Source organism: Henckelia pumila, chromosome 2, assembly GCF_033568475.1.
Source record: "Henckelia pumila isolate YLH828 chromosome 2, ASM3356847v2, whole genome shotgun sequence".
In the NCBI taxonomy this organism is placed as follows: domain Eukaryota; kingdom Viridiplantae; phylum Streptophyta; class Magnoliopsida; order Lamiales; family Gesneriaceae; genus Henckelia; species Henckelia pumila.
In genome coordinates, this window is record NC_133121.1 from 9741771 (window position 1) to 9809553 (window position 67783).

The 67783-nt window shown below is 33.1% G+C and overlaps 6 protein-coding genes across 12 annotated transcripts in view; 4 read left to right on the top strand and 2 right to left on the bottom strand.

Annotated features, from left to right (window-relative positions):
- Window positions 1–21652: 21652 nt before the first annotated feature.
- On the bottom strand, window positions 21653–22742 carry LOC140877191 (secreted RxLR effector protein 161-like). Its single transcript, XM_073280723.1, has 2 exons — window positions 22152–22742; window positions 21653–21724 (listed from the first exon to the last, which is right to left on the bottom strand). The coding sequence occupies exons 1-2, from the start codon at window positions 22740–22742 to the stop codon at window positions 21653–21655; spliced, it is 663 nt and encodes a 220-aa protein (XP_073136824.1).
- An 8838-nt stretch (window positions 22743–31580) lies between these two features.
- On the top strand, window positions 31581–34722 carry LOC140882573 (chorismate mutase 1, chloroplastic-like). The gene is made up of 6 exons (XM_073288649.1): window positions 31581–32060; window positions 33048–33270; window positions 33340–33426; window positions 33555–33698; window positions 34048–34140; window positions 34243–34722. The coding sequence occupies exons 1-6, from the start codon at window positions 31879–31881 to the stop codon at window positions 34477–34479; spliced, it is 966 nt and encodes a 321-aa protein (XP_073144750.1). The 5' UTR covers window positions 31581–31878; the 3' UTR covers window positions 34480–34722.
- Window positions 34723–37888: 3166 nt separating this feature from the next.
- Window positions 37889–41889, top strand: LOC140885263 (cyclin-dependent kinase C-2 C-like). 2 transcript variants are annotated; one of them, XM_073292210.1, is made up of 9 exons: window positions 37889–38605; window positions 38708–38992; window positions 39146–39463; window positions 39538–39765; window positions 39850–39947; window positions 40153–40261; window positions 40340–40831; window positions 41143–41275; window positions 41415–41889. In XM_073292210.1, exons 1-9 carry the CDS (start codon window positions 38105–38107, stop codon window positions 41420–41422), a joined length of 2172 nt encoding a protein of 723 aa, XP_073148311.1. In that variant the 5' UTR covers window positions 37889–38104; the 3' UTR covers window positions 41423–41889. The 2 variants fall into 2 exon arrangements, with proteins under 2 accessions (XP_073148311.1, XP_073148310.1); XM_073292209.1 differs by having other exon boundaries at window positions 40153–40831.
- A 3739-nt stretch (window positions 41890–45628) lies between these two features.
- LOC140880010 (uncharacterized) lies at window positions 45629–50831 on the bottom strand. 5 transcript variants are annotated; one of them, XM_073284047.1, is made up of 11 exons: window positions 50495–50831; window positions 49167–49285; window positions 48350–48644; window positions 48021–48104; window positions 47395–47886; window positions 47037–47172; window positions 46790–46952; window positions 46585–46713; window positions 46284–46478; window positions 46074–46196; window positions 45629–45987 (listed from the first exon to the last, which is right to left on the bottom strand). In XM_073284047.1, exons 3-11 carry the CDS (start codon window positions 48621–48623, stop codon window positions 45874–45876), a joined length of 1710 nt encoding a protein of 569 aa, XP_073140148.1. In that variant the 5' UTR covers window positions 48624–48644; window positions 49167–49285; window positions 50495–50831; the 3' UTR covers window positions 45629–45873. The 5 variants fall into 5 exon arrangements, with proteins under 5 accessions (XP_073140148.1, XP_073140150.1, XP_073140149.1 ...); XM_073284049.1 differs by lacking the exon at window positions 50495–50831 and adding an exon at window positions 50145–50295; XM_073284048.1 differs by lacking the exon at window positions 50495–50831 and adding an exon at window positions 49490–50077.
- A 6673-nt stretch (window positions 50832–57504) lies between these two features.
- Window positions 57505–59470, top strand: LOC140883719 (uncharacterized). The gene is made up of 3 exons (XM_073290297.1): window positions 57505–57597; window positions 58506–58828; window positions 59082–59470. Exons 2-3 carry the CDS (start codon window positions 58552–58554, stop codon window positions 59159–59161), a joined length of 357 nt encoding a protein of 118 aa, XP_073146398.1. The 5' UTR covers window positions 57505–57597; window positions 58506–58551; the 3' UTR covers window positions 59162–59470.
- A 4612-nt stretch (window positions 59471–64082) lies between these two features.
- The window catches only part of LOC140879543 (SNF1-related protein kinase catalytic subunit alpha KIN10-like), a 5894-nt gene continuing 2193 nt past the window's right edge, over window positions 64083–67783 (top strand). Inside the window, exons 1-6 of one of the 2 annotated variants that reach the window (XM_073283298.1) lie at window positions 64083–64201; window positions 65393–65583; window positions 66327–66511; window positions 66618–66800; window positions 66927–67058; window positions 67574–67759. In XM_073283298.1, coding sequence (XP_073139399.1) covers window positions 65397–65583; window positions 66327–66511; window positions 66618–66800; window positions 66927–67058; window positions 67574–67759 — 873 coding nt within the window. In that variant the 5' untranslated portion in view covers window positions 64083–64201; window positions 65393–65396. Of the gene's footprint in view, window positions 64202–64237; window positions 64383–65392; window positions 65584–66326; window positions 66512–66617; window positions 66801–66926; window positions 67059–67573; window positions 67760–67783 lie in introns of those variants that run through there. The other variant, XM_073283297.1, reaches the window with a different exon arrangement.

Below are 67783 nucleotides of genomic sequence, written 5' to 3' on the forward strand. Positions count from 1 at the left end.
GATAGGAAGTTTAATGTATTTAACTAACTGTACCCGTCCTGATCTTGCATATACCGTAAATAAGCTCAGTCGATTTACAAGTAATCCAAGTGAGGATCATTGGAAAACACTAATGAGAGTGCTTGGATATTTGAAATACACTTCGAGTTATGGAATAGTGTATACAAAATATCCCGCGGTCCTATAAGGATATTGTGATGCAAATTGGATTTCTGACACGAAAGACTCCAAGTCTACGAGTGGATATGTGTTCACAATCGGTGGAGGAGCAGTGTCATGGAGATCCTCTAAACAAACGTGTATAGCTTGGTCGACTATGGAGTCCGAGTTCATTGCTCTAGATAAAGCCGGAGAAGAAGCCGAGTGGCTTCGAAACTTTTTAGAAGATATTCCATGTTGGAATAAACCGGTGTCTTCCATTACGATTCATTGTGACAGTCAGTCGGCAATAGGAAGAGCACAAAGTAGTATGTACAATGGTACATCTCGACATATTCGTCGGAGACACAATACCATAAGACAATTGATCTCGAATGGGGTTATTTCGGTTGACTATATGAAGTCAAAGAAAAACCTTGCGGATCCGTTTACAAAAAGTATAAATAGAGATCAAATGTACAAACTACTAGGAGGAATGAGTTTTAAATCCACAAATTAAAATATTTAAAGCGGTAACCCAACCTTGAGAATTGGAAATCCCAAAACCTTGGTTCAATGGGACAACTAAGTTATAAATATTAATTTGAGTGTTTGGAATTGTTACTTGCTCATTCCTGAAATATCCAAGTATAAGTGACCTATAAAATGTGGTGAGGTTAAGTTTTCTTTTAATGATTCCTATACCTATGAGGTGGAGTAACGCAGAATACTCTTGATAGGAGATCACCTATATAAGTGCAAAGTATTGACCGCTTTGATTGCAACACTTATGAATCTAAGATACGGTCCAGGGCCGAAATGGACACAACGTGAGAACAAAATATGTTAGAGTATTGTTATGTAAATACTATTGACTTGGTTTACACAAACGGTTGACTAGTTCAAGACATCGCGTCACTATACAACTAGTAAATCCGATAGTATTTTACTAAGGTAGGTTCAAAGCCAGAAGCTACCTATCCTGATGTGACAATAACTCAAAAAAGACTTTCTAGTGAGAATGCTAATGTACGTGAAATTCATTCATGTGGGTGATTGTTGGAAAATTTATTGAATGAATTATAATTGAAATGGGCTTGAAAGGCTTATTTGAATTGTGTTGAAATAAATTTGAAATTTGGTGAATAAATTGGAGGGAAAAATTGTTTTGGTTTGTCCCACATTGGAACATGTTCAATGTATTGTTCACCTTATATAATCCAACTTTGGATTATGGGATTGGGCCATTAGGGCACCGGATGTTTTGTAAAGGAGGCAAGACGCTAATCGATGCAACACACACGCGCGCGCGGCCGGCCGACGCGACGCGGGGAGGTCTTATGATCAATTATTATTTTTGAATAAAATTTGGTTAAATGAAAAAAAAAAAATTTATTTTTTTAGTGCGCTCGATCGGTAAGAAACTACCGACCGAGCGCGCAGCCCTCGTCTGCGAAACAGTAGGTTAGCCAAAAGTTGGGCGCTCGATCGGTGGAAATTTACCGACCGAGCGCAGCATCCTTTGAGCAAAACAGAAAGTTGGTAAAATTTGGGGCGCTCGATCAGTTAAAAATTACCGACCGAGCGCGCCCTCTACAGTCCGAAAAATTACATCTGTTTTTGGGCTTTTTTCTATCATGGGTTGCATCCTTAGGCCATGAGACGTATTGTTTGAAGTCTTAGACTATATATATGATCAGTTATAACGTATAACAATATAGAAAAACATCTGAAACGCAGACAAACCATCTGAGAAAATGAAACATCAGAGTTTTTGCTTTCGCTGCGATTTCCTCCCTCTCTCTCAAAAGAAAGTTGTTTGCATATTTTAGTTCGCTGAAGTTCGAGATATTTTCTGTGCTGATATATCTCGTTCGCAAATTCATTGTATCTTAGAGACGATTGCCGCCAACATTGAGCACTTTTAACAGGCAATTTCGTCTTGCGGATAGAGAGACTCTCTCGCCTTGACTTATTCTTTGTTGCTGTTGTTGATTGTCAAGTTCTTCAGAATTCAGAATACTATCTTAATAACATCTGTTTCTCTTTAATCACGTTTTTTATCTTAAAAATATTGTATTTATAAGATTTTAGTTTATCCTTTTCCATCATATTATGCATTAATCAAATTTTGGTATGGCTTGGACACACTGAAATTTGTTTCTAATTTGACCATTCTCTTTTGCAAATTTTTTCAATTGAGAATTCATTGTGCACTATTTGGAAAACTTCTATATTTAAAAATTTTTGAAGGAAAAAAGAAAACCACTACAGCACTATGTCTTACAACGGTTTCATCACGGCTGAAATCTCAGCAAAAAAAATAAATTTCAATGATACCAACAATATATGTCAAATTTAATTATATTTTTTCTCATCTTTACACGTATTAAATAAATAAATTAATGTTGATTTATTCATTTATTATACACATGCAACGCGTGTGCGTCGGTAACTAGTGTTTATAAAAGCTCAAAAAAAATTTATTCAAAAAAAAATCTCATTTTAAGTATTTCATTTCTTTTACATGCAATTTTCAAGTATTTAATTAACTAAAAGTTTGAAAACACTTAAAATAAGTTTTTGCAAACATTCCGCCCAAATTCGTGCCAATTTATCGCTAACAAAAAATTATTTTAAAAAAATCTATAAAAACATTATTATCGCTAACAAAAAGTTAGGACATGTATGGGAAATCCATCGAATTGAGATAAAAATATGCACGAAATTAATTCACCTACGTTGAAGGCCCGAACAAAAAAAAAAGAAAAGATTATCATCATATTTATGATTTAACATGTTTTATTCAGATGAATATTTTTCGTTTGAAGAATACTGTTCAAAACAGTATTACTCAAGAATATGATATTCCTAATAATCTTGATTTATTAAATAAATGGACTATTCCTAAGATAGAACCTAAAATGATCTATCAATTAGGAACCTTTGAAAAAATTGGTCTTAAACAAATTGTTAAAACTACTGAGTATTCAATTCCTCTTAATAATGAAGAGATGGTTATTCATTTGTTAAATGAAAAGGATATATTAATCTTTTCCAAAGAATATAAATTTCTTCATATAGGTCTAGTTCAAATTGCTTTTAGACCACTTACTTTCAAAGGTTTACCTGAAAGCTTTATTGCAGCTTTAAGAGATGGTAGAAATTTAAATTGGAAACAATCTTTAATTGAAATAATTGAATCCACTCTGGCTCATGGTCCAGTTTACTTTGATGTTTATCCCAATCTTTCTTTATCATTAACTGACATAAATATTTTAGATTCTTTGACATTAAATGTTAAGACTCGTGGTTATAATTATTCTGTTGGAACAGAAGTCATATGTATATGTTATCGTATATATTATAAACCTCTTTATACATTAAATCCAATGTGTAAAAGAATTGACAAAAAGAATAATGAAACTGTTCTTATTGAGACTAATTTCAATAAATCTAAAATAACTACCCGTAGATCTATTAAATGGGAAGAAATAGATTTTCCATCAAATTGGACTTTTGAAAATTCTATTCCTAGAAATCCTATTTTAAATATGGATTTACAACATGTAATACAGATTAATGAAGGATCTGTTAATATACAATTTCAAAATAAAAATTATTTGCCTATTACTAGATCTCAATCTGTTAGATCTTATATTTCTCCTTTAGATTATATAATTGATATTCCTCAATCTTCTAGAGCTTCTACTTCTCAAATTCGAGAAGAACTTAGATCTAATTCCTCTAAAGATAATAATATTGAATAGGTTATTATAAACACAAATAATATTGTTCATGGACATGTCCAGAACATTACAGAATCAGATACTATCTCAGAAATAAATTTTGTTTAGATGAATAGTACAACCAAAATAGATTTCAGTAAAGGATCTAGAGCAAGAGCTCAGATTAATAAAGAATTCTGTGATCATAAATGAGAATTTTTTAGAAAATGGTATTTTAAGAGTTTTTCCAAAAAAGAATTTGATTATATCATTACTACTTTTTATAAAGAATGTATAGAAAAGAATAAAATGATTTATTTTGTTCCTTGATTTATAAAAACCTTTCTTGTTGATTATATTTATGTTATAGAAAGAAATTATATACTTTCTTCTGGAAATATTTAGAGATCTGTGTATCCTCCACAGAATTCTTTTCAAATAGAAAATAATGAAAAGGTTTTAAATTTTAATGCTTTCTCAAAAATTTTTGAGGATAATATGTTACATGTTACTATTAATCATATTAATCAACTTTTTGAAAAGCAAAATTATACTAATCTTTATCTTATTCTTTTAAGAGAAGAATTGGCTTCTTTAAAAAAGAATATCGATAGTATTTTATTGGCTATACAATAGATCAAGCCTAATATACACATTGAAGATAAGAAAGATAGAAAAATAGTTTCTATTGCTTCTTCTTCTATTCAATCTCCTCCAGAGATTCAAGATTTTAAATTTAAATCTTCTGTTTTTGAATTTGAAAAAAATTTATCAGAAAACTTAAAAGTATGAATATTTCTGTTATTAATGACAATGCATCATTTAGTAATAATAATACTGATGATGATGATACATATAAAATTCAAAAGATGAAATGGGCTGATAGGCCAACTCAAAATCGTTATTACTATTCTCGTCCTACTCCTTTAGATGTTCTTATTGAAGAACAAGAGTACATTATATCAAATAGTTATAATGGGAAAAGTATTTATTAATGGAATGCTGATGGTTTAACTGATAAGCAGATTTATAATCTTGCTCATAGAATGCTTATGTATAGTACTGTGTGTAAAAGTACTGGTAATACTGATAAAAATATAGCAAAAATGCTTATTTTCGGTTTTACAGGCCAACTTAAAGGTTGGTGGGATAATTATTTATCTCAATAATAAAAGAATTGTTGAAAAATATATTATTATTATGTTGAATATTGAATATTGAATGTTGAATATTGAGTTGTAAATGTGGAAAATTAGTGTGTGATGATGTAGATGATGATGTTTTAATTTTTGGACTAATCTCAAATGTGGATCTATAAATAGGTCTTCATTTGTGATGAAAAATACAATTGAAGTTGAGAGAAAAATATTATAAAGTGTAGAGTTTGATATATTTTGAGTTTTGGAATATTTACTTTTTACCGTAAATTTTTACTTTTTCACAACACGTTATCAGCACGATCGTTCGAAGGTTCTCTATATTTTCCGACGATCCAAAATACAAGAAGAAGTCAAAAATATTCAACAAGTAAGAATAATTATTTTATTGTTTATTGTGTATATATTTAATATATATTATCATTTTATGAAAAAAAATTAGTTTTTAAAAACTTGTTATAAATCCTGGGAGGATGTTAAGACGACATCCCACACTCCCGGTAAGGGATACGACAAGTATAAAAGCCTCTAAAGTTTTTAAACAATAACGTGATATGATATATGTATATATACTAACTATATCAATATATAATTTCATGTTATTATATAAGAGGTTGTCTAGGACACTGACCTTATAATAACGTGATATGATATATATTTTATTGCGTATATTTAATTATGATTATCATTATACGCATCACATGATTATCACGAATTTTTATTCAACACATAATCATTTTTTTCTTACCCTCAACAGTCACAAACGGTCATAAACGGCTAGTTTTTTTGCCTATAAATATGTTCACTCAAACTCATTTTCAATCACACCAAAATTCATTCTTCATCTCAAAACATTCTCCTCGGTTTTTTTCGAAAAAGAAGATGGAGTTTTTGGCTTTTCTAAGGATATTTTTCATAACGACTATGATCATCATGTTCACGAGTTTTGTACTCACCAGCGATTTTCCACCACCTATTTTTTCTCTATTTGTATACGCACTTGTAATCTTCGTTTATCCATTATTTTGTATTGTCATATTAATGAAAATTAACTAATAAAATGTATTGTTATTTTTCTAGTACCACCATGTCAAATTTGGCAAAGATTGAATTCGTTGCGCTCGATATCACTGGAAAGAATTATATGCCATGGACTCTCGATGTAGAAATGCATCTTGAGTCATTGGATCTAAGTGATACCATCAAAGAAATTAATATATCAACCTCACAAGATAAAGCAAAGACAATGATTTTCTTACGCCGACATCTTGATGAAGGGTTGAAATGTGAGTATCTTACAGAAAAAGACCCAATGATTTTATGGAAAGGGTTGAAAGAAAGATTTGAGCATATAAGGGAAGTGATACTTCCGACCGCCCGTGATGAATGGAATTCGTTGAGAATCCAAGACTTTAAAAAAGTCAGTGAATATAATTCTGCAATGTATCGAATAGTCTCACAATTAAAATTCTGTGGACTTGAAGTCACAGAGATGGAAATGCTTGAGAAAACATTTTCCACTTTTCACGCATCAAATATAACTCTACAGCAACAATATAGAGTACGTGGTTTTACGAGATATTCCGAACTCATTGCATGTCCTCTTGTGGCGGAAAAGAACAACGAATTGTTAATAAGAAATCATCAATCCCGACCCACTGGATCAACGGCATTTCCTAAAGCAAATGTCGTAATGAAAAATGAAAATCAAAATCAAAGGCATAGACCATATTTTGGTCGTGGACGAGGTCGAGGACGTGGGCGTGGACGTGGACGTGGACGTAAAAATGATCGCGGTCGTGGTCGCGGCCGTGGATATGAAAATAATAGAGATAGTTACTTCAATAACTCATCTCAAAAGAACGTCGCGAACCACCCACCAAAAAGGCAGCATGAAAACCCGAGTGAAAATGAAAATCAATCAAAAAGATCTGAGAGTGTTTGTTATAGATGTGGCACTCCAGGACATTGGTCACATATTTGTCGAACCCCTGAGCATCTATGTAAGCTTTATAAAGAATCGACAAAAGGGAAAGGAAAAGAGACCAATTTTGTTGAAAATAGTGACCATTTAATTGGCTCAACTAGTTTCAATGCTGCAGATTTTTTGAATGATTTCGAAGACATTGATTAAAAGATTGGTGGGACTATATTGTAACAAATTTGTATTTTTAATGCATTCTTGTATTATAAAGCATGTTATATTTTGCATTTGTATTGTACTTAATTTTTCTTTATTGCATTTTTTGTGAAGTTTGATATGGAAAATGCTATGAGCAAACATGGAAATAATATCATGGAAATTTGCATACCAGATAGTGGTACAACACACACTATTCTGCGAGATGAAAGATATTTCTTGGAAATAAAACCAACAAAAACAATGGTGAATACCATATCAGGTCCTGTAGACTTGATTGAAGGTTGTGGAAAAGCACATTTTTTGTTACCTAATGGTACAAAATTTCTGATAAATGATGCTTTATTCACCACAATCGAAAAGAAATTTGTTGAGTTTTAATGACATATACTCTCATGGGTATGATACTGAGACGATAACTGATGGAAATCAGAAATATATGTGTCTTACCACATATAAATCAGGAAAGAAATATGTGGTTGAAAAATTATCAATGCTCCCTACTGGATTGCATTATACACATATAAGGCCAATCGAATCAAATATGGTGGTTAATAGTTCTTCAATATTAACAAATTGGCATGATCGATTGGGACATCCTGGTTCAATAATGATGCGAAGAATTATTGAAAATACGCATGGTCATCCATTGAAAGACCAGAAGATCTTTCAGAATAATAAGTTTCAATGTAAAGCATGTTCTCTTGGAAAACTTATTATAAGATCATCACCAGCTAAAATCCAAACAGAATCACCCATATTTCTTGAACGCATTCAGGGTGATATTTGTGGGCCAATTCATCCACCATGTGGACCATTTCGATATTTTATGGTATTGATCGATGCTTCTAGCAGATGGTCACATGTATGCTTATTGTCAACTCGAAATGTGGCATTTGCAAGATTAATGGCTCAAATAATAAAATTGCGGAATCAATTTCCAGATTATACAATCAAGAAAATAAGACTTGATAATGCTGGAGAATTTACATCCCAGACTTTCAATGATTATTGTATGTCAATGGGAATCACTGTTGAACATCCTGTAGCTCATGTTCATACGCAAAATGGATTAGCTGAATCATTGATTAAACGTCTACAACTGATTGCTAGACCAATGATTATGAAAACAAAACTCCCTATTTCTATATGGGGACATGCAATTTTACATGCTGCGGCATTAATTCGCATCAGACCAAGTGCATATCATAAATTCTCCCCATTGCAACTTGCATTTGGTAAAGAACCAAATATCTCTCATCTGAGAATTTTTGGATGTATGGTGTATGTGCCTATTGCACCACCTCAACGATCAAAAATGGGTCCTCAAAGAAAAATCGGTATTTATATCGGTTATGACAGTCCATCAATCATTAGATATCTTGAGCCTCAGACAGGCGATGTGTTTACAGCACGCTTTGCTGATTGTCATTTTAATGAAGAAATCTTCCCAGTGTTAGGGGGAGAAAAGAAACACATCGAAAAAGAAATCACATGGTATGTACCATCATTGTTACATTTGGATCCAAGGACCAAACAATGTGAGAAAGATGTACAGCAAATTGTGCACATGCAAAGAATTGCAAATCAAATGCCAGATGCATTTGCAGACACAAAAGGGGTAACAAAATCATATATACATGCTGTAAATGCCCCTGCTCGAATTGAAATTCCAAAGAAACAAATTGAAGACACTCATGATGTCATAAAACGCTTGAAGCGTGGAAGACCAGTCGGTTCCAAGGATAAAAATCCTCGGAAAAGAAAAGGCATAGAGAAACACGACGATCATAAAATAGAAAATGGTGTTCCAGAAGAATCACCTGATGATGAAAATATTCTGTCAGAACCACAAACTGACGAGAATCGTGAAATCTCTATCAATTATATTAATACTGGAAAAATATGGAACCGAAAAGACATAGAAGATATTGATGAGATATTTTCTTATAATGTGGCTTGTGACATCGTAAATGAAAATGAGGATCATGAACCAAAATCTTTTGGTGAATGTAAAACTCGTCATGATTGGGTCAAATGGAAAGATGTCATCCAGGTTGAATTGGATTCGCTGAATAAACGTAATGTTTTTGGACCTATAGTCCTCACACCTGAAGGTGTAAAACCTGTTGGATACAAATGGGTTTTTATTCGAAAGCGAAATGAGAAAAATGAAATAGTCAGATATAAAGCTAGACTTGTTGCACAAGGTTTTTCTCAAAGGCCTGGAATTGATTATGAAGAAACGTATTCTCCTGTTATGGATGCAATTACGTTTCGATATTTGATTAGTTTGGCAGTGTCTGAAAATTTGGAAATGTGTCTTATGGATGTTGTTACAGCTTACTTATACGGATCACTTGATAGTGATATATACATGAAAATCCCTGAAGGATTTAAGATGCCTGAAGCACAAAGTTCAAAACCCAGAGAATTTTATTCTGTAAAATTGCAAAGATCATTATATGGGTTAAAGCAATCCGGCCGAATGTGGTATAATCGGCTAAATGAGCACTTGATGAAAAAGGGATATGTAAATGATCCAATATGCCCTTGTGTTTTCATCAAGAAAACAACATCCGGATGTGTAATTATTGCTGTATATGTTGATGATTTAAACATCATTGGAACGAATAAAGAAATTCAAGAAGTTATGATGTACTTGAAGGAAGAATTCGAAATGAAGGATCTTGGAAAAACCAAGTATTGTCTGGGTTTGCAAATCGAACAAAAAGAATGTGGAATTTTTGTTCACCAGACAAATTATACAGAAAAGATCCTTAAACGTTTTAATATGGATAAATCAAATCCATTAAGTACTCCAATGGTTGTAAGATCATTAAACATAGAAAAGGATCCATTCCGTCCATGTGGAGATGATGAAGTTATTCTTGGTCCAGAAGTACCATATCTAAGTGTCATTGGTGCCCTTATGTATCTTGCAAATTGCACTAGACCTGATATATCTTTTGCTGTAAATTTATTGGCAAGATTCAGTTCATATCCAACAAAGAGGCACTGGAACGGAATTAAACATATATTCCGTTATCTACGAGGAACGACAGATTTGGGACTTTTGTACTCAAAAGACACCAATCAAAGTATCATTGGTTATGCTGATGCTGGATACTTATCTGATCCACATAAGGCACGTTCCCAAACCGGATATGTATTTACTCGTGGAGGCACCGCAATTTCTTGGCGTTCACAGAAACAAACACTCGTAACAACTTCATCAAATCACGCCGAGATTATTGCATTACATGAAGCAAGTCGTGAATGTGTATGGTTAAAGTCAATGACCAAACATATTCAAATATCGTGTGGATTGACAGTAGAAAAGAAGCCTGTGACACTATATGAAGATAATGCTGCATGTATTGCTCAAATGAAAGAAGGATACATCAAAAGTGACAGAACCAAACATATCCCCCCAAAATTCTTTGCCTACACTCAAGAGCTTGAGAAGAATAAAGATATTGATATCTGTTACATTCAATCAAGTGAGAACTCATCAGATCTCTTCACAAAGGCTCTTCCCACGACGATATTCAGAAAGCATATATACAACATTGGGATGCGCAATCTACGGAATATGTGAAGAATCACTCATGTTAACATGAGGGGGAGTTTACGTGGCTGCACTCTTTTTCCCTTACTATGGTTTTTATCCCACTGGGTTTTTCCTAGTAAGGTTTTTAACGAGGCAGTATAAAACACGTAATGAATACAGTCATCATATCACGGTCATCATCACAAGGGGGAGTGTTGAAAAATATATTATTATTATGTTGAATATTGAATATTGAATGTTGAATATTGAGTTGTAAAATGTGGAAAATTAGTGTGTGATGATGTAGATGATGATGTTTTAATTTTTGGACTAATCTCAAATGTGGATCTATAAATAGGTCTTCATTTGTGATGAAAAATACAATTGAAGTTGAGAGAAAAATATTATAAAGTGTAGAGTTTGATATATTTTGCATTTTGGAATATTTACTTTTTACCGTAAATTTTTACTTTTTCACAACAAGAATGATATTTATAATTCTATTAAAATAGAGAATAATAACCAGACTGAAAATGTTGTTTATAGTCTTATAATGACTATATTGAACATTTTACTGGTCGTTTTACTGATAATAGTGAAAATATTAGAACTCTTTTGAGTAATATGAAATGTAAGACTCTTACTGATTTCAGATGGTATAAAGATACTTTTCTTTCTAGAATTTATGAATTATCGGATTGTAATAACAATCAATGGAAAGCCAAATTTATTGATGGTCTTCCTCATCTCTTTGCTGAAAGAGTTAGAAAAGTTCTTCGTAAAGATAATATCTCTATTCAGTATGATAATTATACTTACGGTAACTTAATAAGTACTTGTATTCAGGAAGGTTTATCTTTATGTAATGATTTAAAATTAAATAATCAGTTAAAAAGACAAAATATTTTTGAAAGAAAACAGCTTGGTCATTTTTGTGATCAATTTGGGATTGATATACCCAAGAAGAAGATTCAAAAATCTTTAGATAAACCTCATAGGAAGAGACATTTGTCTGAGAGACAAATATTGAAAAAACAAAAGAGAAAAGAATTTCGTAATACTCAGAAAGATGCAAAGAAGAAAAAATTTTGGAAAAAAGATAAGAACAAAAAGCCTTTAATTACCTGTCATTAATGTGGTAGACTTGGACATTATGCTAATCAATGTTGGGCTAAAGAGAAAATTAAATCTCTTGATATCTCTGATGATATTAAAAATACTTTATACGAAATTGTCATGAAAAATTACTCTGAAGATTCTTATACTTCTGATTTCAGTCAAGATACTGATGATATTATTAATCTTGATAATGATTCTTTAAACTCTTCAGAAGATTGTGATAATTGCATCCAAGGTCAGTCTTCTAATTGTTGCAATTATATTAGTGATAATGATGAATTTTATAAGTTAAAATCTCAATTTGATGACTTTTGTATTAATGTTTTACCTGATGATAAAATTATTGAATTTTTAAAATTAATTAAAGATCCTAATCTTCGTACCTCTATCGTTGATCATATTGATAATAAAGCTTCTATTAGTTATACTGATCTTTTGAAAAATGATCAAACTTATTCTTTAAAAGAAATAAAAAAGCTTTTAAAAGAAAAACACAGTGTTAATACTTCTGTGACTTTAGATAATTTAAAGACTGAAATTGATCAACTTAAACAGCAAGTTGTTATTTTACAACATGAGAATATTCATTTTATTATCTTATTTTAATATAAGTTACCAGAAGCTTATATTTGTAAAAATAAGACTTGTATTAAAACAAGTTTTTTCTTGATAAAAAACTTTTCCACTCAAATCATTCTTGGATTGCCTTTTCTTTATAAAATTTATCCTATTATTTCTATAAATCCTACAGGTATAACTGGTACTTATGATGGTAATAATATTCACTTTTAGTTTATAACTAAACCTTATTTAAAGATTTTGAATTCTATTCAAGATCATATTGACAGAAAAATATTTCATATTAATTCTTTAAAAGAAGAAATAGATTCTTTAACTATTGATGATACTTTGAAAAATCCTAAACTACAGGATAAAATCAAATTGCTTTCTAACCAATTCTCTTTAGAAATTTGTAATGATTTTCCCAATGCTTTTTGGAATCGTAAGAAACATATTGTTTCTCTTCCTTATGAAGACAGTTTTGATATTCCTACCAAGGTAAGACCTTGTCAGATGAATTTTGAATATTTAGAATTATGTAAGAAAGAGATTCAATCTCTTTTAGATAAAAAGTTGATAACTCCTTCACAATCTCCTTGGTCTTGTACTGCTTTTTATGTCAATAAAAATTCTGAGATTAAAAGAGGTGTTCCTCGTCTAGTAATAAATTATAAACCTTTAAATAAAGTTTTAAAATGGATTAGGCATCCTATTCCTAATAAAAAAGATCTTTTTGATAGATTATTACATTCTTTAATATTCTCTAAATTTGATTTAAAGTCAGGATTTTGGCAGATCCAAATTGATAATGATGATAGATATAAAACTGTTTTTAATGTTCTAATAGGACATTATGAATGGAATGTTATGCCTTTTGGTCTGAAGAATGCTCCTTTAGAATTTCAGCAGATTATGAATGATATTTTTATCCCTTATAGTGACTTTATTATTGTTTACATAGATGATATTCTTATATTCTCAAAGAATATTGAGACTCATTCTAAACATTTAAATATATTTAAAACTCTTATTATTCAAAATGGATTAGTTATTTCTAAACCCAAAATGGTTTTATTTGAAACCAATATTAAATTTTTAGGTCATAATATTGACAAAGGTAATATTATCCCTATTCAAAGAAGTATAGAATTTGGTAATAAATTTCCAGATATTATTACTGATAAGACTCAGTTACAAAGATTTTTAGGTAGTTTAAATTATATATCTGCTTATATTAAGAATTTAGCTAATGATACTGCTATTTTATATGATAGACTTAAGAAGAATCCTTCCCCTTGCACTGATAAACATACCAATTCTGTCAAGAGAATTAAATAAAAAATTAAACATATTCCTTGCTTAATGATTTCTAATCCTAGTTGGGAAATTTTTTTTGAAACAGATGCTTCGGATATAGGCTTTGGAGGTATTTTAAAACAAAATAAAACCCCAAAGTAAAGAAGAATATCTTGTTAGATTTCATTCAGAAAAGTGGAATTCTGCTTAGAAAAATTATTCTACAGTTGCAAAGAAATTCTTTATATTGTTAAATGTATTCTGAAATTTCAGGATGATCTTTACAATCAGAAATTTATTATTAAAACAGATTGCAAATCTGCAAAATATATGTTTAATAAAGATTTTAACATGATGTTTCTAAACAAATGTTTGCTAGATGGCAAGCTAATTTAGCTCCTTTTGATTTTGAAATTATTTATAAAAAAGAAGAAGAAAATTATCTTCCTGATTTCTTAACCCGTTAATATTTATCTAATAATGGCAGGAATGAATAGGGGTCGAGGTGAATTTTCCTCTTATAGAGGAAGAGGAGGAAGAGGAAAACCCCCAAATTATATTGGCAGTGCTCCAAGGCTGATAGCCCAATTTGGAAATCAACGCCTCATAGGTCAACATATTTCTAGTTCTTCTGATAGTAATACTATCCAAAAAAATGATCCTTTATATGATGAGTTTCAAGAATTCTTGAAACAAAAAGGCAAGAATAAGGTAATTCCCGATTCTGAAGAATCTTATGCAAACATTGCAAAAGAAAATGAAAATGATTCAGTATTATATATTGAGAATAAAAATAGAGAAATCATTCTTCTCATAGAAGAAAAAGATGAGCAATGGAAAAATACTACTTGGATTATCATGGATAGATATCTATCACATACATCATATGTTCATGGTGCTTACAAGCCAAGAGGATATTATGAAAACCTCTTAATCTCTACCAAAACGGTGGAAATTACCCATTTTCAGAGTAATACTCAGCAAACAAAAAGTTATAACTTTTCCAAATTTATTATTAAGAAAATTATTTCTATTGAAGAATGGGGAATTTTTCCATTAGCAGAAAAAGAATTCTATTCTACTCAAAAGCAAATTGCTTTTAAATATAATTATTGGGATTATATACAGAGTTTTTATACAACTCTATTTTATGAAAATTCAAAAAGAAAACATTCTTGGTTCTTGAAAATATGTGAAAATAATTCACATGATAATATTCCTAACTGGTTAATAAACTGGTGGCAATTCTTTGGGCCTTCATAAAAAATCCTTCCTGAAGACTTCAAAAATTACTTTGAAGATTGGATCAGATTCTCTCCAAAGGTTATACAGAACATGACTACAAATTGGGTCAACAATAATTTATCCTGCAATTTCTTTATTGAATTTGGCATCCCATGGATCTGAAATTGGCAACCAGAATTCAGATATGATGATCATGGAATCCCTTGCTTATGGAGGAAAAGTTTATCAAAATTCTGGGAAAAAATTGCTCAGAAATGATCTTGAAACTGGAAAACCACATGGCATGAGATATTACAAAAAATGGAAGAAAATATCTCTCAATACAAAAATGACTTTGCGCAACAGGAGAAGGGAAATCAATCTGATGTGATAAGTCCCTTCAAAATTATCACTCAGAAATATCAAGAAATCTACTCAAAAAAACAGATGATCGACTTATATGTTGAAGAAATGAAAAAAGATTTGTTTAAAAATATTGGTAGTACTGATTCAAAATCTGATCAGTCCATGACTTCAAATGACAGCCATAATCAGTTTATCAAATTAATGCATATGCAAGATGGACAAGATCCCGAAGATGATAATCTTGAAGAAAATCAAATTGATCAAACTTTTGAAAAACTAAAAGCATCGCTCAAGTCCAAGATTGGATAAGAAAAGAATCTTTTAGGTAATATATCTCTTTCATCTTTTATAAAGATTGTCAGAAGTCATATTACTTTTAAAAGATGTAATAATGCATCTTTACTTTTTATTATTTTAATAAAAGTTGTAGCGTGAAATCCGGGATTTGATGTCCGGCTCTTCCTATTTATAGGTGTGTTTTGTAAGTTTAGAGACACGCTTGAGTTTGCTCGCCTCTCTCTCTTCTTTATCTCTCTCTCTCTTGTAATAAAAGTCTTTCTGGTAATAAAAGTTTGAAGTTTCTGGTCGCAATCTTTGTAAGTAATTCTCTTTTATTTTGTTTATTTTGTTTATTTTTATTTTTGATTTAGCCTGTTAGGATTGGTTGAAAGTCTAGAGGGGGGGGGGGGGGGGGTGAATATACTTTCAAGAAGTTTTAACTAAGTAAAATGGAACTCGATCGATTTAAGAATGAGTTCAAGGCTTATCTTAGTGTCGAATGTAGTTTGGCAAACAGAATGTGTGCGGAAAGATGTCAAGCTACAGATTTAAAATACTTAGTGTAAATCAATTTAGGAGTAGGTATGAAGTATGAGGATGAATGGTAAACTGAAATGACACAAGAAATTGTTTATGAATGTTCGAAGATTTCAAACTCTCCTACGTCACCCCTTCTTCCACCTCGGAAGGATTCACTAGAAGACTTTGATTTATACAAGCCATTTGCACAAACCCAATCCGATTTAGGACTTAAACACTGCCTAAACAAGAAATCCTAGTATATCACCTTGGTTTCAGTCCTAGACTGATTTTACAGTAGAATAAATACAACTCAAAATATTTTAGCACAAAGATCGACCCTTCAATGGTCAGAATGATGCTTTTGAGTGTTTGTGCTTTCGAGTTTCTTGATCAAGTCTTGAGCGTAAGATGCTTCTTTGAAATTTTAGCAATAGCAGAGATATCAGTCCCTTTGAACTTTGATCAAGATCCCTATTTATAAGCTTTGGTTTGCAACGGTCATAATTTCAAAGTGTTCTTCAGATAGGATTCAAATTATTCCCGTTGGATTTGTCACTATCATCAACGATCTCTGACGCCGACATTCCCTTAGTATCGCGGCACTACATTCTACAGATATGTCAGAGTACGGACGATCTTATCCGAAAGTACTGTGAATTTATTTGCGCAATCAGTTGGGCAATGGTACACTGATAGATTCAGTTTAGCAGGGTAAACTGCTTTGTATCTCTGAGATAATCAGTTGAGTAAGGATGAACTGATGAATTCAGTTTAGCAAGGTAAACTGCTTTGTATCTCTGAGATAATCAGTTGAGTAAGGATGGACTGATGAATTCAGTTTAGCAAGGTAAACTGCTTTGTATCTCTGAGATAATAAGTTGAGTAAGGATGGACTGATGAATTCAGTTTAGCAAGGTAAACTGAATTGTGTTCCTTTAGCGTGACTGATAGATTCAGTTTAGTCGAGGTATCTGTAGGTCATCATGACGTCATCAACCTCTGTATATCAGTTTGGTTTTCTGTAGATGCTTAAGTAGTTTGGCTTTGTTTTGTAAATACCAAAACTAAATTTCCCAACAATTTCTCCCTTTTTGGTGTTTATCAAAACATTTCAGTTTGTCATATCATAAGCTGATATTCATTGTCATCATCATAAAGTGATATATATTTGTTTATCATCAAAAACTGATTTTCATTGTCATGCAAAGTTAATTAAGGTCGTAAGAACTCTTTCCCCCTTTTTGATAAACTGAGAAATACTAGAGTAGATAAGATAATGTTCTTGATGTGAGAGAAAAAGAACTATCGCCAATCGGAAGATGGTCTGTGAAATGCTGAACTACGAGCTTGTGGATGAGCCGCTGAATTAGAGCGTTGTAGAGCCTCAGATTCATGTTGAGAGATCCCTTGAAAATTGGACTGAACTGAATTGTGAAGTGTTTGAACAAAGCCATTCAAGTTGTCAACTTTTGTCTCCAAAGACTGATGAGAGTTTTGCAGATGAGACAATGAGCTAGTTGATTGATTTGAATCTGCTAGGAGATTATCCAGTAGTGCAAGCTTTTCCTGAAGTTTTCCAAACTCAGCATTCATCGATTGTCTCAAAAAGGAGATGTTGCTATCTGTAGTTTGTTGATTTTATTTAAGACTGGTGACAGTCTTGGACATGGCATAAACTGAGTTCTCAATTTGAGAAAGAGTTTGATACCAATCATCTTCAGTTGTGGATGTTGGAGATGGAAGTCCTTTGTCAGAGAATAAGACATGTTCTTTGAAAAAATCTTGATTCTGTCCTTTAGGGGGAGATGAAGGAGTAATTGTGAGCATTTCAACCTTTCCTTTACCCTTGTCCAGATGAGTTGATGATTCAGGAGCTGTTTGAACAATCATTGCTAGAGTTTGAGGTAAAGTCTCTGTCTCAACAGCTTTGGCAGGAGAAGATGAATCATTGATAATTTGTTCATTTGGGGAAGATTCATTCATCGGTTCTTGCAACTCCTTGTCCTCAAGATGAACTGGTGGAACCAAAGAATCATCAGTTGAAGTGAGTTTAGAGGGTGCTTCCTCCGCAACAGACTCTGTTTGAACATGTGTGTCATTAAGTTGAGATGGATTGTCCAAAGTCTGACTGACTTCCTTAGGTTCTATCATAACTGATTCGACGGGGTTTGATAACTCATCTACTTAAGACAGGTGTGGTTATGAGATTTCCATCTGATTTAAAGTGAATGACTTGTCTGTTTGATCATGAATTGGAGAAGATTGTGTGTCCATGATGATTCGTTTAGGTTCTTCAAGTTCTTTTTGAAGAAACACGGGAGATACAAATTCTTCTATAGTTGGCGCTGATAACATTGAGTTATTCTCTGTCTCAATGTAAGAGACAACTTCATCAACATGCATAAGTTGAAGCTCAGGTAGAGTTTTGTCAATATCTGAAGAGTGTAATTGCTGCTCAATGGTTGTATCCGGAGCAACTGAAGTTTCTTTTTGAAGTTCATCATACGCCTGATCAATAGACTGGTTGGAGGATTCAGTTGAAGTATGACTTTTCTTGTTTTCTTGTGTCTGGGTTTGGATGAGGAATGAGTTTTGTGTTTCTTCCATTCAAATGCTTTTGGAATCTCCAAATTTTGATCAGTCTCCCAGAATTTGACTTCTGTTTGGATTTGTATGAGATCAGTTTGCAGTTGAGTGAATATGGCTCTGTCTTCATAAGAAGTTCTAGCACATGGATCATAATTGCTTTGAAATTCACCAACAATTTCTCCTAGCTTCTTTATCCGTAAGAGATCATAGAAGTACTTTTTTCTCATCAAAGCGTCTTGAATATTGGCAGTCTTGAATACTCTTAGCACAATCTCTTCAATTTTGACAAACTTAGATAGCTCAGCTTTCTTGGTGAAGTGCCTGACTAATGTAGAATTCCTGTATTGATGCCAAGTATCAAAGATTTCAGCAGTGCGTTTATCAGCATATTCAATTACTTCATCCATGGTCAAGTCAATTTGTAGTTGAATGACATTGGATGGTCTGTCAGGGTCTGAGGATGATGCTAATTGTGAACTTCCTGCAACCAAGTACAAGCCTGAGTGAGTGTATTCAACAATTTGTTTCGAGGATAGACCACCGATTGGTGTTGCTGGAGGCAGAGCTATAATTGGTGAGATAAACTGCAGGGTAGCTTTCTGAGTTTTAACAATGGTGCTCAAATCTTCGGGTGTTGGGATTTCTAGAGATGTTTGAAGGCGCTGAAGTGGTTCAATCATCATAGGTTGCTTTCATTTTGGATCAGTTTTGGTTGTGAACTCCTTAGCTGTTTTATCAATGAGGTGAGTATCTTCAGTTGAGATCAAACTAGCTGGTTTAGGAACCAAGGAAATGATCAATTTAGATAGGGAAGTTACAGCCTTTGTTTGTAACGTTCTTGTTCGCTTGGTTTGAGGCAATTTAACCACTTCTTCACTGTCAGATTCATCACTGTCATAAATGACAAGATTTCTTTTCTTTTTGATAGACTTCTTCGTTGGTGTTTTCTGTAATTTTTCAATCATTGAGTCAGCTGATTCTCTGGATTGAAAGCTTGCGAGATATTCATGATTCAGAATTCTAAACTTGTGCAGTTGGGAGGAAGTTTGAAGAGTAATTCCCAGGGCTTCAAGAAGTTGACTGGCTTGAAGAATATAACCAGAAGATTGCTTTGTAGCTGTCATCATTTGAACAAAGATATTGAAGAGAACGTTACTCCAATTGATCTTTACACCTTTCATGATAGCCATCATTATTTTAAACTTTCCAACAGTTAGCCTAGCAAAGGTCCCTCCTTTGGCTAAAATACTTTTGGCAACAATATCAGCTAACATTTGATATTCAGGTTTAAGGTCTCTTTTGAGTCCAGATAGAGAAATTGGTTGACTTGATCCCGAAAACAGACTTTGCATCTCAGTGATATCAGTAGTTGAGATAATGTTGAAATCAGTGTTACCTGACGTAGGTAAACTGAAAGTGCTGGCAAAGAATCCTTCGCTGATCTGAACCGTATGTCCTCCAAGAGATATCAATAAAATTCCATCATCGCCGAGCTTACATTTATGATATAGAGATAGGAGATCGTTTTGATAGATATTCAAGTTTTTGATATCCAGGAATTCGCAAAGTCCAGATTGTTCCAAAGCAGTGCAGACCTTGGATATTTCTGGTTTGCCCATTCCGTTTAGTGAGTCAAAATCAACTGCAAGAGCATTGAGAATATAAACTGCAGATGAAGTAGCCATAGAGAGTTTTTCCTATGAATCAATAGAGTAATCGGAAGAGAAGTTAGTCCAAAGTTTAGGGTTCTTTGAAGAACTTAGTTATTGTAAAATAAAACAGGAGACTTGGTCAATACGATACAGGAATGACGTGGCTTTCAGAGGAATTTAAAATTCAAATCTAATAGTATAGTAAGGCGGGAGATAGTACACGTATTTCCCTCTAAACACGCTACAGATAAACCTATAAAAAATGTGAAGCTGTTATATGATAGCTAAAAAAAATGAGTGATAATATTCCCTTGTTTGGTTTTGGTCAAAGTCCGTATGTGGCATGTGAAGCATGTCGTGACAAATATTTTGAAGCTGAGAAGAGAAAGATTGAAGAACGTGTTTTTGAAAAAGTAATGAAGGTCTGGCTAAAAATAGAAGAGCTCCATATGTATCATCATGCTCAATTTCCTTCGAGAAAATTTGAGGATGCTAAGGAGATAGCTCAAAGGGCAATGTACTACATGATAGCACTGGATACTTTTACACCCAGAGATATTTTTAAGGATAAAAATATTCTCTATATGATGCTTAGTAAAGAGTACATCACATTGGTTCGCATTGCAACTAATAAGCTAACTGATCCTACTGTTGTTCCTCTTCGAGCATGGGTGACAAGCTAGAGTTATGAAGTTTTTCTCAAGATGAGGGAGATAAAAAGTGTGTGATTGTAACCTTTTTGATTCCGAAGTTTTAATAAAATAGTTAATTTAACTATACTGAATTTGTTCATTCACTGATTGTTCCTAAACTGATATGGTGTATAAACTGATTTTTCCTAAACTGATATTGTGTAATGTAGTTAACTAAGTGAAGGTAAACTGAACTACTAAAGGGCAAGAGAAACTATGTTATCAGGTAATGATTACATGCAATCAGTATTTCAGATATTTTCTTGTCATAAATAGTGCCTTATTTCGTGAAAGTTTATATGTAAGAGACTTTTTATATTCTGAATATAATAAATGCGAGAGACTCTTCGATATCCGGACTATCAGTCTATATAAGACAGAAAAATAGTGAAGTGCAAATAAACATAAATTTAAGCAAAAGAAATGGATAGTTGGAGGGTTGCTCATGAGAGTTTTGTCGAGGAGAAAGTTGCTTGTCTTCGAGCAAAACTGATTTGGATGTAGTTTAGAGGTCCCAATGCACTTGATCCTGAGGAGGTGTGACGTCTGGAGAAATACAAAAAAGTGCTTGAAATCAAAAATACTGCGTATGTCCTTGGTCATGAGGGCATACAACGCCTGCTCTTGAAGAAGGAGTTAAGGGTGGTAACCCTTCTCCATGGCCTGGAAGAAGTGGAAGATGGCCCTTTGGAGGAGCATCTTTGCCTTCTGAAAATGGTTGTGGAGATAGAAATAGATATTGTAAAAGGAGTTTATTAATAAAGTAAATTTTTATTTTGAATGTGTTGTTTATAATTTATTTTGTTTGATGTGAGTCTATATTATAACCTGCAAAAGAAATTCCCCCTTAAAATATGCGTAAAAAAGAATTATCAACAATTAAAATAACACCAGAGATTTAGTTTAAAGACCCTGCGGAGAATTCAGTTTAGATCATACTAAACTGTGTAGACAAGTTGCAATGGATAAACTAATTTTAATCTAAATTAATAAGTCCTAAAATATTTCGAAAGAAAGAAAACTTAGACTCTAGGAGAGGTTTTGTGAATATGTCTGCTGTCTGTTGCTCTGTGAAAATGTACTCCAGTCGAATGTTCTTCTTGAGTGTATGATCTCGGATAAAATGATGCCTAACTTCGATATGCTTCGTTCTCGAGTGAAGAATGGGGTTGTAAGTAATTGAAATTGTGCTGGTGTTATCACAGAAGATTGGGGAGTCATGTTCTTCAATTCCATAATCTCTCAACTGTTGTTGAATCCAGAGCAGTTGAGCACAACAACTTCCTGCGGCTAAGTATTCAGCTTCTGTTGTAGATGTAGCAATGGATGTCTGTTTCTTGCTAAACCATAAAATCATTCTATACCCAAGGAATTGACATGATCCACCAGTACTTTTTCTATCCAGTTTACATCCAGCATAATCAGCATCTGAGTATCCAACTAGATTGAAGGAGTTGTGCTTAGCATACCATAGGCCAACATTTTGAGTTCCCTTTAGATACCTCAGTATCCTTTTTCCAGCTATGAAATGGGATTGCTTAGGATTTGATTGAAATCTTGCACATAAACATACTGCAAAAACAATGTTAGGTCTACTGGCTGTTAAATAAAGCAATAACCCTATTAGACCTCGATACATTGTAGCATCAACTGATATTCCCCCTTCGTCTTTGTCAAGTTTGATTAATGCACCCATGAGAGTGGTTGCAACCGTGCAGTTTTCCATACCAAACTTTTTGATTAATTATTTGGTATACTTAGTTTGTCTTATGAATGTTCCGTTGTCCATTTGTCGAACTTGTAATCCAAGAAAGAAATTCAGTTCACTCATCATGCTCATCTCGAATTTTTCCTGCATTAGCTTTGAGAATCTAGTGCATAATTTGGGGTTCGTTGACCCAAAGATGATATCATCAACATATATTTGAACTAATAGAGTGTGATCGCCTTTAGTAAATTTGAACAATGTTTTGTCAATTATGCCTGTATTAAATTCGTGTTCAAGAAGAAATTTGGTTAGAGTGTCATACCAAGCTCTAGGAGCCTGTTTCAGTCCATAAAGAGCTTTATTTAAATGATACACATGATCTGGGAATTGATGATTTGTGAATCCTGGTGGTTGTTCAACAAATACTTCTTCTTGGAGTTTTCCATTCAAGAAAGCACTTTTAACGTCCATTTGATAAACTTTGAAGTTCTTGAATGAAGCATACGCAAGAAATATTCTTATTGCTTCCAGTCTAGCTACTGGTGCATAAGTTTTGTCATAGTCAATTCCTTCTTCTTGTCTGTATCCTTGAGCTAATAATCTTGCCTTATTTCTAACCACAGTTCCTTCTTCATTGAGCTTGTTTCTAAAGACCCATCAAGTGCCAATGACTGATTGATGTGTTGGTCTTGGAACGAGATCCCAAACTGCATTTCTAGTAAACTGATTTAGCTCTTCTTGCATTGCATCTATCCAACAACTGTCAGCCAATGCTTCTTCAATTTTCTTTGGCTCTTCTTGAGATATAAAGGCTGCGTGAAGAAGTTCTTTAATCATTTGTCCTCGAGTCCTTAGAGGTGCCAAAGGATTACCAATAACAGAATTGAGTGGATACTTTTTGGACCATTTCAGTCTAGTATTAGACTGATTTCCACTGATCACTTGTGCTTCTGGATCTTGACTAGTTACGTTATTTTGGTCAAGCTCTGTGGTCTCATGGTGCTGTTCTTAAATATCCTCAACTGTGTGAGTTTGGTGAGTATCAACTGATTGATCAATGTTAAGATCCTCAACTACTGGATCAACTAGTTTCGGTTCAGGAGATTGAAGAGTTCTTGTGGGTGGTGAAGCTTCGTCTTCACTTTTGTCCTGATTATCGTTGTCCAATTGTATTTCTTGAAATAGATCTGAGAGTTGATGAGTATTAATTGCAACATCAATAGTAAGATCTTCATCAAAAATAACATGGATTGATTCTTCAACATTTAGAGTTCTTTTGTTGAAGACTCTGTAAGCTTTAATGATTGAGGAATATCCCAGAAAAATACCCTCATCTGACTTTGTATCAAATGCAGTCAGATGATTTTTACCATTGTTGTGGATGAAGCATTTACTCCCGAAGATCTTAAAGTATGATACATTTGGTTGTCTGCCATTCCAGATCTCATATGGGGTTTTAAAAAATTTCTTGCATATCATTGATCTGTTCTGAGTGTAGCAAGCAGTGTTCACAGCTTCTGCCCAAAATTTTTGAGAAATCTTGGAGTCAACTAACATGGTTCTCGTGGCTTCTTTAAGAGTACGATTTCTCCTTTCTGCAACACCATTTTGTTGTGATGTTCTAGCTGTTGAGAATTAATGTTTGATTCCATAATGCTCTAAAAATGAAGATAAAGTTTGATTGACAAATTCAGTTCCTCTGTCACTCCTGATTCTGTCAATATTACTTGATTTTTTGTTAAATAGTCTTTTAAATATTTTTATGAGTTGAGAAGCAGTTTGGTCTTTTGATTTTAAGAAAATGACCCAGGTAAAACGTGAGTAATCATCAATGATGACAAGTGTATACCTCATTCCCCCCTAAGCTTGTTACTGGGATTGGACCAAATAAGTTCATATGTAACAGTTCCAAGCATCGGGAAGATGAGTTATAACCCTTGTTTTTAAAGGATGACCTAACTTGCTTCCCATATTGACAAGCTGAGCAAAATTTGTCTTTTGAAAAATCAATTTTAGGCAGTCCTGTTACTAGCTCGAGCTTACTCAGACTGGCAATTGATTTGAAGTTAAGATGATTCAGTCACTTGTGCCAAATCCAGTTGCGCTTAGAATTGGAAGCTACGAGGCAAACTGGTTTGCTAGACTGAATATTCCAGCATACTTTATAAGTGTTTCCATATCGATTTCCTGTCAAAATAATGTTACCAGAGGCATCCTTAATAATTCAGTTTAACTTTTGAAATTCAACAGAGTGCCCGTAGTCACACATTTGACTAATGCTGAGTAAGTTATATTTGAGAGTTTCAACCAATAGGACATCTTGAATAATAATGTTTCCGTGGATAATCTTACCCTTACCCACGGTCTTACCCTTTGAGTTGTCACCAAAGGTGATAATGGGACCATTGAATTCAACAAGCTCATATAATAGTTTATCATTTCCAGTCATGTGTCTCGAGCATCCACTGTCTAGGTACCATGATTCTTCTTCTTTTTTCTTGATACCTGCTTCCTGCATTCACAAGGTTGAATAACTTTTGGTATCCATATCTATTTGGGTCCACGAGGGATTAATCCTTTAGGAATCCAAACCTGGAATACTTTAACTAGTTTGCCAGTTTCTGTGTTCCTATAGGTACGTACTAAGTTAGATGCTCTAGATAGTGGAGTGTAATGTGCTTGTGAAACTGTATGTTGTTTGCCTTTTCCAATATCCTTGATATTTCTATATCGCTTTTGAACTGGATGTTGATTATGGTATTGATTTCTATTTCCTCTCATGATATTAGGTTGATATGCATTAGTTTGTTTAGGACTTTTAGCAATCTCTGCCTTAGTTTCATGAGGATTGAAGCCAATACCAAATATTATTCTGTTCATCTGCTCTATTTGTTGCCAAGTCATCAGAATAGGTTTTTCATCTTCATGTTCCCTAACTGCTCGTACAAAGTTTATGTATTTACCTTTGCACATATTCAGTTTGGGTAGAGTACTTGATTCACTAGTTTCCACTGTCTTACCAAAATCAAGACCAGTTTTGTCATGGAGTGGTCTTTGTGAATCATTCATTTCTGTCAACAGGCTCAAAGATTTATTTCATGATCTTATTATTTCATCCATGTTATGTTTTTCTTTTGTAATATTCTTGATATCGATCTTGAGTTGTTCATTCTCCGTTCGGAGCACAACAATCTCTGTTTCAAGACAGCTTATCTCAACTGATTGTTCAAAGGAGAGTTCAGTTGAGTTGTCTTGCAGATCCTTTTGCTTGGCTCTGACTTCATCGAATGCTAAGGACAGTTGATGATATTCATTTGCCATATCATGAAGAGCTTTGATTAGTTCTTCTCTGGTAAATTCCTCAGAACCAAAATCAAATACATGTTCACTGGTGGATGGAAGTTCATGATCGTTTGCCATAAGATATTTGACTTCTTCTTCATCATCACTTGAGCTAGAAAAGCCATTTGATCCATCTGAATCACTGTCTGTTTCTGCCCACTTGGTTTTGCTATCCTTTGCAACCAATGCTTCATGCTTCTGTCTTGAGATATATCTATCATTCCTTGAACTTTTTCTTTTGTCAAAGTTCTTTGGTTTGGGGCAATCGGCAATGAAATGTCCTGTTTTTCCATAGTTGAAACAACTTCTTGGTTCTTCAACTGAATCTTTCTTTTGGAGATTTCTTCTGTGTGATCCTTTTTGGTTTCTTCTGATGAACTTGCCAAACTTCTTTACAAACAAGGACATGGCATCACTGTTCAGTTGTTCTGCTGACTTTTCTGATTTGGCCGATGACTCAATTTTTACTGCAGTCAAGGCCTTGTTCAATTGGGAGGTAGACTGATCTTCCTCTCAAGTCTGTAACTCAAATTCATATGCTTTTAGATCTGCAAATAGGTCATGCAATTCTAATTTGTTCAGGTCCTTCGATTCTCTCATGGCCATTGTCTTCACATCCCATTCTTTAGGAAGGCCTCGAATTACTTTGAGAATGACTTTCCTGTTGGGATATGTTTTGCCCAATCCGTTGAGCTCAATAACAATGCTGCTTACTCTTTCATCAAACTCTATCATTGATTCTCCTGGTCTCATTTTGATGTTGTCAAATTTTTGAATAGCTACAAATAGCTTGTTTTCTTTTGTTTGTTCATTTCCTTCACAAAGTTGGATCAACTTTTCCCAAATCTCTTTTCCAGTCTTGCATGTCTTGATTTTGCTAAAGTTATTCTTGTCAAGAGTTTATACAAGATATCCTTAGCCATATTGTCCAGATTTGCCTTCTTTTTATCTTCAGCAGTCCATTCAATTCTAGGTTTCTCAATGTATTGTGGACCACCTCCAGAGAGGGCTATAGCAGTATTGAATTTTGTGATCTCAAGAGGTCCGTCAGTGATAACAAACCACATGTTATCGTCTAGTGCTGATAGATGTGCTTGCATGCGAATTTTCCAGTCATCAAAATCTTCCTTTGAGAACATAGGAATTTTGCTGAATGAAGTCATTTTGTTTAAGTGTTTTAAGAATAAGATAATAACCTCTCTGATTCCACTTGTTAGGATCGGTTGAAAGTCTAGAGGGGGGGTGAATATACTTTCAAGCAGTTTTAACTAAGTAAAATGGAACTCGATCGATTTAAGAATGAGTTCAAGGCTTATCTTAGTGTCGAATGTAGTTTGGCAAACAGAATGTGTGCAGAAAGATGTCAAGCTATAGATTTAAAACACTTAGTGTAAATCAGTTTAGGAGTAGGTATGAAGTATGAGGATGAATGGTAAACTGAAATGACACAAGAAATTGTTTATGGATGTTCGGAGATTTCAAACACTCCTACGTCACTCCTTCCACCTCGGAAGGATTCACTAGAAGACTTTGATTTATACAAGCAATTTGCACAAACCCAATCCGATTTAGGACTTAAACACTGCCTAAACAAGAATTCCTAGTATATCACCTTGGTTTCAGTCCTAGACTGATTTTACAGTAGAATAAATACAACTCAAAATCTTTTAGCACAAAGATCGACCCTTCAATGGTCAGAATGATGCTTTTGAGTGTTTGTGCTTTCGAGTTTCTTGATCAAGTCTTGAGCGTAAGATGCTTCTTTCAAATTTTAGCAATAGCAGAGATATCAGCCCCTTTGAACTTTGATCAAGATCCTTATTTATAAGCTTTGGTTTGCAACGGTCATAATTTCAAAGTATTCTTCAGATAGGATTCAAATTATTCACGTTGGATTTGTCACTATCATCAACGATCTCTGACGCCGACATTCCCTTAGTATCGCGGCACTACTATCTGCAGATATGTCAGAGTACGGACGATCTTATCCGGAAGTACTGTGAATTTATTTGCGCAATCAGTTGGGCAATGGTACACTGATAGATTCAGTTTAGCAGGGTAAACTGCTTTGTATCTCTGAGATAATCAGTTGAGTAAGGATGGACTGATGAATTCAGTTTAGCAAGGTAAACTGCTTTGTATCTTTGAAATAATCAGTTGAGTAAGGATGGACTGATGAATTCAGTTTAGCAAGGTAAACTGCTTTGTATCTCTGAGATAATCAGTTGAGTAAGGATGGACTGATGAATTCAGTTTAGCAAGGTAAACTGAATTGTGTTCCTTTAGCGTGACTGATAGATTCAGTTTAGTCGAGGTATCTGTAGGTCATCATGACATCATCAACCTCTGTATATCAGTTTGGTTTTCTGTAGATGCTTAAGTAGTTTGGATTTGTTTTGTAAATACAAAAACTAAATTTCCCAACATAGCCTAATGACAGGCTAAGTCCTCTATGCTAGATCATAACTATCCTACGAAATGATCATGGTATTGTAATGGTCGATGATATTATGGTAATCTGAAGGTTGGTTAAAATTTTTTTTAAGGTTCGAGGTTAATATTAAGTAGCTCAGATTCATGTACTACCCTTCAGCTCGTTTGTGCCGAGTAATGGCTTTTAGAGCATTGTGGGTATTTGTTTTGAATCTTGATATACTTAATTAGTCTCGGTAAACTCCTTATATTTTTTTTTGTAAAAATTGATTTAACTAATAAATTTTCCAGTTAGATCGAACCTTCCTATGATTCCCATGATATTAAGATCTAGAATGGTATTTTTATATTTCAATAAACTTATTATTTTTCATTTATAATTATAATTATATATGTATAATTTTCAATTTAAAAACAATTAAATAATTTATTTATTTTTATATTTAAATAAACTTATTATTTTTCATTTATAATTATAATTATATATGTATAATTTGCAATTTAAAAACAATTAAAATAATAAATTATTTTAAATATAACATACACTATTTATTTAGGCGAATTTTCATATGCACAAATAACTAGTTTATATAAGTCCTCGAGAGTTTACATGATAATCAAATATTTAATATTTTCATATCCCAAAAAGCCCCAGTAAATTAAAGTTTTTGACAAAGTGCGAGAGCCCGGAACCAAATTCAGTTAATATTAAAAGGGTTGACTTCGAAGTGGACTTCATCCCACATGAGTCAAATGCCTATTGACTCATGTGAGGTTAAATCGAGAGATCTGCACGAGCGACAGAGACATGAGAGAGATAGCAACATGACCAAATTTTGTTAATATACTTATATATATTGGAGTTATTGGCATCAACCACCCCTGTGAAATATTGAAAATGCACACTTCTCCCCTGTGAAATTTTAATAGACATCTTCAACCCTAACCTTTTAAAAAATCAGCACACTCGCCCCTTCACATGAGTGCTTGTTGCGCACGCGCCTCTCATGCGACTGAGCAAAGATTTTGATATTTTTTTTGCACCAAATACCCCCGTGAAATATTAAAAATGCATATTTAACCCCTGTGAAAATAAATTTTAAATCTATTCAACCCATAATACACAATTTTTAATAAAATACAATTATAAATATTTAGAAAACATTTTTTGTTTTATTATTTATTATTTTTTATTTTAAATATATTATCATTAATTAATTATTTTCTAAAAATATTATTACTTTATCCTGTTATCATTATTTAATTAAATTCACTTCGTATTTCTAATTTTTCTATTAAACATGCATTCATAAATAAGTATTTAAATAATTTCAAGTACCAAGATATTGAACTAAACTGATAAGTTCAAACATATTATTTTTTCGATTTAGAACTATATATTATTGAACCAAAATTTAAATTTTTCGAGAATATGCATTGCACAATTTGTAATAAATAATAAAAAAAATAACATGCTAATATAATTCTAAATCGAAAAAATAACATTCATTAACTTATCATTTGGTTCAATATTTTGGTATTTTTAGATATTTAAATCTTTATATATGAATCATATTTAATGAAGAAGTTGAAAAAACGAAGTGATTTGATAAAATAATGATAACGAGATAAAGTAATAATTTTATTTAAAAATAAATTAATTTAAAATTTAAAATTAAAAATTAAAAATAAAAATAAATAAAATTAAAAATATTTGGTACTTATCATTCACTTATCATTTTAATTTAATATTTTGGTACTTTTAGGTATTTAAATCTCGTTTATGAATGCATTTCTAATGGAGAAGTTGGAAACAAGAAGAAAGTTTAATAAAATAATGATAAAAGATAAAATAATAATATTTTTTAAAAAACATTATATAATCATAATAAATGTAAAATTAAAAATAAATTAATAAAACGAAAAATGTTTGCTAAATATTTTATAATTAGATTTTAATAAAAATTATGTATTATGTGTTGAATAGATTTAAAAATTATTTTCACAGGGGTCAAATATGCATTTTTAATATTTCACAGGGGTTTTTGGTTCAAAAAAATATCAAAATCTTTCTCAGTCGCATGAGGGGCGCGTGCGCAACAAGCACTCATCTGAAGGGGCGAGTGTGCTAATTTTTTAAAAGGTTAGGGTTGAAGATACCTATTAAAATTTCACAGGGGAGAAGTGTGAATTTTCAATATTTCACAAGGGTGGTTGGTGCAAAATAACTCATATATATTGTGTATTGATACACCTTAACCCGATAAATTTATCCCTTTTAATTTTTTTTTTAGGAAAGATAAATTTATTCATGCATCAGTATTTAATAATATGTTTATTCGTTTAATAATCTTAATACCGGTAACGTCGATGCTACCCCAGGGTAGTGCCCGGGGGTGGCGTGGCAGATCATGATTGACCAAAATCAGTGGGTCCCGCACGAGTCCTACTGATTTTGACCAATCATGATGTTACATGTTGACCCTGCGGACAGCATGAACAAAACCCTTAATACCAGATTAATTAACATCTAGACCTTCACAAATTTTATTATACAGTTTTTTGATATTGATAAAATTGTTTTCTCTTCCACTAATTTTCATATTTTATAATTTCAAAAGTGTACACGATAATAAGGTAGTTTTTGTAACCCCTAAATAAGTGATTATGAATATTTTCTTCAAAATTTGTGAAGAAAATCTCCATAATCACTTATTTTTAGATGTTGCAAACACTACCTAAATGTACATCCAATATATCATACTTCTAAATCACCATAAATTATATAATGAAATTTTGATATTATATAATTAGATTTTGTAATTCAATGTATCATGAAGTTTTGATAAATACATGTTTCTGTTGATTTTTTTTTCTTTCAAGGGTTGAATCCGAAGGGACCTAATTCCACGTGAGACAGAGTCTCATGCAAATGCAAAGGTTAAATTGAAGGATGTGCACGAACGGCAAAGATGTGAATGAGAGAGCAACATGACTCAACTCCAAAGCATAACTCATAATATTTTAGCCGGATACGAAGATTTAACCCTTCTCTTGATTTTTTTTCATGATTAATAAGAATGGCAACTCGGAACCCGGTCTCTTACACAGATATGCCGATGTCCCCAACTTGAAATGACTTGCTATTTTTTTTTTTTGCACACAATATGTTCATCGACATTCGACGCAATCTCCACGGAGTTCAGCTCATCTAGATTTCCACCTACCCCTCCAAGCGTCAAATCTGGTTTTTACTGTTTTGGCTTTAGTGGGATCTTTTTACTGCATTCTTTGTGGCCTCTTGTTGTTGACTCCGCCATTTCCGCCGCCGGCCCACACGGCAGCGTAGCCGGTCTGGGTTAGTTTTTTAACTTGGGAAATGGATGCGAAGCTTTCGAGATCGCCCTTTTTGTCTGTGTCGAGGCCTACTAGTGATTCCGGGGTTTTAAGACAAAGCGGCATTTTCCCTCGACAAATATGGGTTAAAGATCGGGGCTTTCGATCGCCCAGTTCAAGATTAACGATACGTGTCGCGTTTCAAGCTTCTGCTGCCGCGGTTGGGTAAAGATTCTCGCCTTTTCATATTCTTGGGTTTCAAAATATTAGGTCTTCTTGATCCTATTTTTTAATTCGCAATTTCAGGTGTTTTGGTGTGCACGTGGGCTTGTAAATGTTTTCTTCTAGATTGGGTAGTTTTGCTTGTCAATGAAGTAGATGACTTGCGGTTGGAGCATATTTTAAGAATTTCAAGTCATATTACCATAGGGTTCAAATCTTGATTTGCCTTTTGCAGAATTGGATTTGCTTTCTTGTTTAATAGGAGCTGGCCTAAGATCCTAAGCTGAGTTTTTGATGGGAAACCAGGGCTATTAAACGAAATTAAACGATGAAATTTATATTATTTATCCGTCTTCCGGCTTCCATATTGGGTCTGCACTTAGTATCAGGACATTCTGTTTCTCACATATGGCAAATGGCAGCACATTATTTGATGACTATATATGCTTGGTGGAGTATTTGCAATTCATGTACTGCAACCTGTAAAATATGGAAACTCTTGTTTAGGGCATTTTCTTGAATCATTTATCTTTTACTTCTATTTTGAGATTACCAGTAGACTAGTTTTTTTCTTGGATCCATTATTTTAATATTTGTTCTGAACCTCGTACATGTAAGTACATATTTTTTTAAAGAATTGATGTTGCATTGGTGGCATGCTCATAGAAAACCTTATGACAACTTCTTATTTATTGATTTGCCATGTCGTCCTGTGGAATGGGTTTTTGCTTTTTTTACGGTGGATTCTGGTGGAGATCAGTCCCTTATCACTACTATTTGTTTCCGTGTTACTGATCAAAGAAGATGTTAGTTTGCTTGTGCTAGTGTTGCATGTGCTCTCTATTAGAATAAGATGATATCATGTGGATTAGAGTATGACCTTGCTCGGTAGAAAAACACATTGTGCATGTTTACCACTTGTTTTCTGATTTTAGAAATTTGACCGATTCAACTGGATCTTGTTATAAAGTTTTCTTTGAATTCTTTCAGATCGACACCGAAAAATAGGGTAGATGAAACTCAGAGCTACACTCTAGATGGTATCAGAAATTCGTTGATTCGGCAAGAGGATAGCATTATATATAGCCTAGTAGGAAGGGCTCAATTTTGTTATAATGCAGTGACGTATGATTCCGATTCTATAGCCATTGATGGGTTCAATGGCTCTTTGGTTGAGTTCATGGTCAAGGAAACAGAAAAGCTTCATGCAAAGGTTTGTCGACTCTTTTCCAACCGTTTTGGCATTTAAACGATATGCAAGTTCTAATTTAGTTGAACTTAGGTTGGAAGATACAAGTGTCCAGATGAACATCCTTTCTTCCTACATGACCTACCCGAGCCAATCTTGCCCCCTCTGGAATATCCCAAGGTAAAACATAGATACCTTATAATCTTGTCCATATGCTCACTTGAACGAGGATTAACATTTTAGTTTCCTCGAAATTTTATTGAATGGTTTTAACTCTGACAAAAGGATAGTTTCTTAAATTCATATAGGTTCTGCATCCAGCGTCAAATTCAATCAATATCAATGTCCAAGTATGGAATATGTACTTTAAAAATCTTCTTCCAAGATTAGTTAAAGAAGGTGATGATGGTAATTATGGACCAGCTGCAACTCGCGACACAATTTGCTTGCAGGTATGCATTATGAGAAGTTATAGTTGGCATGCGAAGATTTTATTGCTATAGGGAAACTTATTTATCTGGACATCAAGCATTGTAAATGTAATTATGTGTTCACTCTAAAAACGCCAACCATACGAACTCCTTATAACTTTAAGTCATTAATCATGGATAGAGGTTGCCTCATTGACATCGAGAACATGGAAGCATATCCGATTTTTCTACACTCATATTTGTGATTCGTGTTAAATTTTCATTTCGTGTGTGATGAGTAATATACCATGCAAACTTAGCCTGTAGCCAGACATTTGGCATAAATTCAGCTCCAATATGGAAAGAGTAATGGTGCTGAACTCTATTGCAGGCCCTCTCTAAAAGAATTCATTATGGTAAATTCGTAGCAGAAGCAAAGTTTCGTGCTTCCCCTGATGTCTATGAATCGGCCATCAAGACACAAGTAAATCAATGCACTTGAGCCATTAATCATCTGCGCGAGCTATAACCGTTTCAAGAATGTGACTTTTGAGTTACTCTATATATTTGTTGGATTGTGTTGCAGGATCGAGGCCGACTGATGGATTTGCTGACATACCCTTCAGTTGAAGAGGCGATCAAGAAAAGGGTTGAAGTAAAAACCCGAACATATGGGCAAGAGATGAATGTGAACGAATATGAAGAAATTGCTGAACCGGCGTACAAAATAAATCCAACCCTGGTTGGTGATTTGTATGGGGACTGGATCATGCCATTGACAAAGGAAGTCCAGGTTGAATATCTCTTGAGAAGACTTGACTGAACATAAATACACTGATTTGTTTTTTCAAGAAATGTAACATTTTTACGGTTGTTTAGCAATGCATACAAGAGGATGTCATGTGAATATAATAAGGTCCTGCTCTTATAGTGAAAATAAAAGGAAAAAAAAATCGTAAAATTTATTTTCACTATAAGAGTAGGATAAATTTTACGATTTTTAGCACACCAATTGGATGGATTTTCGTCATTGTATGGTGAGGGATAATTACAATTTACATGCACTGTTCTTGTGAAAATATGAGATTGTTGATAATATCTCATTAACTATTAACTCTCCGTTTTTTTTTTTAATTTAGAACACATATTTACCTGAAAACAAGTATAAATAAGGGTGTGCGCTTATAATTTGAAAAGATGTAAATGTGTGTGCTCGAATTTGAAAATACGGAGAGCTAATAGATTATTTTTTTTTATAAAGGATTTTTTATAATCGCGTGATTTTACATGAGTAATGCACGCAATCAACTCTACTATAAATGAAGGTTTTTTTAGGTACTATCAATATGTATCAAGAGAATCATGATGCGATGCTCATTGTGCCAATCACCAATTTATAAGCTGAGTTAACTAAAAATCAACTTCATTCATCAATAATTAAGGGGATTTTATTAGAGCCGTTAATTTGGATTAGGTCCGTCGGATCGATCCATCCCGCCACACAATTTAAGTGGTTTGGGTTGAAATTTTTTCAATCCAATTAAAGGCAGGCCAATCGAGGCGGGCTTGGTTTGCCCACGGGCCTAAAAAATTATATATATATATATATATATATATATATATATATATATTTTACATTAGACCATCTCCAACCATGAGTTCTGTTTTAGTGCAAGTTTTGCACTGTTTTAACGTAAGTTCCACACCAAATTCAACATTCATCTTTAACTCATTTATATCAAATCTTACACGAAAGAAAATATTATAACAATATTCCTTTTATTTGTATTATGTGTTCAAATGTTTATAAGTTAAAATTGTGTTGATGTATTAATTATTTGCATTTGTATTAGACTATTATATTATTTATAAATAATTAAATCAAATCATTAATTATTTATTTATAATTAATATAAATAAATATTTAAAAAATAAATAATTAAACATTTATTTATAAATTTAATTAAAAAATTATAATTAAATTTTTTTGTTGAATATTTAATTATTACAACAATAAAATAAATATTATATTATTATCTAAACATTATTTATAATACTTAAAAACGAATGCAAGAATGAATAACAGAATAAATATTGTTTGCATCAAATTTGGTGCAAACTAATTTTATTTTTATTTGTTGTGAGCCAATCCACAGATCGGTCCGTCTAACTCGCACGGGCTGTAACCCATCTTGGTTGAGTTGTGTTGGAGATTTTCAGCCCGTAGGGATGGTGAGCCGGCCCACCCCACCCCACGTAACAACGGGTTTTTGACGGGGTGGTTCGCCACGACATACGTTGACCCGTTTGACAGCTTCAAGTTTAATCAATAAATATGACACTTGAAATCTTTCAAAGAGCAATTGAGTTCGACTTTAAAATCACAAAGAGTCGTGATCACATGACTACCATATTCCTGAGCTATTAAATGTATGAATATTGATTATGATTTGCCCGGACAAGCTAGTTAAATTTGAATTCAATTTACTGTTTTGCAACTGACTTAATTGTTAGGTTAACACTAGAGTCGTAATAAGCTTTATTGTGCTGCTTGTGAAAAAAGAAAAGAAAAAAAGACGTAAAATCGTAAATAATGTATGTTTTTATGTCAATCAGACTCTCAATCAATGCATGCATTTAATAAAGAATTAAATAAAGTTGCACAATGAGTTGCAGAGTTGGTGTAAACTAATCTCCCAATAGACCAAATCATAAATTGTTTTTTTAACGCTCTTAGAGACTTGATCGTTTACGACATGTTTCGGTTATTTATTTGAGGGACGAATGTGCCCCTTTTTGGGGCCTTACTTCTTAGCAAGATTTTTTTCTTGTAACGTGGGAACCCGCAGCAACTATTTTCGGTGTGCATTGAGTAAACTCTCGAACTAATGCAATAGCCTGCAAACTACGTTAGCTAGGTAAACTACATTAGACAAGCTCTATATGACAGGTTAATCCAAAAAGGTGTTGGTAGGAGGAATTAAACTCCTGACCTCTGGCCAAGAGTTCACCTACTCCACCAACTTGGACACCCCTTAGGGGCTTCTTAGTAAGATTTTGATAAAAGGTGGGGTATCCGTAAGGAGCTGTGAGGCGCCCTTCTCTTCTCGTAACTCTCTCCATTCAGTTTGGATACAAAAGTTATTGGTTTAAAAAAACACTTAAATAAGTCCAGTTTTTTAAAGTGTTTTTATTAAAAAAAAAAATATAAACGATTTTAGCGTTTGGATAAATGTTGAAAAAGTGATTTTTTTTTTAAATAAAAATATAAGTAGAAACCAAAAAGACAAAATTTTTGGCTTTTAAAAAGCACTTATTTGGATTTAAATAAGTGTTTTTTTTTTACAAACTATCGTTGTAATCAAACTTATTTTTTTTAAAAAAATAAGTGCTTTTATTTGATTGGCTAAAAACTGCTGTTGTAATCAAACCCATTTTTTTTTTAAAAAAATAGTACTTTTAATTTGATTTGATTGGCTTCTGAACCCAAAGTAAGCTACCTTGGGTTTCCTTAAATAAGGTGCTCCTCTTATTCATAGACCGAAGTAGGGGTGTTATCGAGTCGAGGCGAGCTCGAGTAGCACATGACTTGAGCTCGAGCTCGACTCATATTTTACTACTCGATCGAGTAGTAAAATATGTGCTCGAGCTCATTTGTAGTTCGAGTATTCAAGCTCGAGCTCGAGCTTGAAAATTATATATATATACAAATTAAAAATATATGAATAAATAAATAAATATAATATTATATATTATAAATAAATAAATATATAAATATAATATAATATAATATTTATTATATTTATATATATTTATTTATATTATTTTTTTTATATGTGGCTTATCGAGTAGCTCGCGAACTACTCGATCACATAGTTTCAAAGCTCGATCGTATGCTCAAGCTACTCGAGCTCGAGCTCGGTCAAATTAAGCTCGAATCGAGTTTTGACCGAGTTACTCACGAGCTGCTCACGAGTAGCTCAGCTCGTTACAACCCCTAGACCGAAGTCTCAACTCGATCGAGCCTCTGCTCATATAGCCTCTTTTCTTCTTTGTTTATTGTTATTGGACCGTTGCATGTGACGAAATGGATCAAGAAACAAGCGCCAAAGAAATCATCGTACACACGAAATGCAAATGATTTGTTCCCTTGGCGTCCGCATAACTCGCAACAGAAACATTCAGATGTGACGAAGAATAATGAGACAGAAAATCTTGCGCTCTCCCTTTCTCTCTCTCTCTCTCTATCTCCCGTCACCCCTCCGCAAAAAAGTTCCGTTCTTGAAGAATTTTCTCTCTGCCCTGAGCAAATTCTTTATCCAACGCCACCGCATTGATGCGGTTTCAGGGGTGAGCCATTTCCATTCAACCCCGAAACCATCCCCTTTTTTTCCCGATCGGTCTGGATGTTCGCATTGTCGGCTCCTTTTAATGGGTTTTAGTGGGTCATGGGTTGCGCTAGCTCCAAGAGTGTAAAGGCCGATTCCCCTGAATTTGATGATTCCGCCTCTGTCATCGCCGTAGTTGGAGCGTCTGTTCCGAGTCATAGGCCGGGACGGTTGAGTTCTTCTGGACCTTTACTTGTCAAACCAGGATTTGGGCATTTGGAGAAGATAAAGGAGGAGCCCGAAGAGGAGGAGGAGGAGGAGGAAGAAGACGAGGAGGAGGAGGAAGAGGAAGAGGAGGAAGAGGAGTTGGTGGCGGATATCGTGGGGGAAGATGATGAATCTGGGAACAAAAGACACGGTTTTCAGGATTCCTCTGGAAATTTGAAGGCATTAAGGAAAGGGTCCTCTGAGAAAAAAGTTGTTTTCAGCATTAAATTTGGAAGGTTGATAGAAGGCGAGCACGTGGCTGCTGGATGGCCGGCTTGGCTCTCGGCTGTGGCTGGTGAAGCCATTGATGGATGGCTTCCTTTGCAATCAAACAAATTCGAAAGATTCGAAAAGGTAATGTCATAGCTTAAGCGATGTGTTTTTATATCCATGAAAGTTCAAGTTCGACATATTTCGGATCAGGATTGATACACTTTCTGCTTTGCCTATATGTAGATTGGACAAGGTACATACAGCAGTGTTTACAGAGCTCGTGATGTGGAGACTGGTAAGATCTTTGCACTCAAGAAAGTGCGGTTCGACAATTTTCAACCTGAGAGTGTGAGATTCATGGCTCGAGAAATCACGATTCTACGCAAGCTTGATCATCCAAATATCATAAAGCTTGAGGGTGTCATTACTTCCCGGTTATCATGTAGTATATATCTTGTTTTCGAATATATGGAACACGACCTTTCCGGGCTGCTGTCTTGCCCTGACATAAAATTCTCTGATTCACAGGTTAGTTCGTAACAAGTTAGCACTAGATTGTTATAAGCTTGATCAACTTTGGTTTTCAGAGTACTTCTTACGATCATGAATTGTTTTGGTGATCATAAGATTATAAATAAACACAATTCTGTCTTCTCATTGGAGTTTTTCTTCTGGGAGTAGATTAAGTGCTACATGAAACAACTGTTGAGTGGTTTGGAGCATTGCCATTCTCGAGGAGTGATGCATCGCGATATTAAAGTATCCAATATCTTGGTAAATAATGAAGGGATTCTGAAGATTGCTGATTTTGGTCTGGCGAATTTTTTGAGATCGAAAAACAAGCAACCCTTGACTAGTCGGGTGGTGACTCTGTGGTACCGCCCACCTGAACTGCTTTTGGGCTCAATGAGTTACGGGGAATCAGTTGATCTGTGGAGCGTAGGCTGTGTTTTTGCTGAGCTTTTTCTTGGAAGGCCTCTCTTTAAGGGCAGGAATGAGGTTCAAATGTTGTCAATATGGAGTTTGATTCATTAGAAATTTAGGAAAGTGCTCTTAATCTTTTGCTTCTGCAGGTTGAGCAATTGCATAAAATCTTCAAACTTTGTGGTTCTCCAGCGGATGAATACTGGAAAACATCAAGACTTCCTATGGCGACGATGTTTAAACCCCAGCATCCTTACGAAAGTACACTTCGAGAAAGATGCAAAGAATTTCCAAAGAGTGCAGTTAGACTTATAGAGACATTTCTTTCAATTGAACCTTACAAGCGTGGAACTGCTATCTCTGCTCTTGACTCGGTGGTAAGATTTCTGATAAAGCAATTGAATATGCCAACTTTATCACACAAAGCTCTTTATTTATTATGGCTTTATACTTTTTCTCAGTATTTCAATACAAAACCTTATGCATGTGATCCATCAAGTCTGCCTAAGTTCCCACCAAACAAGGAGATTGATGCGAAACTCCGTGAAGAAGCACGAAGGTGACAAAACCTGCAGTTTCGTTTTCTGCACTAAAATATCTAGATTTGATTCGAGTACAATATACGGGTGCACACAGATTAGTTTAACCAATAGTTTGTGTAGTACTAATTGCACAAAGAAGATAGACTAAATATTATAACATCCTGCATGAGTCATTTACAGTGATCATTTTCGAATATCAAACTAAAGTTTGCCAATTTTCAGGAAGAAGACGGGCGCCACTGCACGAATCTCAGCTGGTTCAAGAAACTCAAGAAGGGTCCGTAAAACTCTGCAAGAACCAAGTGATTTCTGCAGAGTTGTTCCAACAGAGGTTCTCTCCCCTTCTGATCATGGCTTTTTCCACGCTTTTAGATCGCCATTTGTACTAAACTTTCTTCTTGTTTCAAAGGAGGTTGAGACCAACATGCACGGTGCTCGTGGAAACCACGGTGGCAGCACAAATATACATCGTAGAAGAGGTGGAATCGATCCTAGGATGTCATTGAACTTATCCTATGATACAAAATCAGAGGCCTTGTCTGAAGCTTCTCAGATGACGCATGAATCACAAGGATCCAGCATCCGTTCTGTACCTGTTGAAGCGACAGGATCCACTGGTTTCACATGGGGCAAAGGGCCAAAGCAGCCAGATGTATTTAAAAGATTACACAGCCATCATACCAGTTCAAGAAGTCAAAAGTCCAACGCGTTAGAGCCATCCAGTGTACTTTACGCACATGATTATTTGGAATCAGATATGCTAGATACCAATGAATTTTCTAGAAAAGTCCACGGTGATGCAGCAGGCAGGCCTCCATTGAATAGGGAAAGAGTGCAAATTCATCATCACCGCGATTCTTTTGACCCATCTGATAGCAGCGACGCACGTGAATTATCATTGGTAAGGCAATGAGATATATAAATACTAGTAGATAGGCTTTCACTGTGTTTTTTGTGTCAATCTCTTTGATGCAGACTTGTGTGGTGGAAGGTTTACAGGCGTGAGGGGGGCGATTAACCCCCACACATGGGGAAAAAATCAAGCTGTACATGTACTTGTTTTAAGGAAATCCATATTTTGGCCTCACCAAAATATATGAAATTGCCTCCCTCTCGCTCCGGCTCCCTCCCTCAATTTTGTGAATCTGCATTTGTCCACAGACAACACACCCTTCAGACAGGCCGAATCTAATTCGCTCTTCATCTCAACAGGACTATAATCATAACAGGAGGAAGAAAGGCAGGATTGGATATTCAGGGCCTGTCATTCATCAGTCTCAAGAAATAGATTCAATACAGCATAGCCAAACACAACAAACGCTTCATAGATCCCGGTTTTACAAAGGTGAGAAAGCTACGCCATCATGGCAGATCCGAACATATATTAAGTTGTCCCCCTTGATTAAATTGTTCTACCCCTACATGGCATTGCATCTAGTTAAACTCCGAAAGCCGATTTTTCTATTCTGCTGTATTTTCTGCAGATTTGTGATTCAAGGTTCCAAGAATGTATGGACAAAGGCTGCATGAAAGTTTCATGAGCTAGAACTTCCCGGGGGAGCTCCAAACAATGGTGCTAGCCTCATGAGCTTTTTTTTCACTCAAATATTGAGTGTTGCACCAATTTTTGCTTGGATATCAAATCAGATTGCTTGAAAATTCTTAGCTCGATCCGGGTTCGCCTGACATAAAAGAAAGTTAAACACGAATATAAGGTGATCATTTGTGATTAACATCCAATATATTTGTAAAGCTTACGACTTTTGCTCATTGTAGAAGAAGAAGAATACTACACCGACTCTGTTCATTCCTATACTTGTTTTCCTTCCAATACCTTTGTTTTATGTACAATATGAAATTCGGATGTTGTCTTTTCCATTTGCTAGTTGTTTAACATGGTAGAGTTCTCAGTTCAATAACCTTTTTTTTTTGTTAAAAACCAATGATTTTATTATGCAATTTTTATGATACAGTAACTTTTATGTTTCCCTGTTCTTATTTTATTTTTTTGAAGATACTTGTTCTTATTTGGTCCCCGATTACGGTTATTCAAAAATGATTATATTATTTTGGTAAATAAATGAAATATTTTTAGATAATTTCTCGCTCAACATCTTTGTCTAATAAAAAATTACCTTCGAATATACATTCATGCAATTCACATTACACCATCAGACTCCATTTTTCTTCACACGCTTCAAAAAATGTATATTTGGTAGTTTATTAGAAAACTAGTACTATAAAAATGTTCGACCTAAAACAAAATGTTAGTTTTTCACATTTATTGTCAAACATGACATACTTCTTATTTTTTTCACATTTCGTCAAGATATATAAATTTAATGACTTCTCTAAAAACATACTATTTTGGAAGCATTCCCCCAACAAAATTAGATATTTCAAATACTTTTTAAATCTTCAGTACGTTTGATCTCTTGCTTTCATTGATACCATGATCGAAAGTATTTGCAATAAATTTATATTGAATATGCTTCCAATCATTTTGCAATAGCGGTAGAATAATGATTTAAAAACAACTTATAAAAACTCATATTATAAGCCGTGTTGTAGGAACTTATTAGTTGTGACGTTTATTTTAAAAATAAGTTGTTTTAATATATTATGATAAAAAAAATAAAAAAGACGATAAAACTTAAAAATATTGATGTACTTTATATTATAAGATTTTTTATATATACTAACAAAAAAGACATGATGATATAAAAATAATACAAATTCTTCATCATCATTGTTATTATATTCAGTTTATCTTCTTCTATATCTATTCTATATATCTATATCTATATCTATATTATTTATTTTATTATATATATATTATATATTATATTTATTTATATTATATTATATTTATTTTTATTATATTCCGTTTATCTTCTTCTATATCTATTCTATATATCTATATTCTATATTCTATATCTATATTATTTATTTTATTATATATATATATATATATATATTATATTATATTTATTTATATTATATTTTTTTATTATTTATTATTATTATTATATATATAAATACACCACTTTTCAATTGTGAATTTTCTTATATGTCTTCCAGTACTATTTAGTTTAGCAAGTTATTTTTTAATATGAGTTAATTTATAATTTCATTGTCTATCTTAGCTAATGAGTAATTATTAGGACATTAATAGTTATACATTGAATTTCTTTCTACTTTTTCCTTCTTTAAGGTTCTATATATACATGACTTTACTATAATATTTTTTCTCAAATTATTATTAGTTTGTGCCATTTTATGTATTAGCTTAAATGGTTAGTTAATATTTCCATACTAACACATCGATTCTTCATACGAAAATTTAGTTAAAATATGAAAATTACTCTCTGCTTGGAATTAAATGCATGCGATAATTTTGATGCTATGTTGGTTTCCTTGGTTTAATAGTTTATGTTATCAATGGTTCGTGTTTGTTTTCATTTCTTCTTCTTCATCTTGTTTTTTTACAGTTCGGCTGATCTATAGAATATAATTATCATTTTCACAAAATTATGAGATTATATTAGTTCTAAGGATTTCTTTTGATAGTTATTTTGAGCTCTTTCAAATTATATATTAATCTACAATAATTTATTTAGTTTAATTACATTTACATTTTTGTTGCATTCAGTTTTTTAGGATCTCAATTTATTTTAGCCCCTATATGTTTGCTTATGTAGCTTAGAATGAAAATTATTTTCTGCTTGTGAATTAAATGCATGAGATAATCATTGATATTATATTGGTTTTCTTGGTTTAATAGTTTAAGTTGTCAATGATTTGTTTTTGTTTCCATATCTTCTTCTTCTTGTTGTTTTTTTTAATATTCGGCTGATCTATAGAATATAATTATCATTTTCACAAAATTCTGAGATTATTTTAGTTCCAAGGATTTCTTTTGCAAATTATATATTAGTCTATAATAATTTATTTAGTTTTATTACATTTACATTTTTTGTGCATTAATTTTTTAGGATCCCAATTAATTTTAGCGCCTATATATTTGTTTATGTAGTTTAGACTTGGCCACGGTTCGGATCAGGGTCGGACCGCCGGGTTCGGTTCAGCAAAAGACCGACCTTTAACCGACCTGCCTATGGCCGATTACGGTCCGGTTCATGGAACCGGCGGTTCCAGTTCGGGTTCAGATCCCGTTAACCGCCGGTTTTGGGTCCGATCCGACCCTTGTATTTTTTAAAAATTATTTTTAAACAAATATTTAAAGAATAAAAAGTGAATTTTAAAAATATAACATTGCACAATTAATCTTATAAAAACTCTATCAAATATTTCATTATCTTAATAAAAAATATATTACATTTATTCAATAAAAAAATATATAACATTTCAACTTTTAACATTTTATATTAAAAATATATATTTTATTTTCATTATATTCAATCACATTCACTCACATTTCATTAAATATATTTTTTTAAAAATGGGTTGACCCGTCGGTCGACCCATCCCACCCGGATGTTCGACGAGTTTGTCACCCGTAAACCATAACCAGATCGCCTAATGATCAGTCCGGTCACATGTACGAGTCAAACTCGTTGATCCGGTTAACCTGCCCGTTGACCACGGCCCATGGTTCGGGTTAGACCCGGCCCTTGGCCATGTCTGATGTAGCTCTATTTAAGAACACATTAAATATCTAAAATTTAGCGGATTAATCACCAAATGTAAATTTTTATTTTATAAATAATTTTTTCATATAAAAAAATTTTGAATGGTTCTTTTCCGTGAATAAATGTAACTTTGTTCACTTATGTATCTTTCTTTGTTGTCTTATTTATTTATTCATTATATATATATATACAGAGAATTTTTAGCCTCATTTTTAAATAACAAAACTGTTAATATTGAATATTACATATTAACTAAATCATGATTATTAATAAATAATACATTATTATTATTATAACTACAACTCAACGGAATGTAGGTATGAACAAATGATTGTCACTATCACGTCCAAATTTGTTATGAAAAAATTGTGGGATGGAGTGTGGCTGAAATAATATATTGATTTGCTTTCGGATGAAATACTTTTATTTGTAATCGAATATTTATTTGTAGTAAAATTTGATTAGTTTGATTTATTTCAACTTTCTTCATAGAAAGATAAATTAATGAGAAAGTTAAAAAAAAATAAAAATTACTTTCTGCTTGTGAATTAAATGATTGAGATAATCTTTATAATTTTTTTTAATCAAGATAATTCTTACAACAAATATGAATTCACAAAAACTCCTCTGAAACAGATTTATAATAAATGAACATATATGATTTATGGTCAATATGTATTTTTATCTACTATGTTTTGATCTATTTAGATCTATAATCAATACTTGTAAACATGATGTTATTCAAATGATATTAGATATTTTCTCAATCTCATGATTATATTTTCTATTATTATTCACCCACGTTCATCATCGCACGTGTTCATTCCTAGTAATAATAAATATTTGGCTCCCACTTTTATGTAAAAAATTATAATTACACGGACATCGTCACATAAGTGTCAACAATGATTGTGCAGCAACACATCGAAATCCTATATTTACATCTTTTTTAGGGCAATAGTACCTTCAGGATGATGCCAATTTTCATATATAACACATGGTATCCTTCTTCATTATAATTTGGTATGCTGGAATAAGACCAGGAGAGTAAATGAAAAAATTAACATACCGAATTGTTGGAGGCATAATTATTACATTATGTTAATTATCAGAGGGTACATTTATTAGACGTTAAAAATGTGACTGAGTCAATAACAAAACAAGATTATTTTTATTTTGATAACTGGTTGTGGGATTTGCTTGGACCTGGACCGGGAACAGGAAGACCATGGTAGCCTGGAAATTTTCTCCACCAGCTTCGAAAGGCCAGATAACATGGCTAAATGTAGTCTCAGTCATCATCAAGACGTACAATCGTCGGTATTTGGCCATGATTAACAAAGTCGATCTTGTTCAATCTCAAACAGCAAAGGACTTTTTCGGGTAATTCTTCTGGTTTTTGTGCCTGTTTTCAAGAAAAAGGCTTCAGTAGCAATTCCAGGAAAAAAGAGAGAAATAAATGGGAATGAGTGCTGGTTTGATGTGTTGAACCTGAATGGTCAATCCCAGATCGAGTATCCCATTCTTCAATCGTTCACGAAATGCATCAAGTCCCTTTCTTGCTATAAAGCTGAAGCGATGGATATCAAGATCGACTTCAAAGTAATTAGGACCCTGCATAATACAGGAAGGCGAATATTGGTAAGCACCATGATACAAGTATTGATGATTGTCTTCCTTTCTTTAGAAGACTTTTGTCACCTGATAAAACTCGTGCTGAGGACGAGAAAGAACAGGTTTCTCGTTGTAAGCATTCAGAAGTTTTCTCTCTGTCGAATTTGATACAAGGTCTTCTGGATTAGCCACCCCAACCATGATTTTTAGCCTCTCTCTGAAGGGAACAACTGATTCTTTAGCAAAACCTTTAACCTTTTCCATATCATCGTCGATCAATCTCTGGAGCATAAAAGCATTGATTTCAGTAGAAGAATCAAACTCAATTAAACTTCAGACCCTTGGGATTTTCTAGCATTTATATAAGTGAATAAATCGATATAGTTACCTTGATACTTTCCTGAAACTGGGGAGATACGTCTGTCTCAAAACTTTCCGAAAGTTTAAAATACAGGACAAGGTTTAAGCCCTCTCCATCACCATCGCCAAGAAACATGGGTGCCGGATAAGTGGGCAGCTGCATGATGAAATTTATATCAGATTAAATTGGCCTTAACCAGAAACTTGGAAGCTTAAACCGGGCATCAAATTACCTGAATGTTAACAATTAGAAGTGGAGGAATTTTCCCATCTGCTTTTATAGAGGGTAACTCGAGATGCTGCGCAATGTGGTTAATTTTCCTTGGGGACGTGAACAAATCAACACCAATGGGAATGTAAGGACAAACATTTGGTGCAGGAGACTTTTTCTTATCTCTGCAATGCATTCAATTGTCAAGAAATTGATGAAATTTTGCTTGAATTTTTTTAGTGGCCGACGGATGGAGGAAAAAAACGTACTTGAAATAGTTGTCTCCACGGAGCTTAAAGGTCGAGGGCTCAATTTCAGCCCATGTTCCTGAAGTTGGCTTCACCTCAGAGCAACATGGAATCATTAGTCCCGCTCTTGGACGATAAAGGTACTTTGTGGCTGCACCTGTATAGACCAAATTTGCTTTCGGGTTAAGTGAGATTGAGCTATTCAATATAAATGATGTGTAGAACTCAGCATTTTGTGGCTGCACCAAAATCAATAGTTGGTTGTAACTATACAATGCAAATCTCTTGAACTGTATAGTAGTGCAAATATCACTGACAATATAGAGGATTGTTGTTACGTAATATTTTATCATGGTACAATAAATAAAAAAGTACTCACGAAATTCATTTGTTTCTTCTCCATCAACAGATTTCCTCTTGAAGGATAGCCTGATGACCGTTGTTGATTTCTTTCTTTGAGATTGTTGTCCTGAACTCGAGGCAAGGTTGATCTTGTCATTAAAACTTACTGAGGGAACCAACCGAGGAAAGACGGACTTCAACAAATCCTGGGGAGTTTTCTCGTCGCCATGGATTGTGTCATCTTTTATCCCATTAAAACTCACGAAAGCCCGATCCAAGTTTTTCTTCTTCCTAGTACCAGGTTCTTCACTCTTCACAAAACCTGCAAGTTCTTTTCCTTGTGTATTTACAAAAGTAAGTCCCTTCAAGTCCTTGACTCCATCATTGCTTAAGAACTTCTCGGTTCTACAATGTTCTACTTTCAGATATTTTTCATGGTATTCTTTGAAATTACGCTGCTTGTTATCCAAAAAGCATGATGAAGTTTCGTACTGAATAACTGGTACATTTGGAATGTGGGGGAAAAAATCTGCAGAACAAGAATTGACAGGAAGAACAAAATAGAATTATTTGAGAATAAACTTCAAAACAGACCAGCAAAATATCTTGGACATGAACGCCAAAGCCATTGGTTACCAAACGAAAAGGTATCAATTTTTTTACCTCCATGTACACTGCTAAAGTCATCATCTGAGTCAGACTCTAGTATGCTAAGTGTGTCGAACCAGGCATCATCCTGGCTAACTCCTACAAAAGCACAAATATATCAAATCATTTTCAAGAAGGTAAATATATCTTTAGTCAAACTAACTTGATAGTTCTTGTTGCTCAAGCTATTACTGGCAGACATAAATAAAATGAGAAGCTAGTATGACCAAAATGTGTGAAATAAAAAAGAAACCTGATATTTTCTTCTTTTTTTAAACTCTTGATATCAATTGTTAGCATGGATCTTTTTGTCAAAATAAAAAATTCAATAATCAAGGACATACCATTAGCATCAATTTGACTGTGGTGCCACTGCAACTGAGTGAGATGGAACGTGGAATTGGACACCTCCGATCTTCTGCAGGTGGTAGTTGTGTGAACAAACTCACTCAGAGCAAAATCCGTCACCCGAGCTCCAGCATCACTAGCCCTTTTTCTGTTTCCATCCGCAACATTATTGACATGATGCTTTTTGGAACGGCCACGATGCTTCTTCCTCACTTTGGTGATCTTCAGTGATTTACCAGTTGAAGCTGGAATTGATGCGCAAGCACCCATTATGATAACTCGGTTCTAAATCTGTGCAAAACCATAAGCGGAATTTAATGATATACTATGTTACATAATACAGTAGAACTCCAAGTGCTTTCAGTAATATATAACAAGTGCCAAAAATGGCACTTTTCAACTTCCAAGAAAGAATCAATTTTAACCGTCAAAACCATTTCCTAAATTATAATTTTCAAGTTTGGTCTAATCTAAACTAGTATGAGAGAAACACTTTCTGTGTGGCATCAACCATTAGATACATGTAAACATGTGTGGGTTCTACATTAAATACCATGAGGTGGCCTACACGTCTAACAATATATGCTACAAAATGAATTGTTCATCTCGATTTAATCGGCATTTCTACTACCATCTTAAGATAGGACATAACTTTCCATAATTTGCAAGATAAGATACATAAAGGTGGAAATTTCTAGTAGTACAGCTGCAGATAAAGCAATAATTCTTGTTTCTTGTATTATTTGTTCCACCTTCGACAGCTATGAAATGAATTAATATATCTATTGACACTTAGGACTACCGTGATCATACCTCAACACAAGTTAAGCATTTTAACCAGTAGTTGAACCTGTGGGTCCCCTTTCTTATGGTTACCACAATCTTTTCAACACAAAGAGTGATCACCTGTATGCTCCACTTCTCCTTAGGACCTGTATAGGTGTCAAAAGAGAAAAAAAAAAATCAGTTGATTTCAGGAAGAGATGGATGTTAGTCACAAAATCCACATAACGTCAAAAGTCCAAATATGTTAAGGGGAAAACCATGGAGGTTAACGTTAGCCATCTCTACATGATCACAGAAAATTTAAAGAAAAGCTCAACAAAAAATTTCTAGAAGACTTGATTTTAACACACCCTATTGTGCACAGCTTGTATTCTCTTGTATTCTGATCTTAAGAATGTGGAATCCATTCTACATTATTGGATGTGACAGGGCTTGAATTCGAGACCTCTACCAGATCGTACTTAAAAAAAATGTAAACTATTAAATAACACATTGAGTGAGTTCCCAACACATACAACTTTTAGAATTGCCTTTTTGCAAGTGTTCTGAAGTTCTAAAAAAGAAAAAGGAGTGGGTGAAAATGACCAAGAAATGCCACTTTCTAAGATCAAATAAGAATGAAAAAGATAACAGGACGATGCAAACAAAGACAACTTCCCAAATGGACTGGGTGGAGCCCGGGCTAGCGGCCAGCAATTACAGTCGACTCCTCAAACGCAAAACTAATTAACTTTCGTAAGTAATTTTTCCAACATTGAGAGTTTTGCCCATCCACGATACCATATGCCCACACTCCCAGTTAGATTTCCTTGTGCTAATCTAGATATAGTCCATATGGATCCTTATCATATGATCAATACAAGACAAAACACAAAAAAGCCCAAGAAAAGAAAATTATATGGCTATGGGTGTCCCCCTGTATAATGAATGCAGCACACTACACAATAATACAAACACAACAAAACTAATAGTCACCATCAAGAACGTATAAAAATAGAAACGCACCAAATCATTCAAGAAACTGGAAATGTGAAGACAAATCCACAGCTCACAAGCGACAAGAAGCGGAATACATAAATTGCTAAACAATGTTATCTCAAGATATATAATAAACCCAATTCAAAAGCTGTAAATCAACAAGAATCGATTTTTCTAATTATAAAAAAAAAGTAAGAAAATTTATTAAATATCATCAAAGAAAAGCTTACACATTTTCTTGGAAACCCATTAATCATAGACGTAAACAAGATCATACATACGCGTGTAACCGAAAACATTTCAAGGAAACGCGTACACAAACAAAATACATACATAAATACATACATACGCGTCCAGACCCGTATTTATATACGTACATTCAAAAGGAAACAGCGGAAAAAAAAAAAAAGGCTTCCTGGTGTGCCCCTCTCCCGGAAGGATATATACACAAAGATGGAGAACAATTTGCAGAGCTACGAGAGAGAGAAATGGGTCCGACGTTGTCGGATCCAAATAACAATTCGAATCCTTTTTTCGCTTTTTTCTCCAATAACGAGTGTTTTCTCTTTATAGATTTTCTGTGTTCATACAAAATGTAAATGAGGAACAAAGCAAGAAAATTAGGAGGTTGCTTGTTTGGTGTGATGCCCCACTTTTTTCTCGTTGTTATCGTTAAATATTTATTTCTAACAAATGTCCTTGTAATATATATCTAAGTTAGCCCGAAGAATGCATTGTCTTCTTTCAAATTTTTTTGATGGATAAAAAAAACAACATAGGACTGAATGCATTGTGTCTTCTTTCAAATTTTTTTGATGGATAAAAAAAAATAATATAGGACTGAATGAAACAATTGTTGTTTTATCGAAAGTTATTGTCATTGATTATGGTCGTATGTAATAATTAAACATGTGGCATTGTTTATGAAGTTACTGAAACGTTTGTCATTTTATCAAAAATTATGAGTGCTAAAAGCAATTCGAATAACATGTTTCAATAATTTTTTTAATATGATCAGCAATCCAAATAACATGGTTGAATAGTTTTTTTAATATGAATAATTATTGTTGTCAATTGAAATCATGATTTTAAACTAGATTTATGTTGATTATAAATTAAAGGACTTTTATAAAATAAAAAAAAAAAAGATTGGTTTCTTCATACACGGGTCGACATGTTCTATTTAAAGAGTGGAAAGTAATATTTTTTATATAAAATATAATAATTTTTTCGTTTTTGTTTTTTTGTTTTGTTTTGTTTTTAAAAATAAATTTGAGTTTATTTTAGTCTGTAACTTGATATATTTCATACGGATTTTAAATACAACGACAAGTATACTGCATGATAAAAAAATTTACTTTTATACTTATAAATACAATCCATATATATAACAATGTTTTTTTTTCCTTTTTTTCGGAAAGATCCATATAACAATGTTTATATTTATAAGATGCTGTTTGGTTCGTAATTTATTTAACAGCACAAAAATAGATAGACCGTATATTTTAAATTTGTTGATTATTTATCGGAAACAAATATGCATGATCAGTTGTAATGGGATTAGCTCGATATTTTAATCAGTAGTAAAAAAACGACTATCATTATAAAGTATAAACCACTTTAGTTTTTAAATTTAAGATCATAGATGGATAATTGAAAATATGAGTTTTCTAGATTATTATATATTTTGAATGAAAAAGTAATTTTAATAATTCTTTTTTTTAATGTATATTTTTTTAAAAAAATTAAATGTATATAAACCTATACCCGCCCCATCTCATTTCTAAACCAACCCTGAGGACGTAAAAACTCGACAGGTTTGGGTCTCGTATGGGTTCAGGTTGGACCCGTTGATCTATTATATTTATTAGCTGCAGTGGCACACGCATAGACGCTATGCGTGTGTAACTAATAAAATGTGATAGTATCAATTGTAGAAAAAAATTAGATAGATGATACGAAATCGAAAAAATTCACTATAATGAATCATAAAAATTTGACTGAGATATGAAAGATAAAAAAAAAAAAAAAAAAAAAAAACAGTAGCAACACACCCTTTCATTGGAGAAGAAACTTACTATCTTTGCTTGATATTTTGGCTATATTGGAGGATTGAATTCTTTTCTACTTTGTGGAAAAAAGTTGGTATGGAGACATGAGAATGTGGGAGAGTGAGAAAAAGTTGTTGTGGAGAGATGCGAGGGTGGGAGAGAGAATGAAATAGGGAGATGAAGGTAAAACGTGAGAAAATAGTTAAAGTGTGGGTAAAATGTGGAAAAAAAACATGGTGTTTTTTTGTCATACCAAATACGGTTATTATATATCTCTCAAGTATTATAATATAGTATAGATAGTATAGATATTTATATGTTTAAAATATTTTTAATCTCAACACATACACAATTGAAAATTTTTAAAATCAATATATTCATCAAAATTATATTCAAAATATAATATTTTATTAACAACAAATGATGAGAATATTATAAATTATTAAATTATAAATTAGAGAATTTATTATTTCATATAAATATATTGTTGGTAGCATTTTTAAACGGAATATATTCCTATTAATTGAGTTTTGAAAAACTTATATGCTCGCTCCGATTGCGTCAAAACATCTTGAATCACACGCACATTGACTTTGGCAATTTGATTTGTTCGAAAAGTCTTAATTTATTTATTCCAAGAAAAGTTTTAATGTACCATTATTATTTTTTGTTCATGTGAGAATCCAAAACATGTGGAATTTCTAGGAATTTTCGATGGGAGAAGACGTCATGTGATCCACAAGATCTTACTTTCAAAGCTCGCCTTCAAACATATTATTTCAGCTTTTATATAAATAATATAGTGTATATTAATATAATCTATATAATATTTTAATTTAAATATAGTTTCGATGGGATACATTTTAATATATAAAAAAATTTAATATTATATTACATAGAAAATTCTATCATTCCATTATATTAAAAAAAAAACCTTTATTATTTTAAATTCACTAAAATACAAAATTATCTCGATCTTTTCCACATTTAATTGTAATACTTGTTTTACTTTTATCTAAATATAAAAAAAATCATACTCATAAAATATCATAAACTAAGAATAGCTAAAACTATCATATTTAAATTGATTATTAAAATCTCAAGAGCAATTAATATAAAAGGTTTTAATATATATAAATACGGTTTTGTCTATGCGATCCAACGGCTCATAATGTTCATGTGAACATCTCAAATGCAAAAAAATATGAACCGTTAGATGCAGCACATGGACACTATTCATATATTAGTCTAACATAGACTTTGCAAATAAATACATCGTGTAACAAGCGGATATGGATGGATAAATATATTATAGCTCCATAACAATGACTTATTAATGTGCAATCTACGATCCCCGCGCTCAATAATATGAAAAACAAAAATAATATGAAACCATGTTAGATAGTGGCAAATTATTGAAGTTAGTGGGGCACACAGAACTCGAGTGGGTTGTTCCAATTATTCTTATTATTTTTTTGAATCAAAGTTTTAATTTTTTTTTTTAAGTCGGTAGAGTTTTACTTGTAATCGAATTTTGAATTTGAGACATCGTTTTAAATTTAAAAACTTAATTTCATATCATTTATATTGATACAACATCCGCTGTAAATTCATTTAATAAAACGTATACAAAAAAATTTTATGAAATGATATCACATATAATAAAAAAAACCATGCAAGATGAAATTTAATCAATCGAATTATTTTTTATGTCTAAAATAAAATTTTTTTACCATAGATATATATCATTATCACTTCAGACTTGCTCTAAAATATAATAAGTTAAATCTTGGATTTGTGATCCGATGACACCACCAAACTCCATAAACCAAGACTCCTCGAAAACCGGGCAACCAATCAATAACATTGAATATAATGCCTCGTGGGGTTATGCCCAACACATATTATATATATATATATATATATATATATGTATGTATACCTTATTATTGTGTGGTTTGATTGGGATTGTAATTATTACTGTCGCTTTTATTTGTAATTGGCAGTGTTGGGGTTCCTTTTTGCTGTTTAAAGGTGGAATTCACTGCACTTTTGCACTATCAAAGTTCTCCACGACATTCCAAATTTGTATGTGTGTGATTTTCTGATTTCAAATGTTGGAAATCATATATTAAAACGAAAGATATCAAATGTGTATTTTATTTTGTTTTATTTTTGTTTTAAAAATATATAAAAAGATAATTATTACATGCAATGAGTTTGTCAAGACACAAAGATATATAATCATCGTTCGATGTAGGGGTTTCGATGTAGGGATGTAAACGTACCGAAAGGTTTACGAGCTATTCGGAGCACGACTCGATAGAAAGCTCGTTCGGTAAGCTTATCGAGCTGAGCCCGAGCTTGATTTTGAGCTCGACAATTTTCACGAGCCGAGCTTGATCTTAAGGAAGTTCGGCTCGTGAGCTCGCGAACATGTTTGTTAATAGGCTCGGGAGCCCGAGCTCGGGCTCGGGCTCGTTTAGGAGGCTCGCGAGCTCTAACTTGGGCTTGGCTCGATTCAGAGGCTCACGAATATGTTCATTTAATTTATGTGACTTTATCTAGTTTGAGTTTGAGTTTGAGTGGACAAATAAAAAATATTAATATTAATGCAAATGACATGATTGTAACATAATATTTTGTTGAAATAAGAATGAATTTATAATATATAGGATGTATCCACAATTTGTATTTTTTATTTTAACTTTAAAATTATTGTATTAAAATTCTCTCTTAAAAACACAATAAATAAAATATTTATATGTACAATATTACTAATGAATGACAATTCAATCAATATATTTTTTAAGAACTAAAATAAAAATTTTATTTAAAATGTCTTATGAGAATAATAACTATATGTGATAGATGAATGATATTAAAAAATTTCAGTTAAAAAAAGTTGTGAAATTATCTAAATTAAATTTTTTGAGTTAAAATTTGTTAACTCAATATATGTATATGTGCACAACATTTTAATAAAGTTATATAATATCATTAAATAAAATATTTCATATACGGGCAGATCGTATCACAAATAATGTTTATATCTCATTATAAAAAATAATAGTGTAGTGGTTTTTTAAAAACATTTTAAAATAAATATAATTTTTTTTTAAATCTAAAAATATATATTATAATAATTAAGCCACATAATAAAGTTTTATATACTTGTGAAATAAGCATTGACAGTGTTGATTTTCTTCAAGGGTAAATGCTCGAAACTTGGGTTTAGGATTTTTAGTTGGGAGCTTCAGATTTTGTTTAAAAGATATAAATAATTTTGAGTTTATTAATTATTTAATCGTGTGGTGAAACTTTTGGAATTATGAATACAATCGTGTACTATATATCATAGGATAGTGCACATTGAACTTGTAAAATTTGAAAGCAGTCGAATGATTATGGTTGAAATTTGCATCTAGAATTTGAACTATAATAAATTCGAAGATTTCAAAATATATGATGACTTGAGCAGTTAGTAATGATGTTGTAAATTCATAAAGATCGAAAACTTTGATAAATGAAATTGGTGGATTTTTCGAATTGGGCTGTGTTGAAGATTGAAGTTTTAGATAATGGTAAGCTTATAAGTCAAGTTATAACTAGTCAATTTGATCGAAAAATTATAATCGAAAAAAATAATCAAACTTGCGCTATGTTATATGTCTGACGATCCAGAAAGAGAGCTCGCTAACAAGCCTGCTTAACGAGCTCACTTAATGAGCCCGAACTTCCTTAACAAGTCTTGCTTAACGAGTGCAAAAACAAGCTCACTAACGAGCCTGAAACGAGCTCTCTAATGAGCCTGAAAATGAGTCGAACTTGATCCAATCTCGTTTAATATGATAAACGAGCCGAGCTCGAGCCGAGCCTGAGCTTTTATATATACTTAACGAGCCGAGCCTGAGCCTTATGATAAAAGCTCGGATCGAGCTCGAGCCCTTAATTCTGTCAAATGAGCCGAGCCCGAGCCTGATACTGTTCGGCTCGGCTCATTTACATCCCTAATTCGATGCTCACCACTTGGTAATGCAGTAGAGATTCATCTTAATTGTGAGTTAAGTGTCACCTTAAACGACAATAAATAGAAAATTATGGATGAAAAAAGATACACGACTCAAATTATCATATAGCTCAAACAAAACACAGGATAAACACAAAGATTTGAAAATAATAGATGTCTCCTTATACAAAAAATGTTGCCTTCAAGTTTCTTTAACAAGAAGTTATAATTCGTTTTATGTATGGATGGAAGAATTTGAGTGGATTTGGTTTCAAATTAACGTCTCAAATTGTATCGATTTGGTTCAAAATGAAAATGAAAGATTTCAATTGTATTGTGTTAACTAACTAGTTAAGTACAATTTTATGCTTATAAGACCATCTCCAGTGGCACACAAAAATAGTGTGCTGCTGTAAATTGAAGCAGAAATCTTTTCCAACAGCTAACTGCATTTTGGTGTTATTTTTGTGTTGTGATTTGTGAACAGTGGAGTTGCACTGTTCAAAACAGTATATTTGTTTTTTTTTTTATTTTCATTTAGTTTCCTTTTAGTTTTGTTATTTTATGGTTTATTTGTTTATTTTATTATTAATTTTTTTTTGGTTTTTTTTTTGATAATTTTTATATTATTTGTATTTTATGTATTTCAGTTTTTTGAAAATGTGTAACTGTGTGTTTATTGAATAATTGTGTTATGCAATATTATATTTTAATTTTGTTGTTATTTCATTCAACTTCAAAAATGTTATTTAATAAATTATATACAAATTCATATAATTTTTAATTAAATTTACCAATTAATTTATATAATAAAAATAAATTATAAAATATATGTAAAAATAAAGAATATTATGGAATATTCTTTTGGTGAAGACTGCTGGACATGAAATATTATTTGCACTATATTTAACACAATAATAGTGTAAATATTGCACTATTTTAGTGCTAATGGCTGGAGATAGTCTTATAAGTTTCAAATTCACCATTTAACTTAGGTGGTATTTGACCAATACTACCTTACCCATTTCAAATCGATGAATTTAAAATTGTTTCACGAATCTAAATCCATTCATCCTATTATTATTATTATTATTATTATTATTTTGGATATGCATCCATCCCAATTTAACCGTTCATAACAATGCCAACTTAAGTACTGGTAGCTGGCCCATGGCCCATGCTCTTTAAGAATGGCATTGTATTGGTTAAATACTTTGGGCCACATTATTCAGATCTTAATTCAAGGCCCAAACGTTTTGCCAATAAGGCTCGGCCCATATATATTTCTCCGCTTGAAAATCTAGCAATTCGACTGGACCGGCTAAAATACGCCGCCTTCCTTATTTGCTCAACTTTGTCTGCGTGAGACATCAACATTCTGCTCTTCGCGGCGGCGGCGGCGTTATAATCGTAATACGAGGTTAGATTCCATCATGAACAATTGCATTTTAATGTCTATTGTTATTATGATGTGTTTGGATGCCTTCTGGATTTGATTCTGAAGCTTACTGGCCACCGGTCTGAAATTGAATTGTAATGGTTGAAAAAATGAGGGATTTTGTGCGTAATTGTTGTTTAATTGACATGATTCGGGATTTCGGGGGTGGAAGCGTGTGTGTTTCACAAATTTGGTGATATTCTGATGATCTGATCAGCCAACCTCTTCATTTGTTCGCTTTCAGTACGATATTAGCTTTAAATTTGTTTAACACGTGTGCCTCGCATGGTTTTTCAGTGTCCTTTGCTGTTCTTGGCTCGATAAAAAAAAATTTCTTTTTTTTGTTGGTATTGAGTTCGCATGATTGATGTCAATTGGTGAATGAAAGTAGAAATCCGGTTGTCTCTCGCTCAATGTTATTGAGTTACTGATGTGCTTGCTTCATGGGACAGTTCTCTTTTGTTAGCATTCGAGGGTCCTTTAGAAATTTTTTACATTTTCAACCACTATTATTTTTTTAGCAACTCCGGAATTATACACGGTGATCCTGATCTGGGAAGTATAATAATGGGTATTCAGTGTAGGTCTTGAATCTTTGCAAGAGTGAAATTCACAAGTCGAACTAGATCTAAACGACACATCTTTCCGTTTTTCTTGGGAAATGGGGCTTCGATTGTTTTATCTTAAGAGATGTTCTGGGGATAAATATAGAAAATCTTAGATCACCGAATCTATTGATTGATGTCAGGACGTGCTTTCCTTTTCTTTTAGTTTCCAGGGATATATCATTAATCTATTCAATGTTTTTTGATGTCGTTTTTTTCGTGGATGATGAGAAGGTAACAAAATCATTATTTTTGCTTTTCTCTTCCGGTTGTGTCATCCTGAAGCTGTGTTACACAACCACGTAGCGTTTCACAACTACTAGTTGATAATATGGCTTCTAGACGAAATGTCAACTATAGTCGTCTTTCTGTTGATGAAGATGATTATTACGATGATGGAAACAAAAGTCAACATGATCCGAGATTCAACTACACTCCAAAAACCTTTGATAAGATTCCTTGGAAGTCCATCCTCCTGGCGGTTTTCCTACTCCTCCTTGGATGTCTGCTTCTTTTGCTCTCACTCTTCATCTTCATGGGTCACATGGAAGGGGAATCATCTCAAGCATATGGCCTCTTAGGACTCGGATTCCTTACCTTCCTTCCAGGTATCTTAAGACCTCATTTTCATCCTTTAATAGCTATGTTTTGTCTTAACGCTGGTCAGATTATTTTGTAAGATAAATATTGTCTTCCTTATGTTTGGACTACCTTTTGATGAACTTTACATCCATGGGGTATCAAGTACTCCTTAGAATCATCATTTCTCTAGATTTTGACTCATGTATTCTTCATCCTTATCTCCTTGGTTGATTTAGCGACTGCGCAGTCTATGTGTTGCCTCTTACTTCACAATTGCAGGATTCTATGAGACTCGAATAGCGTACTATTCATGGAGAGGCGCCCAAGGCTATCGCTTTTCATCAATTCCTGATTATTGAGCCTTCTGCCTCTTCGTCCCATTTCGACATGGCGTTTATCTTCCCATTTCGACATGACGCACACGCATCTGAAAAACATAGACTAAGTGTATTATCCCATAATAACCAAAAAAATATTTGCTCGTGTTTTGTTTGCTACAATATGGTTGTGTACAAATGTTGTTTTATTGAAATTTGAAGTTTATAATTATTTCATCACAAAATAGTATAGCATTTAAAACACATTTTTTTAATCCGATAGTAGTTTTTTTATTTCTATTATTTAGAGTGTATTAAGATTGTGTAACGTTGTACTGTTGAACTTTTGATCATTTAGAGCATATTAAATTTTTTTAAAATAATTTTTTGTACTCTCTCAGTTATGTGTACTTTTACTTGCGGTTAGAGCATATTAAATTTTTTTAAAATAATTTTTTGTACTCTCTCAGTTATGTGTACTTTTACTTGCGGATCTAACCACTGACATTATATATATATAATACATGCGGATATTTGCTAAACTAATAAACTATGCCGGAAAAAGTTAAAAAGTTCGCGGATATATTACGAACTACACATTGTTCAAACAATCAATACATATTACAACAAAATAATTATAAATATTTCGATATAATTATTCGTATTTTTATATAAAAAAATTTAACTTTTAAGTCCAATAATATTACTGTATAAACGTTCACAAGAGTGTTAGATATATTTCTATCTCTATAAATCTTTCTGTTATATTAAATGTGTGATCACACCAAATTGATACTAGGAATGTCAAAATTCAACCCAACTCATCAACTCGACATGAGTCGACCCAAGAATTATCGGATTAGAGTTGAAGATTTTTTGGTTCGGGTCAAATCGGGTTGACCCGAAAGCTAACCTGAAAAAATTAATCGAGTTTGGGTTGAGTTCGGGATGACCCAAAAAATTTTATTATTATTATTTTTATATAAAATTAAGAAAATATTTGCTACATTTTTATGCATTGTATGTTTGAAAAAAAAATTTATTGTATATTAAATTATTGATATAATAGATTTTCGTCATTTAATTTTTATTTTGTATATTTTTTTATTTTTTAAAATAAATTTTTATTTTTTGTAGTAAGTATATTTTAAATTTTTTACAACTAGACTTTCAAATTTAAATTATATATAAGCTTAGATTTTGTTATTATGTGATTAAATTAAATATTACTATTATTATTGTGTGTTTTGAATTTTTATTTAATTATTTTTAAAAAAAAAATCGAGTTGATTCGGGTTGATCGGGTTAGTCGGGTTAGCCGAGTTTGTGTTTGGGTCGGGTTTGTGTTGAGAAATTTTTTTTAAAAAAATCTCCAACCCGACTCACTCGAATTGACACCCTAATTGATACGTTGGTGTAGCCTCTTTGTTTGTTGTTTTGTTTTTATTTTTTACAATTATTTAATATTTTTTATTTTTTATAATTATTTAATAAAAAACAGATTGTACAAGAACATAACATATACGTAAAAACATACTATATAAGCAAGTAACGTGTGCAATTCGATACTAATCTATACTTGTATATCAAGGGGAGGGATGGAAACCGACAATTGGTTTCATTCACTGTTTATTTATTTTTTTTATTTCCAATTTCAAAATTTTCAAAATACCCCAATGTTTGGTTTTGTCTTGTTTTGAAAACAAAAACATTTATTGTCTATAATTTTAAAAATTAAAAAAACCGATTGTAAAAACATGTAACATATACGCAAAAATAAACTGTAAAGTGTTGTGTGCGTCAAGATACTAGTACTATATTAAAATTTTAAGACAACATATTTTTGTTGGTACATTTGTCTGGTCACTCCATTCCATTCTATTTTTTTTCTACTTTGTGATAGTTTCATTATGAAAATTTCACATCTATAACTCAATGTACGTCTTTACTTGCGGATTTTTGGGAGGCACGATCGACATATGATTTATCTTGTATCTCGAAACTAATTTAAATCAGATCGAGTTTGAAAAAAACCTTCGATAAACCATTTAAGATTGGATGTTGATGTGGGTGTTGATGGTTCGAGACATCATTTTATCGTAGGGTATATGGTTCGTGATCACAACGGTCGTGTACTTGTAGCTAAAACATATACTTTACATAACTCTCTTCAGTTAAGTGGGTAGAAATATTGCTGATTTTCGGGAGGCACGATCGGCATACGGTTTATCTGGTATCTCGAAGCTAATTTAAATCAGATCGGTTTGGAAAAAAGCTTCAATAAACCATTTAACATTGGATGTTGACATGTGTATTAATGGTTCAAGACATCAGTTTAGCCTAGGGGATGTGGTTCGTGATCACAACGGTTGTATACTTGTAGCTAAAGCATACACTTTATGTAATCTTTTTCAGGTAAGACTTAAGTGGCAGAAATCAAAGCTATTCGTACCAGATTGGTTTTTTGCTTGCAAGAGGGTTTTAAAAATATATGTATTTATTTGGATTCTCTTGAGGTAATTCAAACAACAATTAATCCGGAGAAAGAACATGATCCTGAAAGTGTAGTTGGATGCAAGTGAAGTAGTTCTTTGATTTTTCAAAATTCTTATCTCTAAATCATATTAGAAAAATATCAAATCGGGTTGCACACCTTTTATCCATCACGGTCGCTAAAAATTGTAACCAACGACTTTTTCAATTTGAGCTAGTTTCTAATGTAATTTTTTTTGCTCATAACGAAAAAATGTTATTGGCTTACTATATATACATATATATTTATATATAATCAGTAAAATAAAGTAATTGACTTACTCCACCAAAAATACAATATAATTATATTTTTTAAGAAAATAAAAAATAATATTTAAAAATGCAAACCTGATATATTAAGGTATCATGGATCAGTTAAAGGAGCGGAACTTCATGCGATTCGATTTGGTATCGACTTCTATCTGTCCAAAAGATTTTAAAATGTATGTGTAGTGACCATGCATTGAATCACCTACTAACTGACAACTAATAGCATGCATTAAGTTTAATTAAAGCAATAATACTAATCAGAGAAAAACGTGCGAAAACGGAACCCATAATTTACATATCAGCTTAGTACAAAAGTTTCAAGCTTATTTATCAGTAGTGATACAACCATATCGAAACAACTAGTAAATAAACATTATACAGCTAAATCATGTTGTATAAATAACTCTTCAAGGCTCCTGCACCCTAGTCCTGTCTCAAACTATCGGCTCCGTCCATCCTGCGACCTGCCCCATGGAATAGGGTGTCCAAGATAACAACTAGGACGTGAGAGCTAACGCCCAGTATATAAACATGAGTAAACATATGTATATGATGCATGCAACCATGATGACTGGTAAAATGTCATCTGATAAGTCATGATAAGTACAAGCACCACATGAGTGCTGTAACCTCACGGATCAACCTTTGGGTACAACCACACTCGTCTAGTACACCAGAGTAGTCAGACATACATGTCCCCGCCGTCGCGATACTCTCAGTGACAGACTAACAATATATAGCTGAGCGGCTCTATAATCAGGTATAACAAGGTATAGGCTCAACGTGTAATATGCATATGACATATGAATATGGAAAACGGTAAATCATATATCATGACATATAATAATGCCAAATAAATGCAACATATAAACATGTATACTCGCTGACAATCTCAGTTAATATGTATGTACCTCTAGGCTAGTTCAAGTCTAGTAGGATCCTAGGTTTCAAGCCTATATTCAAAAGTTCACCGTATCACTACACAAGTTCTATAAGCCTTAACTAAGCTAATAAGTACTCCCAAAACTTAAATAGATTCTCGAATCATACCTTCGTCCGTAGTAAGCCCTTTGAAGTCGCTAGTCCCGGATGACTATAACCACATCCAGAACTTCTATAATAACCGATAGGGCCCTCAAGTGTATATCTCACACTACAGAACTGAAGAAGAAAACTCGGAATTCATAATTCAAAATGAATCCGAATGAGCCCTATTTATAGGAAAATTTTCGGTCAAGTTCGGACCCTCCGAACTCGGGTTCGGATCGTCCGATCCAAATCACTGTCTGCGTACAAAACACGTCGAGTTCGGACCGTCCGAACGTGCCTTAACTCCGAAGTCAACAAGCCCTCTTCGGAGCCCCCGGGTTGCTGAGTTCGGATCGTTCGAAGTTCTCTTCGGACCGTCTGAACTGACCCAAATAGTGAAAGTCAAATTCTTAATTCTGAAGTCCGATTGAACCCTGAAATTGGTTAATTACTAACCCATAGTCATGTTTTACATATTATTATTTTAAAATGGAATTTGGGTTATTACAGTATGCATTTACTCGGATTCTTTGCAGGTGGTACAATCAGTCATTCATACGGCTGAGGACTTTAGCCCAGAAGGGGCTGTGGCATTGGAACTTAAATCTGACCTTCAAGATTCAGCGTTTATTTGTTTGAAGCATATGCGAAGATTGAAAAACATTGCTCATCGTCTTGCCCGTGAACTGATTAGGATAGGAGCGACTTTGGAGTTTTTTTAGCTTTAATATACTTTCATGGCTTAGTGATGTTGTATTTTTTTTTTTCAATTTTTTTTTTATTTCAGTGATATGTATTTTCTGACTTATTCAATTGATATATATGTTGCTTTTAGTCTTAAAAAAAAACTAATTTTACTTGAAATAAATGATTCGCACAAATAAATGATAAATTACTTCCACAACTCCGAGGTTGAGAAAAATAAAATATTAAGGCCCCGTTTGGTTTCAAAAATCAGGCCAAAAAAACACTTTTTAAGTGCTTTTCAGTTAACAAGGTATTTGATTGATCAAAAAAATATTTAAATAAATATTTTTTAAGTCAAAATTAAAGCTTTTTTAAAAACAAAAAATTATATCTTTTAAAAAAATTTATTTTAAAAAATCTCAACAAAATATAAACGGACTCTAAAAGAAAATAATAAGAACTACGGCGCTTAGCTTTCTCTCAACATCAGCAAAGAAATTCCCCTTTCTCCCCGCATTGGAGGAATCCATCAACCACGAACTGAATCGAATTTTCTCGAAATTTGTGAGTTCAAATTCCTTTTTTACCTTTTATATTTGAAATTCCCCTCAGCTACGCAGTGGGTTTCTGTTAGTTAGCCCGTACTTCAACTGGGTCCCTTTGCTTTGTTTCAGATGTTCCTTGCTCATATATTGTGAATCTTTTTTGAAATCATTGAATTTTGTTTTACCATGCTTGGTGGTGGGTAAGAAGTTTAAATTTTTTGGTTTGTCGTTTTTCCCATGAATTTTTTTAGATCTGGGACGGAAATTGTTGCCAGTTAAAGTAGGTGTACATTTGTTATTTGAGGGGAATTGTAGTTCAATTATCAAGATTCGAGCCTTTAGAGGTGAAGTGATGAAGTATTTAAGTATATATTTAAATAAAATTGGGATATTCCGATGAACTCCATTTTGTGATGTTTACCTGATGAATTTGGAATCAATTGCTTGGTTTCGTTATAAACAGCTATAAATTAGTATATTTACTTCGTTTTACTTGTTACAGTGTCTGTTCCTTGCTTCTATTTTGTGAATCTTTTTCTAGGCAGGCTTGGAATTTATTGAATTTGTTTTTATTGTGCTTATTGATGGTTATGAAGTTTAAATTTGTCCTGTAGTTTTTCCCATGAATTTTTTAGATCTGGAATGGGAATTTGTTGCAAGTTAAAGTATGAGGGGAATTGTAGTTTAATTATCAAAGTTCGAGCCTTTCGGGGTGAAGTAAAGTATTTTTGAATAAAATTGGGAGTCTTTGGGGGTGAAATGAAATGTTTTTGAATAAAATTGGGATATTATGAGGCTCTCATTTTTTCGTGATGTTTAGGTTGTGAATTTGGCATCAGTGGCTTGATTTCGCTTTAAATTAGTATACTTACTGTGTTTTTCTTGAAAAACAGTTTTTGTGTTTTAAATTGTTTAGAGGAGGTTTGATTTGATGGTTTAGGGCAAAGTTTGAATCTCGATGCTTGTTGGAAGATTTCTTGGCCATTCCTTTTGAAAATTTAACCTCTAGATGGCATATGAGTTTTTAGCTGTTAAATTATCATTTAAGTTTTTATTTTATTCCTTAAAACATGTTTTTTCTTCCCAATGCACAGATGTATCTTGTAGTGTTTTTCGCAATTTTCCGAACACATATCAATTGGAGGGTTAAATATACAGCCAAATAACTATGTTTGTGCTGGTTTACATCTCACATTTTTCACATGTTCAGGAATATGGATGGATCAATCCAAGATGGTAGCAGCGTGGATTCTTTTTTGCAGAACTACAAACTTGGGAAAACTCTTGGGATCGGCTCATTCGGTAAAGTTAAAATTGCTGAACATACTTTGACAAGGCACAGAGTTGCTGTCAAGATCCTCAACCGTAAGAAAATAAAGAACATGGATATGGAAGAAAAAGGTTGGTGTAATCATTTAAGCAGAATATATTTGCTTTACGTTCTGCTGCTAATGGCATGGCAAAGTCTACGGCAACTTGCATCTCCTAGAAGTTAGCTTGGTCCTTTAGAATTCAATGGTTTCAAGATAAATTAGTTTGGTTTCAAGATAAATCAGTTTTCTTGGCTATAATATTCTGCAGATCTGAACCAAAATACCAATTCTTCATTTTGCAGAAGATTATATTGTGGAGAACTTATGCCATAGAATCCCTTTTCCAGTTAATGTGGAGAACTTGAGTAATAGAATCCATTGTTAAAGTGCTTTGTGTTATGCTCTCATCTTTTTCGTGATATAGTTTTTTGGTTAGTTTTGCATAATCTGTACGGTGGACAGCTGATGGGTCACGTGTTGTGTTGAACCAAATGCTTTAACCTTCTTGTATTAGGAGGTATTTTTCCTTCAATAATGTGTTCTCAACCATATGGCCTTAAAACCGCAATTTGTAAAATAAATGAATAAATGAATATGGGTTGAGTTTTCTCCCAAATTTTCCGACTTAAGTATTTATGAAAAGATTTAATTAAGTGGCAGTGTGGCACCATACAAACTTGATCGTCCCTACTATGTAAATAATTTAACAAGTTGCAGTTATATACTTGTATTTTTCCTGTTTTGAAATGCTGTAATGCCTAAGAATTCCAATTTTGCTGTACCAAGATCAGTTGCTGATCTTACCAACTTTATTTAATGTCATTTCTGTAGTTAGACGAGAGATCAAAATTTTAAGATTGTTCATGCATCCCCACATTATACGTCTATACGAGGTTGTGGAAACACATTCAGACATATATGTTGTGATGGAGTATGTCAAGTCTGGGGAATTGTTTGATTATATTGTGGAGAAAGGCAGGCTAAATGAGGAGGAAGCTCGCACCTTCTTTCAGCAGGTAGGATGCCTCTTTTGTGTAGAAATTCTGAATTTATTTGCTTAATGTGTGAATCAATGCTTGTATCTAGTATTTAGAAACTTTGGAAATATACTGATGATTGTAGATAATCTCTGGAGTTGAGTACTGCCACAGAAATATGGTTGTTCATAGAGATCTTAAGCCAGAGAACTTGCTTTTGGATTCTAAACGCAATGTGAAGATAGCTGATTTTGGTTTGAGTAATATTATGCGTGATGGCCATTTTCTGAAGACAAGCTGTGGAAGCCCCAACTATGCTGCTCCTGAGGTACTAGATAAGAAGTATTAGTGGCTATCATGAATTATAAATTTCCTTTTGAATGCGAAAAAAATGTTATTTGAGGTCATTTTTAGAGGAGAATGGAAATTGAGTGGTTATGATATTTGTTCACAGGTTATATCTGGGAAGTTATATGCGGGGCCAGAGGTGGATGTCTGGAGTTGTGGTGTTATCCTATATGCGCTTCTCTGTGGCACCCTTCCTTTTGATGATGAAAACATTCCTAACCTTTTCAAAAAAATAAAGGTTTGTTCATACTTACTCTTTATGCCAATTTTGTTCAAGATTATTGTGCTTATTTCGAACCCTTGTCGGTCTGTGTTTAGTTGAAATTCTTGTTCGATTCCTGCCAGATGAGGTGTTGTAGCCTTCATAGGTGTGAATATGCTTGTTGAAGTTGATTTCTGGATTACACAGACACAGGTTGCCGTCACCGCAAACTTCGAAAATGCTCTGGATCCCGATTTCCAAGTCACTATTATAGGATTCACAGTCTCATACTAGTAGCATAAAATGTAAAATGTGATTTCTTGACTTCAGTAATAAATTTCACAATTTTCCTCGATCAGCGAAATGATTTATACAAATTAGAAGGCATTAGTCCTCAACTCCAACTGTTACCTCATCAGTCTCCTTCATGGTTTGATTTCTAATAGTGCCAAGACTATCTCTAGCTATCTGATATCTATAATTGTGAAGTGATGTGTAAGCATTAATATTTTGTTCCAAAGTCACTCTCACGTTCTTCGAATTGTTTGTAGGGTGGAATATATACCCTTCCCAGCCATTTATCTGCTGGTGCAAGGGATCTGATTCCAAGGATGCTTATAGTTGACCCTATGAAGCGAATGACTATACCTGACATTCGCGCACACCCCTGGTTCCAAGCTCATCTGCCACGTTATTTGGCTGTGCCACCTCCAGATACGGCACAACAAGCTAAAAAGGTTGACGCAATTTGCAGTGCTTGT

Bases quoted from the DNA above. Each gene is read 5' to 3' on its own strand.
- LOC140877191 (XM_073280723.1), bottom strand. From the start codon at position 22,742: ATGGAAAACTGCACGGTTGCAACCACTCTCATGGGTGCATTAATCAAA. The intron at 21,725-22,151 runs GTTAGGCATCAT...AACCATTTTCAG, and splicing joins CGAGAACGAAGCATATCGAA to AAGGCAAAGATGCTCCTCCA.
- LOC140882573 (XM_073288649.1), top strand. From the start codon at position 31,879: ATGGATGCGAAGCTTTCGAGATCGCCCTTTTTGTCTGTGTCGAGGCCT. The intron at 33,271-33,339 runs GTTTGTCGACTC...AGTTGAACTTAG, and splicing joins CAGAAAAGCTTCATGCAAAG to GTTGGAAGATACAAGTGTCC. The intron at 33,427-33,554 runs GTAAAACATAGA...AAATTCATATAG, and splicing joins CCCCTCTGGAATATCCCAAG to GTTCTGCATCCAGCGTCAAA.
- LOC140885263 (XM_073292209.1), top strand. From the start codon at position 38,105: ATGGGTTGCGCTAGCTCCAAGAGTGTAAAGGCCGATTCCCCTGAATTT. The intron at 38,606-38,707 runs GTAATGTCATAG...GCCTATATGTAG, and splicing joins AATTCGAAAGATTCGAAAAG to ATTGGACAAGGTACATACAG. The intron at 39,464-39,537 runs GTTCAAATGTTG...TTGCTTCTGCAG, and splicing joins TCTTTAAGGGCAGGAATGAG to GTTGAGCAATTGCATAAAAT.
- LOC140880010 (XM_073284047.1), bottom strand. From the start codon at position 48,623: ATGGGTGCTTGCGCATCAATTCCAGCTTCAACTGGTAAATCACTGAAG. The intron at 47,887-48,020 runs GTAAAAAAATTG...CTTGTTCTGCAG, and splicing joins CTTTAGCAGTGTACATGGAG to ATTTTTTCCCCCACATTCCA. The intron at 46,714-46,789 runs GTAATTTGATGC...TTCATCATGCAG, and splicing joins TTCTAATTGTTAACATTCAG to CTGCCCACTTATCCGGCACC.
- LOC140883719 (XM_073290297.1), top strand. From the start codon at position 58,552: ATGGCTTCTAGACGAAATGTCAACTATAGTCGTCTTTCTGTTGATGAA. The intron at 58,829-59,081 runs GTATCTTAAGAC...TCACAATTGCAG, and splicing joins ATTCCTTACCTTCCTTCCAG to GATTCTATGAGACTCGAATA.